Genomic DNA, 72,089 nt, shown 5'->3' with positions numbered 1-72,089 from the left:
TTACACTTCTGGTAGAGACTTAATAGAATAGCTAGAATTTTCTCTCCAAGATGAAAACTCCTTCAGCAGAATCAGTACAAGCAGTTTTTCGCTCTATTGCTTTACTCTTTTAACTGATTTCCAGAATCTCTCTAATAGCGACTGTTCTTTTAGTCTGCCAAAAGGGGCATTTGATCTCTGTCACTGAAAGAGAGCACTTTGTGTCCACCCTGGGCTGCCACAATTAGACATGAAACTTTCTGGGCACCTGTGCTACAAGGCTGAATCCCTGCCACACCAGCTGAGAATACAGAGCCAAAACTATACAAAAATATTAAGCATGCAGAAGTGACAGAGAGCAGTCACTATGTGGGTATAATACAACCCCAGCTGCTCTTTCTGAGCATTTCTTTTTCATTTGTTCTATTGCAAAATTTGTAGGTTTGTCACTCAATTTCTTTTACAGACTTGGGGGCTGCATGTCAGTTGGACTGAATTTCCAGCTGCCACAGCTCAAACCAGCGCTGCTGCATGTCAGAGTTTAGAATTAAACATGTAGAACGCAGAGAACAGTTACAATACATCCTTTATGATGCTATTGAAAACATAAATAAGGAAATTAAAAAGCCCCCATCTAAAATAAAAATAGCACTCACTGGCTATATGAGGCAAAACGAGAACTACATTTCAGCAAAACTGCACAGTCCTATAACCAGACAAGAAAAACCTTCTCCTTTGCTCAGTGGGGTATTAAAGTTTATAGCTGCACTTCTTATTTTTAGATAGTTCTTTGAACACATAGCTTCCTTAATTTCTTTTGTATGTAATATGTTTTGATTTTTTTTATTTTCATTTTTTTAAAAGAGCTGCACTGTCATAAATCAGTCCAGACTGTGGAGGTCTTAAAAATTGTAACAGTTACAACTGTAACATTCATAAATACTTTTATTAGCCCTTCTAGGCTTGTGGACTGCCTTCACATTCATGTCTCTAACTTGGCACAATAACCAGCATAATTTTGGACATGTGCAAGCACACACACACCCCATCCCACTGCAGGTTGTAGAAGAGCCTATGCACACTCTTAATGTGCAGCAAGTGCTTTAGTGCTTCCGTGTGTGTGACACAAAGCAGGAGAGGAATTTCGAAGTCATTTCTCACAAAGAGTCTCAGCTGCTAAGGACAGACTGTGCTGCCGACAGACACACACCACACACCTACACCCAACCTGGCTGCTGCTTGCAAAGGGTAGAGGCTGCGGGGGAACCCCGCTGAGGGAGGGAGTGCTAATGATCCTCTGCAAGAGAAAGAGAGAGACATCATCACGGCTCTCACAACGAGCTGACTGATGATCTTTCAGTTCCACCAACCAAAGAAATGAAAATGAACCCAAGCGCAGGAGTTGTGATCCATGTCCAAAGAGCCACGCAGGGGGCCGAGGGAATGACCGGTTGGCTTTAGATCTGGCATTATAATTGATGGCTCTGTTTGTGGCTGTGAATGAAGATCTGAATCACTGTAATACACAGGATTTGCAAGTCATTCTCAGAAGACTGGAACTAGGTCCCTTTAGGAAATTTCAGTGAACACAGCCAAGCATTGGGTTTCCTCAAATGTCATCTTTTCCACTGGACACATGTAAGAGTAGGAATGCGTTTGGTACCACTGCAAGGTGTGTCACAGCCACACATTCTATTAAATGTTAAGCTTCAGATGTAAAACAGGCTCATACCACAAACCCACCTCTAGTTCTAATCCTTTTACTGCTACTAAACTCAATATTTCCCTAGTTTTTAATCAAGTTCACTGGTGCAAATGAATGCTCAGCAGCCATGGAAAATAGCTGAAAGAATTACTGATTGTGTTGTAGGAATCTCAGAAGAAACATTGCTCAGTGTGGTCCTTTGAGATGGCCACACAGCAAAGGTTGGGAAAGCAAAACCACAATGGGAGAGTGCAGGGAGGGCTACGTTCACGCTCACATGAGATGCAAGGTCTGCTGGCTGTTTCTAAACACAGGGAGGGCAAGGATCAAGTCTAGCAAAGAATTAGCTGGAGAAAAACCCAAACACTACGCACAACATTTAGAGAAACAACCAAACAACAACTGCCAAGGCCACAATGTAGAAACTGAGCACAACACAGACACTGCCATCAGCTATCCCTTTAAATCCCAGGAGCTGAAGAGCTGAGTCTGGATTCGATTGATGATTTGATTGATTCATGAGCCAAGTCGGGACTAGTGCTTTGATTCAGGTCTAGTAATACCAATTTCAGTTAGTTCTGTGACATCTGAGCACCACAGAACAGAAGTCTTGAGATTATCTCTTCTTATGAGATGGCTCAGGTGAGTACAGAAGACTTGCTTGATTTAGAATTCCTGCAGATTCCCCCCAAAATAACATTTACTATTGCAAAAATTAACTGCAAATGCCATTGGGGAGGCATGAGACACTTCTAACTATCTTGAGAATGCTTTTGCAATATAATATTGATTTTAATAAGGCTCCTATAACACAAATGATGTTAGTACATATAAGACTTTCTGTAAAAGACTGACTCAGAATCAGGGGGGTGAAAGTATCAGATTAGGGTTTCCAGACTTTCTGCATTTGCAATTCATGCCAAATATGTTCACTGTCAAGTTGTCATTTTATATTAGAAGTTAATTTTCCTGCTATCGATCCTCTCTCTGCTTATTCTTTTTCTCATTCTTCAGCTGCCAGGATTTTGGAAAACAATAACTGAAAATATAAAAAAGAATTTGAAGTCCCAAATAAATTTTGCACACATTCATTCCATAGCCATCAGACAGTCTGACTTCTACAGCCTCAAGCAGATTCCATTAAAGTTGCCATGCATTTGCATAAAGAGTCACTACTTAAAGAGAAAGGAGTAAAAAAGGCATCGTGCTTTCATGTTGAAGAGTAAGCTAAAATCAAATAAAGGTGCTTCACAGTGTAGGTGTATGTAATATCGTAGTGGCTACACAGAACACACCTTGGCTCTGGCAACAAAATCAGACAAGGACTGAAATATGGCCCACAAATCAGGTGTTGGAGTTAATGAAATACACCATATAGGATAGACTGTTATATCAACAGAAAAGGAAAAGTGGTCGTGTGCAACTGCCCCAGTGCATTTAAGCTGCATTCTGTGCTCAACAGCAGGGCTGTCAGTACAAGTATTCCTGAATATTAAGCAAAGGAGCAACACTTACAGCCCTTACATCAACCTTCTCAAACACATTACTCTTTCTATTCTTTTTTATTTACTATCCTTGCATTTCTCCAAGTTGTTTTTGGCTGAGAGATACAGCATGGGAAAAAGCAGACCAAAGTATGTGTAAGTACATGTGAGATCTTTCTGGCACGCAGTGATGGGACACCCTCTCCTGGAGAAACACACACACTTCCTCTGCTCCATCAGTTTAAGAAAAAACGTGATATTCCTGGGATCTGGAGACAAACAGCCACAACAAATCTGGATATAAGGAAAATAACTAGGAATGATTCCCTGTCATATACACAAGATTCTTCCCTGTGACAGAGGCAGTTAAATACAACACTCTTCAGAAAAATCACTCAGTCACATTTAAACAATTACCAACTATGCTATAATCACAGTTGAAGAAAAGGACCTCTAAATTAAATCAGTCATCATTTTTGACTCAAATTCAGACCTCCCACAAGAGGGATCCCATTGGTTGACTGACTCCTTGCATTTCAAAATGTCACCTTGAACCTGTCAGCCTTTCAGCATTCAGGTGGCCACCTCCCAAAGCTGGAAATTAAAATAGCTCAGATGGAAGCAAAGGGTCATTTTCTTTAGCTAGAAGTCCAAGTCTACACATTTTCTGCACCCACTTCTTTAAGACATGGTTTCACATTATTATGGATTGTGGCAATTCTCACTGATCCATCTAGAATGGCATCTGCAATACTTATATATGGTAAGGCTATGAAACGTCTCAAAGGAATGCCTGCAAGAGGCAACCTGGAAATAACAAATATGCGGATGAATAAGAAGGTGGTGAATAGAGCAGGGATTTATGGTGCTGCTGACCAGGCTGCCAGTGACAGAATGTAAGTTTTGATTGTAGCCTTGGAAAATGAAAGAATTCTACAAGTACAGCACTCCCAGCTGAGCAACCTGGCCTCTAACATGGCATATTTCCATAGCAGTGATATCTTGGACAATACAGTGGAACAAACACCCAGAGAATTCATTTTTAGCCCCTGAAGTGGCTGGCTGCTATGCTGTGTGCAGAAAGCTGAACAGCTCTCTAGGTGAGGCTTCTGACCTGGGCACTGCTGACTTGTATCTTAATTAGATGCAAAAGAGAATGGGAGGAGAAAGAGAAAATTCACAGCTCAGTGTGGACACTGATGTCAATTTTGAACTTCATTTGACATTGCTAACATACTTTTCTCATTTAGAGAGCATCTAACCACAGTCTCCTGTGCTATGACAAGTTTTTAATAAATTACAAGTGATCAAACTGCAGGCACTTCTCTCAGTTTGCAGCCCAATTTAGAAAAAAATCAGCAGAACAGCAGTGGCACACACAGGCTATGCCTGATCAAAGGGGAATTATTCCTCCCAGCTTTGGGAGCGTTCAGGCACTGTTTACCTCAGGGCAGGAACAAGCAGCAAGGGTAAGGCACTGCAGCCCCCAGGAAGCCCTTGCAGTCTGTAGAGAAGATTTTGAAAATGCATTGAGCACAAAGGTTCTCAGTGCCCAAGGCAAAGTGGAAAATATTCTTCCTCTCAAGTTACCTTAAATCATCACCTGCAGGCTTAAGCTGTCAGTTCCCACAGTCCCATCGCACTGTCAGGAGTTCTACTCAAATCGTTGACTCTCCCACTCCCTGCCCCAACACACACAGCAGTTTCCTACACAAGCATTAACAGAATACTGAATTACTTTAAGGAAGGAGTGAGATTTATATTCATAAATAACATACATTAAAGCCCTGATTAAATTGAACCACTTCCTTGTAGTCACTTCAAACAGTTCAACATTCAATTACAGTTTGGGGTTTATATGAAAACAAACAAATAAATAAATAAATAAAGTTCTCAGCATTTCCTGGTGCAAGTGCTACCTTCAGAATGAGTCATCTGTTCTATAAACAGTAAGAATGGACCTTCCAGAATCAGAGAGGCAAGATGCAAATTAAAAACAACCACTTCAAAGTTGCTGCTGTACTGTAGGCATTATAGCATCCAACTGGCACTAGGGGAATAGCTGAGGTTCTGGCGAAGATCAGGAAGACAAGACTTTTTTCCTTTCGCTGTCTAGTCAAAGCTCTTTGTCCAGTTCACTTCAGTAAAAGGATCATCTCTCAGAGCATATACACTGCCATTATGACAGTGTGTCTAATCTCCTCTGGCAGTCTCATTGCTGAAAATACAAACACATTAAGAAAGGCAGTCAAAAGTAAGGAACTTGAATTAGCATTCTTATCATCATTCAAGCTGGATTAATGGAGGAGAACCAACAGCGTAAACCATTATCAGTCTAGGGAAACAGGAAAATTTGAGTTATATGCAAGAATTTATTGCAGTCTGTAATGTTTCACATCCAGCAAAAAGCCAAAATTCAGGCTATAGATTCTGGAAGATCTACATTGCTGCATTAGGAGTAGTGTGCAGTTTGTAAATCCCTATGCACACAACAGTGAACACTTATTTTAAGAAAGCACTGCAAATCTCCTAACTCTGCTGCATCATAAATTACTAACTGGTTTCTTGAAGAAAATTCTTTTTAAAACTGTAAAAACTGGTAAAGTCAAAGAGCCTTTCAGCAACCCACCATGCAGAGCAGCCCTTACACCACCACCTACAGAATGAGATACAGGGTAATGCCTGCATTTACAAAAAAACACATATGAGGGATGGCACACATTGGGTATCACCCAGCTACAGATTACCTTTTTTTTCCACTGCCTCTCCTCAAAATAGAGGATGAAAAACTTACTTTCAAGGAAATTGTGCAATGGGAGCACATTCTTTCAGAGCTTGTACACACCTGACCAGCAAACAGAACTCAGCAATCGCTCCTAGATGAGTAGCAGGGATTCTCTATTCCATTGCTAGAATCTTTCTCCTGATCTGCTTTTAGGAGGGGAGCTGACCTAAGTTTCAGGACACTGGATTGATGTTTGTATGTACTGATCATATGTATAGTGCATTTACATTAAAAGTTTTGGCAAAACACACAATTAAGCACAAAAATGTAGCATTCCCCAAAAGTTAACTCATCAGCCAGGTTGATTAAAAAAAGTCTCTTCAAATAGCATCTCATTTCTGCTGTGCATTTTATCCAGAGTAATGCTGAAGGGATTTTGGAAAATGCAACAAAGCACTGTATAAATTATATACATTATATTGTCATTTCCCTCCCAGATGAACTCTAGCACCTGTCTGACACTGAGTAGCAAAGCTGCACAGCAGGATGCAGCTTGAAGCAGAAGAGCTTTTTATATGGAAACTGCAGGTGGAGTTCAGAGTCAATGTAATTACAGAGTCTGGAATTTCATCAGAATGCAAAGGTTTAAATTCCTTTCACTACTTCTTGTAAAAGTCTGTAAAACTTGAATTAATAAAAAGGTTTCCCTCCAGCCATTCGTGTTTTGAATTGACATTTCTTCACTCACCTGGCAATTTCAGTGGTCAGTAAAATCACCCAGGAATTGTTCTCTGTTAGAGGTTCCCGACAGACATTGCATGTTGGAATGAGTTCAGGATTTTCAAAGGAGGTGCAAGTGAGCCTTTCCAAAGTTTGCTTCACAGCTGGGAAGGGGCCATGCTCATTTGCCCATACTATTATCATCCATCAGGGAGATGCATGTATCATTTCCTAACGCACAGAGCATGCTAACATTTCCAGCAGACTCATCTGGAACTGCTGCTTCTTTTGATAGCAAGAAAGCAGACTGCTATGCCAAAAAAATAATTTGGAACATACCCATCTGCTCTCCCTACAGAGACCTCTCTTCATTTCAGCTGTGTGGGAGCTCAGGCAGGGTCTGGCAATGGTGCTTACTTGAACCATCCTTATCGACAAATGTCTATTGATGGAAAACAACAAAGGAGAAAGGTTCAGGATTTGAACAGCCTGGTGTCTGTGCATTTTATCTCATCTCTGATCAACTTCAGTGTCTTTAGGACATGCTTTAACTTCCTCTAGACAGGGAGCAACTGCAGGATCTCTTTCTTCTGCCTGGTCACATCTTCTCACAAAATCTGTAGAACTTGGTAACTTCTACAATCCTGTCAGCAAATGTTGTTGAAATCAAACGAGTTCAAAAGTTACCAAGGGGAGATCTCTCCCCCAAGCCAGTACCAGGTGTGATTACAGAAACTCCTCACTTCTGTGTTGAGATGCTACCAATAGACCAGATTTACTCAAGTACTAGATTAAAATACCAGAGCTTTCTGTTTTTTCTTCCTTTTATCCAAAGAATTGGTGATTTATGGAGCTGGCCTACCAGGGTGACATACAGCAGCATGTTGACATCCTGTTGGACTGAGGAAAACTCTTCAATAGAAAACACATCAGCTAAGAATATTTGGTAAGGGCACCTAACTTAGATCAATGTTTAATAGGACTGTGATCTCCTCTTGCAGGGAAGTGTTGTCATTACAAAAACTACAGGGAACTACAGGGAATCACATAAGGAAATTTTGAAAATTCACATTTAGGAGAGCCTGAAGAAAGAGAATATATATAGAGCAAATCCTAATTCTGACTTGACAGATTTAAGAACATGGTAAAAAAAGTTTTAAGAGACTCTCCAATAAAAAAAGTGTTTTTATGCAGGCACACAAACCTGCATATAACAAACAAAAAATGCACATTAACTCACAAACACCATTTGGATTTTGGAAAAGCCAAACTTCGCAACCAGATTAAATAAGACATTTAAAATAAGAAGTTTATAAAACTTCTAAAAATAGTGGATCAGAGATGCAATAAGCCCTTCTAAGTTCTGTGTCTGGAAAAGAATCCCCCAAACACATACCAATATTTTGATGTTGCCTGAGCTGTCACTGATTTAACAAAAAAATATGTCAACTTCAGAGAGAACATGGAGGGGAAGGGGGAAAGGAGTAGGAAGGAAGTAATGAAAGGTAACAAATTACCATGATATAGATTTTTCCCTGAGGAGGTTTTTTTGGCAGGAACCCAGGAATGAAATCTACATGTGCACACTCCAGTGGGAACTGAGAAAAACCCCAGCCCTGCCAAATTCTGTGGCTTCATTCTGATGGATGAGAAGACATTAGATAGCTAGTTGAAGATGGCTGGGGAACTTGGGAGAAATGTACAACTTCCAAATATCTGAATTCATGAGTTGCTTGCCACGAGGCTACCACAAATACATGCCAGAAGTATTTTACTGGGTGGACACTGGGAATGTATTTCCTTAGAATCAAAGAAAAATAAAAGTTGAAAGAGACTTGGAAGTCATCTGTTCATCCCCTAGTTACAAAACAAAATAAATGCTCCCAGGGAGATACTTGTATCCCCTGTTCTGTAAAACACTGAAGGTCTGTGACTTCAGACCACTCCCCCCGGTTCATTCACCATCCTGCTATGCTTAGTCCCACAATTTTTTTTGTTAAATATCCAACTTCAGTATTTTCAATTACAATTACTTCTAGTCCTAGTCATGAGGAAGAAGAGTTTCATTATTTTATTCTTTTTTTTTTTTAAATTTTATTTCACAGTAACCATATTTGCATTTGATTAAATCCTTATCCTCCTTTAGGTTTTTCCCTGGAGTCTGTCTCACCCTGGGTTGTTCAACTGTATTTTTGAGCTTTGTCATTGTTCTGGATGTTCTGCTTCCAAAATGAACACAGCATTTGAGGCAACTCCTTCCCCAGCACTGGGAAAATGGAAGGATTGCTCCATGCATTCCATAGGCCATATCACTTCTTCAGCACACAATCCTTTTGCCCTTTGGCTCTCCCTCATGCAGTCTCAGACAGTAACATCACTTGGCTCTGGTTCTTTCTTACACACAACTCAGGGTTCTCAAAAACACAGCCCCATGTATGCTCTGCTAAAGACCCTCCCTTCCTCTCTTGTGAATGTTATTGCTAAAAATTTGTATTTTGTCTTAAATAGTATTACCTGCAGAGTATTTAGTCTTCAAGTTATTCTGAGGGTTATTTTCAGTAAATATAGATGAGAGAAATCTTCAAAGATTGCACCAGGTATGTTACCACCATTTCATACTGGTAAAATAATACACTTAAATGTGCTGAAGAGCTTCAAGAGGAAGAGTAATTGTGACTGTTTCTATGACAAATTGAAAGCTTATGAGAATGAGGATGAAGCATGTTTCATCCTATCTATATTCATTATTTAAAAGCACATAGGACTGAGAAAACATGACCTGGATTCGTACTGATGAAACAGAATGTCATTTTAAAAAGAAACTAAAGCAACACTACATTTCCTATTCCAGGGTAGTAAGTAAATTGCTCATAGTATATTTAGAATTGGAAGTACACACAATGAGCTATTTACTAATCCATCATCTTTCCACCACTGATTAAATACAACACAACTTCATATTTTAAGTGACACATCCAGAAATATTCAAAGAGATTTCATGACATATTTCAGTTTTGAGCTTTCATGCAAACTGTTCTCTGCACCTGCTGTTACCAGTGGTTAATATTTGACATTCTGTAGCTTTCTCATCTCATTCACATGCTATTAATATTTATATTCTCTGATAAGACAGATTCCAAGCCCTCAATACAAGTACCAAAATGCCTTCACAACAGCCAGAGTTGAATGAAATCTTATATCCATATTTATAGGGAAATAAACATTTGTATAAAAGCTGATGACTCTCTGTCCAGTGTGCCAGTGCTGGTTTAGTCCCCCCATGGATACTGCAATTAAAACAAAACCAAAACCAAACCAAACCAAAAACAAATTAAAAAACCAACACAACAAACAAAAAGAAAAAAAAGGAAAAAAGTCATTTGAAATTGGGGTACAACTCCAGCACAGGACATGAAGTCCAAACATACCAAAATTTTCTGGATGAAGTGAAAGGCTGCTCGGGGTGGCATTCAAGTTACTTGGAGGAAATACCTCCTGAGATTTGCTGCAGGGAGAGGAGACTTTGGAAAGTGCTCTATTAAAGCCACGTTCATACCTAAAAATTAAACCCTGGTTGCCCTCAGTTTTTCTGCTGGTTCCGTTTTTGCGGAGCCGGGCGGATCTCCGCGGTGGGGCGCAGACTGTCCTTTGCCAGACCTGGCGCTGCCCCGTTCTCCTCACGGCCCCACCTCGGGCACCGCTGTCCCCTGGCACAGCTTCTGCCCTCCTCCTCCTCCTCCCCAGCCCCTCTCAGGGCTGCCCGGCTGGCACTTGCAGCCCCTCGTGCCCCTCCCAGCCCCGCTGCCCGGGATGTGTGTGAGAGAGAGGATCTGACGGGAGGAACAGCGGGATTTACAACCTGAACCATTCGCAGAAACATCTCGTAACTCTGATTATTTGGTGGAGTCGGAAACAGTAAACGGGGCTGACAAAAAGCAAGATGTAACATTTGCATTGCCATCCACTGAGGAGGAAGTGCCATCACGACCTTTAATTAAAAGTGAAGCCACAGATGATGGTCAGGGTCAGCGAACTGCTGCTAAAACAGTGCCGAGTGAAGCTCACGAGGTCCTTCCACGGCCCATCCGCAGCGAGTCGCGGTGTTTGCTACACGACCAGCACAGGAGGGCAGCAGCGACAAGGGGAGCGGCTACAGACACAAGCAGGAGCACACTCGAAGGATGTAAGCGTGTCCCTCGATGGAGGTAAGCGTGCCCCCCGCTGGAGCTGGGCACCGGGAGCCGCTGGCACAGCTCCAGTTGAGGGACGGGCTCGTCGCCTGGAAACCCGCCTCCCAAGGAGCTACCAAGGACACGGAAAGGCAGTTTTCCCTCCTACCATGGACCTCTCCCAGGATTTGCAGCAAGTTTTGCTCCTGGCCCAGTCAAGTGCATTCCTACGAAGTGCTTCACAAAAATTAAGGATGGCAAGCAGACAGTCCTTTGTGAAAGGATGAGATTCAATCAAAAGCAGGGGTTTCACACGGATACCGCTGCGACAATTACCTCCCATTCTGTGCCAATCAGAAGCAGCACTGTCAGAAGCAGCACAGATGCACAACAAGACCTTACAGCTAATGAGACCCTATCTATCTTTTTGTTTAAACTGGCTGCCTTCCTCCTTATAACCACCACTTCAGAGCAGCACTGGTTGCTTCCAGTCCCCTATTAAAAGTATTTTTATCACTCTTCAGCAAGCTGATGGATTTCAGTGCTCTTTCTTATCAAAACCCCAATTACCAAATCGCAGACTGAAGTTAAATATTAACAGGTAAAACTTTCCATAAACCTCCTTAAGTGTGGGTTCACATCTACAGGGTTAGGAACACAGCTGAGCACACACTAATTGCTGACAAATGTCATCTTAACACCAGCCCTATTACATAGTCATGGACATCATTTAAACCCCTGTGGAAGAGGTTTAAGCAAAAGGATACCTCTCTGGCACTTGAGAGAGTACTCAAGCCATTATTGTTGCCCATTTGACAGCTAGTAATAACAGTAGCCATTAATCATCCTTCAAGATAAGCTGAACTATGCATGCACGATTGTAGCAGAAAACCACGGTAGTCTAGTACTTATAATTGTTTGGTTGTTGTTTTGGGTTTTTTTAAACAACAAAAGGCACTGAATTGGTCAAAAAACTGTTAGAACTGGCATTATTAAAGGAGAATATTAAGTATGTAACCAGTTCAAAAAGGAGAATTAAATTAGCAACAGGAGATCAACACTGACTCATGTCATTGACTGAGCTGTAAGGCGTAGTTCTCTCTCTGTTACTCACCATTTTGGGGGCAGATAGACTTTTTAAAAGACAACACAATCTTACCAGTATTACAGTCATCCTTTTCATCATGTAAATCTGCAGAATTCCTTTTCAGATCACTCTGTTTCTGATGAGAGAATTGTTTGGGCCTGTCCAATCCAGTAGCTCTAGAGAAGCAAGATTGCTGCAGCACTGCCTACCCAGGTCCAGCCAGCAGCAAGGCAGCACTCCATCCACCCAGGAGCTGGCCCTGGATCCTCAGTCTCCTGGCTAATTTGCTTAAAACAGCTGCTTCTGTGTATCTGCTCCAGGGAAGATGCATGCAAGTATTTGCAACAGAGACCACATTTTCTATTTGACATCTATTTTTCATCTTTTACCTGTGTGTCCTGGTTTGCAATGAACTACATCAGCAACAACTTCAGCTCATAAACTTTTCCTCCCTACCTCCTCCAATGACCATTTTACAATAGCATCTTAACAACTGGAAAACAGATAATTTTTTTTGCTCTACCACAATGGCTATTGTTAGAATGAGATCTCGACTGCTTTACTGCCATCACCTTTCTTTCGCTCTTCTTATTTTCAACAGAAGAAAAATTTAATGCTGATTTTTGTCAGGGGATCCTAAAGGAATAGCCTAATTGTAATTCTAAATTGCTTTTGACAATGGCTGTCCAGGACACTTGAAACCAAAGGGTTTAATCCTATTTGATTTCAGTTTGAAGGAACTTTGCAAAGTTTAGTCTGTCATATATCAACTACTTGAATAAGGATATAGCACACACATGCAGCATAGCTCCTTTCATATGAAAATGCAGAAGAAACAAAACCACAAGGCAAGCAAAGTATTTGAGACCAAACCAGAAAAAGGGCAGGGAAAAAATACTCTGCTTTACACTTCCATATAGCATAGGCTTTAATGATTTCAAAAATAGCTCTGCTGAAGAGCGTAGGACTGAATTTGGTACACAGGATAGCAAAGCTGTAGTGACCTGCAGAACACACTAAGAATGACTTGCTTCAAAATAACCACCACCATTATTCCTTATTCACCCCACAAGGTTCTGAGCGTCTTCCATAAATAAACAACTATTCGCTTAAACCATGGAAGAGAGGTCTGTTTTTCAGACTGCAGGGTGAAATACACCTACAACGTACCTGGTTGGAACTCTACTTTTCCAGAGCTCAGTTCTGAGCAAAGGCGCACCTTTCCCGGTGGGATTTCCACAAAGCCGCACCGCACTCAGCGGCCACGAGAGCGCGCTCCAAGCCCGGCTGTGCCTGCGCGCTCCCGCTCACCCCACCTTGCCCACGAGAACGCTCTTCCCGAACTACTTTGCACCCGGATAGTTTGCGTTTAGATGCTTTCTCACCCACTCCCGAATGCCAGAATAGAATACGGCAGCTCAAGCTGAGTTGTCATTCGCAATGTGCGTTTGAAACTAAAGCGATTACACGTCTCGGAGCTGACACCGAGAAAGGCGGGCGCGGGCGGGGCGGGATGGCACATCAACACTCGCTGCGAAAGGGGTGGAATTTTGGGAGGAAGCACTACACACAGCTCGCTACAGTACAACTACTCTACAGGTTTAAACATCAGTTTCTACATACTGCGTTTAGCGCACAACAAAAGGTCCCCCTCCTGCATCCATTTCAAGTCAAGTGCAAGATCTCAAGCAGCATTCCTGAAAGCAGCAGCTTTTAGTTCTGCTCTACCATTTGATTAAACTGTGCAACTGCATAAGTCAGTGTTTCCCAGCTGGTAGGTCTAATTCATCAGGGCAGCCCTATAGAAAGGCTATTCATCAGTTTCAGGATAAATAAATTCCCACCAATTCCTCTTTTCATTGTTTAGGTAGCTACATTTGTTACCACAATTCAAACATGAATCCACTTGGAATTGCAAACTGAAGCATAAATTAGGTCAAACTTGACAATGACCCAGCTTCAGCTGGGTATCAGTTTGCATAGCATTTTGTCTCCACAGCCAGGTCAGAGGTTTATGAGAATGATCTCAGCCTTGCAACTTTCTTCTAGCACATCCAGTGGCACTGGAGATGGATCAAGTCTTTCACTGCTGCAGATCCTCTGAGTATGTGGCTTAGAAGAGATGAACATATCTTAATGAACTGTGTACACACAAAAGAATAATTAGCTTTTGGGTTTTATTATTTTTACCTTAAAGATTTAGCATTGCCAACCCAGTGACCCCCAGACATACAGGTGAGCAGGTGCTGGCACCGTGGTGAGTTCTTGCTCACACTGACTGCTGCTGGGAAAAAGGAAAACAATTTATGACATAAACATAAAAACATTAAAAGACTGGAAAAAATACCTTTTGCTGTGACTGATAGGCATCTCCAGCCACCTAAACAATATGAAGAATCTGACCCTTCTGTAAATTTGAAAATTTTGTTCCAGATTTTCCTTTAATTCCCCAATCCAGATTTCTTGCCACTGCCCTGACCACAGTGGACCATTTTGGCTGAAACAGCTACTACAATGTCTTTATTACACCCAGGACAAGAGATGAAGCTACTGGAGACTCCCCACTGATGGGCCAAGATCATTAAGGGGCTGGAGCACCTCTTAAATGAAGGTGGGCTGAGAGAGTGGGTTTGTTGGCCCAGAGAAGAGTAGGCTCGGGAGAATCTCATCAATGTGTATAAATATCTGAAGGGAGCACAGTACTGAGAGAGAAATACAACTTCCCATACCTCTTCAAGCATAAGGAAAATTCTGGCTAGAGGATATCAATACTTCATATGCACTGTTACTGCCATTATTAGGGACACCCTTCAACACAGGAGCATTGACTGGGATACAACTGAGGAACTGCAGCTACTAACAATCTAATCTTTCTGCATCTGTCTCACTTTCTTCTATGGCTACACATTTTCTGGCACCCAGCTCACCTGATTTACACAGGGGAATTAACCCCAAGGTCTCCATCAGATTTCAAGCAGAATTCTTGCTAGTTTACCAGCAACCAGTGGTGCATAAAACCAGTGCTTTTTTTTCGTTGCCATACAAAAAAAAAGTTAAGCTACAAGTTCAGAAAGTAGCTGCAATATCCATTAATATCTGCGATCTCGGTGCTTCTTCGAGCCCAGCAAATAAGAAATCCATCCAAATGCACCTCTCCTCCAATTCACGGCCCTACAACAAAGAGGATCTTTCTGCACAAGGAAATCAAAAGAAAACACTTCCATGGTCTGTCTTTAAAACAATATTCAAATTAGCTGCTACTCCTAACACAGGCCCTTGAAGACACCAAGGCTGGCATTTGCAGAAGCTTTTAAGGGTTCAGTGTTTCTAAATAACACACTTGAAACACCAAGGATATGCCCATGGTAATATTTTCTGCCCTTCAGGATCAGTCCTGCAAATGGTCACCAACCAGCATCAAAGCTCTGACAGATAACACTCTGAAGAGCTACAGCTGCCCTTTGCTGGCATCCCAACAGCTCTTTGGAGTATTTGCTACTTATATCGGGCAAACGTTCACCTAATTTATGCAATGAGCTCAACTTTTAGATTCTCTCTTCCTGTTTGCCTTCCAGCACACAAAAGTAGATGATGGAAAACAGAGTTGGTCTCTTAGATAGAAAGAAAATGTATCCAATCTAATGTGGTACAAAAGCCCCAAATATTCTATCAGGATTTCCAGTTCAGTATTTATGACATAAACACTTACTTGCTTCTTCTCAGAGTGGGCCCCAGAACATACTCAGTGCAGAAGTTACAAATGCAACAAGCAGCTTAACAATACACACCTTGTTACTGCAAACAGCTAAGGAAGTCACAATAAACATAACACACGAGTATACAAAGAGTCCCCAGAATTTTATTTAAAGAAAGATGTTCAAATGCAGCATTGAAAAAAGAGAGTGGAATACCAATAGTCAAAGAACTTATGCTATGTTTTCTTTGATAAACTAGCACCATCGAATCACAAGTCACAGACTAATTTATTTCTAGAGATGTAAAAACCCTCCACCGTTACAAAATTTATACGAATTCTATTAAAAATTGGGTCTCAATTTACTACTCCTACAGAGTTGAAAGCAGTGTGAAGTACAAGTTTTCATATCTACTCATTGTTCGAATTACCCATAAAAGACAGTTTATTCTAGAGTCTAAACATCATGATCAAGGGGAAAAAATGTCTAGAAAGTGAGCTTCACAAGTCTTTACAAACTAAACAAGTAAGAAAGATCTACTGTGTTATAAATATACACAGTAAGTACAATATGTACAAGTCCGGTCTTACAAAATAATAGCTTCCTAGTCCATAAAAATACTAACTCAGCTACAAAATTTTCTCAGTATTTAGTCAAGCTGTCTCAAAGCAGTCACCATAGCAAATTCCTAAAACACTGATTTGTTCCATATCACAACAGCTTGAATATGTTCACAATGGGAAAGAGCCCAACACTTCACCATAAAACTGATTTCTAATCCTAATTTCCCACCCAGGTTTAGTGGCACTGCTAGTGTTTTGCTATCTAATGTCACAAGACCTTTACATATTTCTAGACTGTGTTTGAACTATTCAAAGTGCTGAAAGTGCGATCAAAGAATAGAGTTTTGTATCCATTTTCCAGTACATCCTTCTCTGGCACTGGCAACAATAGCCAGGTATTTATAGGTCTGTGAGGTCAACAAGGCACAGGCTCACTTGTACATGCTCAGGTAAGTATGCACAGACACACACATGCACTTTGCTTTAAAGACCTGCCCCACAACACTAGAAGGCTTCTTTTGAGTAAGGAAACTCAAAAATTCCTTACAAATGCCTTAATGCAGATGTCTGGAATTCATAAAGACCCTGACACAAACTGCTTAAAATGACTGTGAGATGGTGATGAAAAAAGAGAATAATTTTGGTTTTAAACTTAAGGTATCCAAGTATTGCTGTGGAATACAGAGACACAAGGTTTATGCTCCCTCACTCTTTATCAAGCCATGTCCAGGCTACAGTAGCCCATATTATTTATCACTGCAGGTAACAGCATTTGTGAGCACACACATTTGTAACACTGTTCTTTTGTTGGAGACCATCTGCAGTCTGAATGAAATGAAACTATCTGAAGAATGTTTCAAGCAATATCCTTCTGTACTTACACATACAAGAAATAACAAAACTCAATCAGAAAACAGATTTCACTGATACAAGTTCCCGTTGCCTCCTTTGCACTCTCTTTCCCTACAGTGCTCTCCTACGACACGCATCATAGTAACTTGTACTGTTAAAAATTAAGAACATATCCCTCTTGACAAAGTGGACAAGTTTTTCTAGTGGGCACATTGGCTTGTTGCTACGTTTATAATGATCCTTGCAAAACGAGGTCTGGAATGTAACATCAGCACCATTATACAGGATGCGGATAAAGTGTTCTTTGGGTCTCTTCCCATCCTGCCACAGCTCAAAGACTAATCTGGCAGCAAATCTAGGAAATCTGGCCTCTGTAATGCCCAAGGCACTAAGAACAGGTGATAGTGTGACATCATGTGCAGAGTAGAGAACAAAGACTTCTTCTTTCTTGCCTTCTGCAATCTGCTGCAGCCGATTAACAGTCTGGTTGAGGAAAGGATGAGTAGCCAATAGTGCATACAAGAAATAAAGTTTCTTTTCCTGTCTTTCTCTCTCATCTTCCAACTGATGTCTCTTGATTACTTTGAAGTGTTCCATACTAATGCAGCCGGTTTTGGTACATGGAAAAGTGACATTGTGACAAAAGTAGCACAGGAGAGAATCCATAGGGTTAGAAGCTCTCAGCTGTCTGGTGGGAATTCCTACAATCTTTGCCATATCCACATATATTTTCTCCAAGTCATTGTTTTTCACCCGTAAGCTGTACTGTCTGCGCTGCTCCTCTTCTAGGTAGTGGTTTCTCATAGGGCAGTCGCAGCTTCCAGAGCAGAAAATGGTGCTCCACTGATGTCTCATGTTAATTTTCTTCCAGTCAAAATCTGGCAGAAAGGTGTAAAGCAGTGCCAGTGCACTCTGCAGGGTTCGGCTTTTGCCTGTTGTCTCCAAGTAGAGCTGTTTTGCTGTCCAGTCACTAAGAAGCAGTTTATGTTTGTTTATATAAATTTCTCGTAATAGTTGGCCATTTCGCAAGTGTTGTACCACCCCTGAAAGATAATTTTAAAAGAAATTACAACACATGGTTAGAATCCTCCTAGTTTTGAGAAAAAAATACAGCTAGCTGCCTCACTGGTAAACGAACAATTAGTTAAAAGGTTATGAACTAACACAACTGAACTTATATCTGACTATTAGGAAAATCATCTGGAACATAATATACCTGCTAATCTTCAGTATCTCTCAGATTTCAGGAACTAAACTGAAATATAGACAGAAAAAGCTGGTTCCATAAAATTTCTTTAAAACCTTAGAGGTTTATATTTGTTCCTTGGACTAAGACAGAGACTGAATGGGTCTATCACGACTATAAAAGTAAGGTGTTTTGGAAGATGGACCCAGACAGCATCCCAGTTGTGTTTTCAGGCAGGCAGAGAGTGCTTTGCTTCCTGAAAGTTTATGGCAGGCAGCAAAACCACCAGCAGTCACAAAACAAATACACGGAATGCAAATTAGTGTGTAAACTCACAAAACAGAGGTGAGGTGTGCCAATCACATCAAACTTCCTTCTCCATCTTCCTTCAGGAAGTATTCAAATTGTTTGATAATTCTTACACTAGAGCTCTGCCAGCTGGAAGGGAAGAGGTGTGTGTCCCTCATACACCAAAACCTTTGCTCCAGAATTCATGTTTCTTGCATTAGCCTCTCACAGCAGCAAAGCAACAGGCATGAACCCTTCATGCACTAGAACATCTCTATACATTTGCTACAGGAGTCCCCAAATACCAGCTCAGATACAAGTCCATGTGTTATGTGCATTTTCACACACAACACTCTGTGTGCGTTAGGGGTGTTCATGCTATACTGCCTCCATTTTCCCGACATCACTTTGCAAGACTTTACACTGATCAATTATTTCTTGCAGTGGGAACACATGAGGATTTGACAGGCTCCAAAGGTATAAAGTATTTCCATAATACAAGCACCAAGATTGTCTGTTACATCAGAATCTCTTCTAAGGGACACAGCAGCTACATCGCAGATGAAAACAAACCACTGTTCTTCTGTTCCAGGGCTGTTCTGAATCACAAACCAGTCAGTAACAGAGCACCAGATTCTGCCTCAGGAGGGACTAAGCAATGCCATTTGTCAGAAGGGTGACAAAGCCATTTTGTGGTGTGAAGCAATATGAAGGAAAGGTGCTCTGACCTGCTACAAATAAAGTTAAAAGAGATGCCAAGCTTGACCAGCCTGTAACAGGCTCTTGTCTGCTGGCAGGCTACAGGATAAATCACGGTTTCTACAACTGTTGCCACTTTTACAGTAGAAATACCAATACTTTAGTCTATCCCAGCATAACCTACACTATGACCAACATGATAAGTTTCCATAAAAAAGCAGTTATTTTAATATAAAGAAAAACAGAAGCTCCCTGCCAAGCAGACTGTGTTGAGCAGAGGACAGAGCTGCTATGGAAACTCACCTGTCTGTGTAAGCTCTCCCATTTCACACAGAGAATGGCTGGGGTAGCGAGGCAGGCTGCTCAGGGAACCATCCATTTGGGCTGCAGAACCTTTGGACATATGTTTAATGAAAGCTTCAAGCTGAGGATGAGAAGGTTTCCTAGAGAGATAAAAACCAAAATGTGAAAACTCCCAAAAGCATATGGGAAAAAGAGCTCCAGAGAGTCAAGTATTCCAAGTATGTCAGCTCAGAAATTTCATGGTGTGAGGTTATTTCCCACTGAGACAACATCTGCTCTTACTCAGGACTTCCCCAAGTATGGAAAAGAAATCTAACTACTTACTATCTGCTGAAGAGATACAGGGAAACAGATGTCTTGTCATGTTAAGATTATGATAACTTTCAGTAAGCAATTTGGAAAGATTTTGTAGTGTTTTCTATATATAAAATCCTTATAAAAACCCAAGTCTCTCTCCAGTTTCTGAAGTACCAATGCACTTCAAGAGCACAGCCAAAGGCACTAACAATCTAAAGGGGTTCAAACAACCAGTATTTTAAGCAGATGATCTTGAAGGAATTCTCGAATTCTGTAATGTACAGTGCTGATTAGAATCTCCGCCTTTATTTCTAATTTATTCAGTCCTCAAATGAAATACCACGTGGAGCCTCCATTAAATGGTATCTGGAAAGTAGTACCCAGAGGCCCTATTAAACAAAGGTCATTGTTTGGGGTATAGTACTATATCCAGGAAGAAAGAGGCCAGCACTGTTGGACACAAACAGATAAGATACCCCTACCATGGATACAGCTGGAAAAGAGATATATGCCAAAATGTCTAAGTTAACTCACTGAAACAGAACTCAGCTTAGTGAAAGAATGCTCTGATCTCTTAAACTCTCCTGCAAATTTCAAACACGCTCTGGACTCAGCTCACTCTGGTACTGCTGTGCAGAAAACTACACATAGAAAAACCCCACAAACGATGTAACCCAAAGGGATTGGAAGCTTTAAAAAATAAATCTATGATCACATTTCTTCAGCAGAAATGCATTACATAAGTAGGGATTTCTTTGTTAAATGTCACCGGTTACCAAATGTCACACACTCACTTCTCTACTTTTGTGCAGAACTAAAACAGAAACTGGAAACCCAGCTCTGCCCCAGATGGTTCTCGGTTTAGTAGGAGTTTCAGCCTGAATACAGTTAATATTTTTTCATGTTGCTTAAAAAAAAAAAAATATATATATATATATATATATATATATAAAAATAGATAAAAAGAGAAATAAAAGATAAATTTTGTCAGGGATATTTTACAGAAGTTTGGGGTTTGTGTTTATTCCTCATACTTTTATATTATAGAACGAAAATATTTTGATATAAAAACCTCAGGTTAAAAAAAAAATAAAAGCAGAGTTGCAGGACCCACCAGAGGGAGCAATAATATCACTAAAGTAGGAAGGAGCGCCTGGAATCAAAGTTTCACTGGGACAAAGACATCCCTGCTTACGTAGAAGATCCAAATGAGAAATCTCACACACGAGAGGATCTCTCGCAGAGCTGAGCTCACAGAATGAATATACAGGAGGTCTCATAAGAATCAGTGCCTGTCAAGAGAAAGGTAGCTCATCTCATTTTGGAAAACTTGAATTTTCCAGTATTTAATTTACCTTCAGGAGAAAAAAATCCTGGAAGGAAACGTTACAATAAATTTCAGTACAACTGCCAGTAAGGAAGCAATGTAAAATGAGACAAAAAGCATAGTGAGATAAAAAGTCAAATTAATCCTTTCAATTTTACTTCTAATTGAAAGGAAACCCAGTCAATTTATGACATGCTAACTCCACAGCTTCTTCTGCATATTATAATCTTAACAAGGCAAATGAAGATTAATATTTGCAAAGCAGAGATACATAAACTAGGCTTTGGTCCTTTCTCAAGCAGTCGAGGCTTCCTGCTGTACAGCTGTACATTAGAACCTCACTCCAGCTCCAGGAGAAAATACAAACTGAACATCTTGTACATTACACTATTTTCACAGCCCAGCAGTGCAATCTAAAAATGGCAGAAGTTGAGAAAATTAAATTAAACCCATTAGAAAATGGCTCTTTAAGCTTATTACAAAGGTAGGAGGCTGAATTACCAATTTTCTAAATCTTGTACTTTACAAAACTCTACACACAAATAAATTGTCAATCACAATTGTTCTTAAACTCTGTTTATTTAATTAGGAAGTTCTGCAAATAATGTGAAAGAAAACCCAAAGAACTGCATTATTCATTCCGCTTCTTTTGCTGCTTTGTTTATAAAAACCTGAAAGAATTTTAATGGAATCAAACCTGTGCTGATAAAACTGCCAGCAGTCACTTGTGGGAAGGAAGAAAGGAAAGAAGAAAGAAAAGTATTTGTCAGTGCTTTGCAAAAAGATTTATCTAAAAAAAAATGGCAGGCAAGATAAATTTTCATACATAGATGCAAGTTACTTAACTTTGGATTACACTAAATTTAAAGTGAGCACAAGATAAGAACATGCTTGCAGAATCAAATTACGAATTATGACAAATTCAAAGCTTACTACTTGTTAAATACATTCCAGGCAAGACAAAAAAAACCCTCAAACAATAGAAATAAGAGTCATTCTGCCTGAAGGGAACAGAAATCTCAGGCTACAGAATACTTTTAACCTGAATTTAATCCTCAGGTATGGAACGGAATTCTGAAAATACCAGAAATTCTCTTCAATTAACCCTGTACAACTGGGCAACTAAACACATTTTTCTCAGAAGCAAAATTTCCAGCAGCATTCAGGCTGCCAGCTGAAAAACCACACCCCCTCTCACCCCAAGATTTCTCTTTTATTTAGAATATGAATCCTCCTGTTGAATTGGCCAATTTACAGATGCTACAGGAGATGGAGTATCCAGGCAACCCGGCTGAGGCTGCTGGGGCTGCTGGAGCAGGCAGCAAATTGCTCAGTTGTACTGTTCAAAAGACTGAATTATCCTTAAAATGTTATTTCCATAAAAGTAATCAGAAAATAAAAATGGGCAAAAGGGATATCCTTCTGTAATTTGCCTGGCATTACAATGGCAAGCTACCACATTTGGAAATAGTATTAGCACAATAAATATTTCAAAAAAATAAATACTTTCAAATTTCAAACCCACCACCAATAGCCACACTTCTAATTTTGAACATTTGTTTAGCATATTTCAAGTCTATTAATTTGCCTTTTAATGATTTTATTTTTGTAGAATAGAATAAATTTTATTTGTAAGAAAGCTGAGGATGCTTCTTTTCACTCAAATAATTAATTCAGCTTATCTTTTTGTTATTTACCAACTAAACACTGGATAATAGATGCTGGATTTAATACTGCAGTTTTCACACACTAGCATTTAAATCCCTATTCAATATTTAAATATCTTATTCGTAAAGGTCTTAAAAAGCTCTAAAACCGAAACATCACCCCTTTATTGCTACACTGTAACCAGTGTACATGGGAAGAAATCACACAGCACAACTATTTGAACTATATGTGTATTGCTGCCAGGAACTGAGCTGACATCCCTCAATAAAATTTCCTTTTTCTTGGAGGAGTTCAGATACAAAAATGTATGGCAAAAGCAGAGAGGGCCAAGCTTCTCACAAGGAGTTGCAGAGCCCTCAGTGTAACCTGGTGAGTAAACTTGACCACTCCAGGCTTCTGACACACAGACATGAGCTTTCTCTAATTGTACTACACAAGATTCTGTCTGCAAACTGTACCAACAGCAAGTCCCTTTTCTCTTTATTTAAAATGTAAAAAATTATTTTATAACTTTAAGCAAAAATAACATGTATTTTCTGTTAAGTTCAAGTAGATAGAAAAGCATCAGATCCAAGGACTACACTGTTTCCTTTTTGGAAGACAAATGAATGGAAAGAGCCAATAAACCCAACAATAGATCCCTGCAGTCTACAAAATAGATTCTACAGCACTAGTAGTACTGTTGAGAATTATTTATTCATAAAGATCTCACAGCTTTTACATTTTTATAACAAACTCTACAGTGCTCCCCTGTCAAAGGCTCGGAACCAAATTATCTGCAAGGTCCCTTCCAACCCAAACCATCTTCTGAGTCTTTAGAGTAGTCAGGAGACCTTTCTTCACCTAATTCTGGTCTGGATCATACTTTAACCTCACTCCAAGCAAAGCCCACACCTCATTTAGCTCATACTATGATACTTGCCTCTCCCACACATTTCCATCTCATTTTTGTGGCAGTTTCAAAACAAGTGCATATTGAACATAAAATTTCAGTATTTGTTACTAAGCTTCTTATGATTAACATCAACACCTCTCAGAATGCCTTAAAGTATATGCTAATTAACCCAGCTTACTACCAAATTATAGCAGTCTTCTGAAATCATTTTAGCATCTTCCAAAAAGCACATCTTCCCTCTCTCATATGCAAACTCAGTGAAGAAACACTGCATATTTTTTTTACTTTTCACACTATAGATGTGAGCTACATAAGGAACAAAAATGGGAGATTAATTTATTTTCCGCATAAGCAAACACTAAAATGAAAAGATTTTCATAACATCCTTCAATTAATTTTCTTGAGGAAAAAAGTATATATTATTCAGTTCCCTTTGGAAATTTGCATCCAGAACAATGAAAATAATAACATTAATGGAAGTTTTAGATGGAAGAAACCTCCAAAGCATTTAATCCATTTGCTTATATTCATTCCACACTTATATGGCACAATCCATCATTCACAAAACCAAAGAGTGACCTCAAGGCTTTTTTGCATATCCATTAGAAGTCCATGGGGCTGTAGCATAATCTGCTTAATTAATGAATTCCATCAGCTGAATGCCAAGTCAAAGAACAGCCTGCACATGAGCAGTGTGCTTATCTGATGTAATAACTCCAGAAAGCTTAAACAAGCCAGACTTTCAATCAGACATCTCAACTTAACTGCATAGCATCAAGAAGCCTGCAGTTCAAAGGCAGCGATCACAGACCTTGCCATACTCTCCTTATAAATGTTTACAATCAAGCAGCACATTTACATCACAAAGGAATATAAGCCAGACAGCCAAACACAGCAAATCGCTCCCTGATGCTAAAGTAATAAACGTTTCACTCAAAACAATGGCCAAAGCAGTAACAATTTATTTAGTAAGGTCAGCTTTAACATCTCTGAACAGAGCAGTGCAGAGCCAAGTCCTTTAATCTTTCTGCCATCCTAAAATAGGAGATTCTGTTTTACATAAATTGTGCTCTGGAGGAGACAAAGTCTTTCAGTGGCTGTGAACGGTAAGGGATGTATCATCTGCACACTGATGCTCTAATGCTTCATAAATCTGTGAGAGCCAAGGGTACCTACCCTGCCGGGCTCCTCAGAGCCTGACACTATGCCCTCTTCACTGCTCCACTTGGTCATTCTCTGTCAAAAGCCACACTATTCCTTGCCTTTTATGAATAGTTGTTATGACTCCAGGGCCTGTATATTGTATTCCTTGATTGAAACTGAAGTGGAAATAGCTATAAAAGCTTCTCTGACAAATACAAAACTGAGGTCTCATGTGGCACTCTAATATTGAGAAAAACAGCTACTCATCCAACATTGTCACTTGCAGTTAACATCATTTCAATAAAGCTTTCTCACATACCTTCTAACATGACAGATATTAAGCAAGATCAGAGCCTCTAAGAACTCAATAAAAATCTGGATCATATTTCTTTATTTAGTATTTCATGATGAAAATAGTCTCACCCCTTAAAGGTTAGTCATTAATACTGTTATCGTAGCTATTAGCAAACGATTCATTTTCCATCTTGTTAGAGAAATTAATTGCCCACTCAGCTCTGTGGCAGAGATAGCTGGAGTTTGGTCTTCTCTCTGCAATCTCAGGATTGCACATCTAATTTCAGGAAGCCAGTAAGTTTGCAGTGGGCACAGAATGCTTTTGGGGTTGGGTGCCCCTCAAGGAATCAAAGTTCTCTTAGAGGATGTTATATCAGACCACTGACACTTCTTTACAAAACAAGCATTTTGAGTGGAAGCTGAAGTGTGAATACAGAAAAGCAGCCAATGTCTGGCCTTCTGAGCTGCCAGCACACACTGTTGGTTGTTTTCATCCACCAGAACCTCTAAGTCCTTCTCTGCAGGGCTCCTCTCAATGACTTCTCCCAGTCTGTGCTCATGTCTGGGATTCCCAGTGCAGCACCTTGTGCTTGAACTTGTTGGACCTCTTGAGTTTCTTGTGGACCCACTTCTAGAGCTTGACAGAACTTTCTTCTCATCTCCAAACGTGCTGAAGGTGCACTCAATCCCACTGTCCATGTTATTAATAAAGGTATTAAAGAGCACCAGTCCCAAGACAGAGCCCTGAGGGACACAACTCATCACTGGCCTCCACCTGGACACAGAGCCATGGACCATAGCTCTGCCTGCATCCATTCAGCCAATTCCTTATGCACTGAACAGTCCACCCTTCAAATCAGTGTCTCTCCAATTTGGAGATAAGGATGGCATGTAGGACTGTACTGAAAGCCTTACAGAAGTGTAGGTAGATGATGTCGGTCCATCTTCCCTTGCTGACCATTGCAGTCACTCCATCACAGAAGGCCACCAGACAGGTCAGGCATGATTTACCCTTAGTAAAGCCATCCTGGCTGTCTGGGATCATCTCCTTGTATTGCATGTGCCTTAAAATGCTTCCATGAGGATATACTCCATGATCTTCCCAGGCACTGAGGTGAAATGCACTTTCAGTGTGGCATTAACACTTGCAGCATGACAGAGAGAAGTCAATTCTGAATGAAGAAATAATGTTCTTGCTTTTCTGGTGTAGAATTAAAACCAGAGGAGATTCCATGTTCCTCTGGAAAAAGGTATTCATGCTGTGTCTACCCTGCTGTGCATGTCTACTGTGCCTCTTTTCCTGGGTAATGTGTGCAGGAACACAAAGCAGACCCAGCCCTCAGGTCACCAAAATCTCCACACTTGACACTGCTGAGGGGGCAGCAGCATAAAGGTGCATATTTGCCTAGAGGTTCTGCTAACATATCTAATAGTTTTTCTTGATATTTTTCTTTTAATTCTAAGTATTCAGTAGGTTCACTGGTAATTCCTCCATTGGAAAAAAAATAATACCATAGATCTTACTGAAAAGGAAAAAAAGCACGTGTAATCAAGCAAATTAAGGCAAAGGTTGATGATTTACATCTGCTCTACACTATAATTCATCTTTATCAGCAAGTAAACTCCAAACAATAAAAACAGGTTCTTCCACACAAAAGAGAAGAAATTCAAATAATATCAACAGCTCAAAGTGGTTCAGTATGAAAACAGGCATCAACGACCTAGAAAGACATGATGTTAGGCAGAAGCACACTATACTGGTACAGAAAGGAACACAGTGTTTTCATGTCAGTCAGACATACATAACTTAAGTGTGACAGTTCTAAACAGTGAGTGGTAACTACAGGAAAAGGGTTGTTTTCAAGTAGCAAACGGCATTTTCTGCTAACTTGCACTTAACAGTTAAATGCACAACTCCCATTTTTTTCCTGAATTTTGACACAAATCATTAATCTGAGGGAACTTATAGCATGTATTTCTGAAAAGCAGAAGACAATAATAATAATATAAAATACAAATATCAATTTTCTTATGGTAGTGATGAACTGACTGAGACCCTTTTGTATTCCAATGAAAGGAAGCATGCTGAGCTGAAATAGAAGAGACTATCTCAAACACTGCACTTATATTTTGAAAATGTGCAGAAATTTGTTTAAGAGGAATGGTAACAAATATTCAGTTAAATAGTTTTTGCTTTTTAAAGAAATACAAAGAACTTATTCTGGTCTGAACTGGTAACAGGTAATAGTTCTTGTTACAAAGAAAGTATTGTGCACCACCAATACAGGGCTTGTTTTTTTAAACCGTGACAATACATAAAGATCAGAAGACATGATGTACTTCAGGCTGCACAAATTGTTTCTTAAAGAGGAACAGAATCATTCTCAAGCAAAAAAAGCACTTAGGAATGACAAACTCCAAGAATTTTACCTGCTGGGCACCAACATACAGTCAATGTCAGGTCTCTTTGTTTTGGGAATGGCATAAAGTGGATACCTATCCCCATGTCGAATCAACACTTGAACAGACACCAGTTTAAAATAATGAGGTGCATGACCTAAAGTGAAGAAACAGGAAGAATAAAAGAGAGAAAAAAATGTTACCTGCACATACTTTCTTTAATAAAAAAGCAGGTATAAGTAGTTTGATAGCTTTGGTATTGCAATGAAAGAAAACACCTCTAAGCAATTATAACTTCCCATCCCAAGAAAGATTTCACTTCAAATTGCAAGATCAGTTACACAACACTGAGTTTCTTAGCACATCTCCACAGTACATCTAAAGTCCAACAACAACACAAGACATTATTCAAGCAGTGAACTCTGCCAACATAATAAGGTTATTCCACTTTTATAAAGCTTCTCTCCCAGACCCCATCATAATGATGGATTTTGCAGTGTGTCTAATCTGGAGCTTTTTGACATACTAGTTTGTAATTTATTTTATATGCATTAGTGGGATATGCTAATGAGGGAATTATTTCAGACTCACTTGCTGCTGCAGCCGCTATTGGGGAAAGAATGCAAATATGCCTTCTAACTGACCATGTCTAATGGTTTGGAATTCCTAAATTAATTACTTCTGCGGGTTTTTTTTTACTCGAATTCCAAATCAAATATTTGCAATGCATCACACTTGTAATCAGAATTACAATTCAAATATTAAATAGCTATACCTCCCCTAACCCTTTCCATTTTTGGCCTATAGCTGACCCTTGGCTGGAGACAGAAACACTTCCAAAAATCACGACAAAGACAGGATATAAAGGAAGGAAGGAAGAACAACATATTTTGAATGATCTAAGGTAATTCAGCAGGCGTTTGCTGTACTTCTCCAAGCACCAAAGAACTGACCATACACAAAGTTATCATTTCCAGTGACAGCACACAGAAATAAGCAACTAAACTGTGGTTTGCACCCCCAAAGCTTACCTTCCATGCTGCGTTCAGCAATGGTGGGAATATTGCAGTAAACACGAGCTTCGTAAACAGGGTCTATGGCAGGAGGCTCCGTCAGCAAATCAGGCATTATTCTCTTTCGGCTCTTAGGATTCAACCCATCTTCCCTCACGGGGTTCACTGGGATCAAATGTACTGAGAGACACAAAACATACACCATACACCTTTAGGAGGGTTTAAGGACATAAAGGACTATGACTTTTTAAAGTTGTTTTTAAGTAATTAAGCACAAAGACTGTGGTTTCCATGAGAGGATGTCTCTCAGTCGTATACAGCTTTGTTGTGATTTTCTTCCTGATTTACATAGCCCAGAAGGGCTCTTTGGCACAGTCAATGCTTGGCCAAGACTTCAGAATAGACCTGGACATAGAACAATGTTGTCTTTTATACTCTTCTTGAAGCTCCTTTTTCTGTCAGTCTCTGATGAAGCCCTAAGAGCATGAATTGGAGAAGAAGGGCCACAATAGGCCCAGCTGTTTCTCATAATTTTATTTTAAAAACTGACATTGAAGACATCAGCAAAAGACACAGCACAGTTATGATGATGGTAGTGCAAACCATTGGGAATACAAAGTAGTCAAGATTGAAGGAGCTGGATTATTCATCATTTTCCTCACTAATCTCTGCCCTGATTTTGTTACCTTGCCAGCATTAAATAGACTGGCTTACCAAAAAAAAAAAAAGCACACAAATTATATTTCTTGAAACATAACTCAGACTACCCAAAGGATGTGAAACACAAAGAAATACAGTTAATGCTTACACACAGTGGGGGAACTAAAATACCAACACTAAGTCTTCTAACACATAGAATTCAGCTGAAGCATATCTGAATTCAAGGCCACAGTTGTAATGCCAATGTACTTTACCCTGCCTTGATGTGAAAGCATTGGTTAATTTATGAGCCTTACAATACTACACATGTAATAACAAATGCCCATATTGATTTTTTTCAATTAGTGTTTTCTGGGATTTTAATCAGAAATTTTAGAGGTGAAAATGAGGAAAAAAAGTGTTAGTATTCTTACGCCATTAGTATTCTAATGGTGAGAGGGGGAAAAAAAAGAAAAGAAAAAAGAAAGAAAAAAAGGTAAGAGAACAAATTTCAAAGCAGAACTTTACTAATTCTTCTGGGTCAGTACCTCTGTTCCATCTTGACTCCCAGTTCCAATTTTAGAGGTGAATTTGTTCCACAATGGAGAGTTGTACAGAGCAAGAAAAACCAATGAAGTCAGCAAACCAAAGTGAAACACACAGATTTTAGGAGCACGTAGCCAGTAATACATCACAGACTCTTCATTCTTACACCACAATACACTACACTTCAGATATTTTTGTGGTTACTTTTCCCTGCCAAAACCAGAACCCAAGCATTTTCCATAGCCTTGCTAGTGCTGTTGACAAGGCCAATAAGCCACAAAGTGCAGCGATTTCAAACTTTTGATTAAGTTGTTCCAGATTTTGCATAAAACTGTGCTTGATGAGAATATTAAGCTGTAATTTTAACTTTGGCCACTTAAACTGCAGAGCTCAAGCTGCTATTCCAGCATTTATCTACCAGAGTTGTTTTTTTAACTTGAAGAGGGGCTTGCAGCAAATTTGTATTTGGGGTATAAATCTGAAACCCAAGAATGCATTACAACAGTTGCTGGACGCAGCAAACAGCACTACAAGTGATAGTTGTTGTCTGAAGACTATAAATGACAAAATACAATACTACTACCACCCTGTTCATGTCCAGGTACCTCAGAGAGGGACCAAGAGATAAAGGAGCTTCTAACTTTAAATCCAGAGGTTCAAGGGGGAACTGGACTAGAAGCTCTTCCAAAGGTCCCTTCCAACACAAACTACTCTATGAATCAACCTAAATGACTCAAATTGTTTGTAGGTTTGACAAAAATAATTTTCAAGGTGGTAAAAAAAATTCCAGGCACCTAAGTAAGTGCAAATAAGCACTGCCATAACAGGCAGCATTTACTTTTGGCATACTTGAAAAAAAAACATATTGGGAGAAAATGACAATAATAAAACCAAATAAACTACCTATGCAATTACCTGTATTCTCTACTTAATACATTAAATAGAAGAAGACAAAAGTATATGAACTTGGCACCAGTCTAGGCAGTCTACTGGAAATTTCCACTGAACGTGCACACATGAAAATAGCAAGAATTTCAGAATGGAGGGAAGGGGGAGGACAGTGGAGGAGAATGATGACACATGACCAAGGAGAGATGAATTCTAGTTGGAGAGCTGCCTTCTCTTTGCTCAGCACGGTGACCCTGAAGATCCCACCCAGCAAAGCTGGTCCTCCCTGCCTCTTGTTAAAGCCCCTCAGAGGCTGGAACAACCCTGTAGTTTCAGTGCTTTGGGATGAGGCCCCCAAGTAACACAGCCCCTCTTTGCATTTCTGTCTGTTCCAAATAACAGAGGGGATCTCTGTAACAGCAGCTAAACTCTTGTTTCTCAGGTGTTTCCTCATCTTCTGCCATTGTCTGGACACTGTTAGTGCCTCACGTATTTCTGATGTTTCCTCCCGTCTCCCTCCCTTCTCATTTCAAGTACGTGGCCTTCATGCTCCCTTGCTGTCATTTATCCCACTTCCTGGCTCTTAAGTCCTTCTTTGCACACCTCATCCTCTCCAGCTCCCTATGCACAGAAGGCTCAATTTGTTCCCTCATTTTTGCCCTCCTTATACCACATAGAGCAGTTATCTAAAGCTCTTTGAAGAGCTGACTGTCTCCCTGTATCCAAGTATTTCATTACTGAAAATCCTCCTCTGCAGTGCCAAACCCACCTCTGTCTCCCAAGTGGATTTTCTGGTCCACATGTAACGAGCAAACCTACAAACAGTATTGGATTGACACAGCTGAGATAGGAAAAGGGGAAAAATAAACAAAAACAAATTTTAAAAAGCCCCTCATATAAAGTTGAAGTAATCTTTTTTTCCCAAACTCAATTCTACTCTTCCAGCTGTAAATCATTACAAGATCAGAATTCTGTTACACAGTTTTCACATCACTTTTTATAGCTTAGCACTATTTTATATGACTTGCTCTTTTAGTTTACAGGAACATGCACTTGTCCATGACAGAAGTCTGCCAACGTGTACATAGTCATACTTAAATCTATGACTGCGAGAGCTTTTGAACAGGATTTTTCCAGTGCTGTGATTTTCAAAGCTCATGTTTTACTATGACAGGAATACAACGTAAACCAGAAATGGAACAGATGATTTTGATATTCATTTCCCACAGCCAGAGCAGTTAATAAAATAGATCTGAAACATATTTCATAATCTAACTGGAAGCTTTGCCAACACTGAAACTATAAAGAATATGTACATATTATTACAGAGGTAGTTTGACAACAAAAAGTGAAAGACAATATATTTTATTTCCCAATATTCATAAACTTATTTTTTTAAATAAAGGAGCTGCATGAAAACTACTTTGAAATAGTAATGTTAAAAAATTTATTTCTAGGAAAAAAAAGTAAAAGGTTACAGAAACAATAAAATTAAAGAAACCTCAATGCAACTCTACCTACTGTTCCACCAATGTAAAATTGTTTGAAACATGAAGTGAAACTAAACACATGGGCTGGTATCAGACAAAAGTAAGACCTGATTGAACAGTTACACAGCAGCTTCTGTCCTGTAAGAGACAGAGGGGCACTGGTCACATGGAATTACAGCTAAATACTGCCATAGAACGATTCCTTCAAGAATTCTTGCAACTCCAAATTGAGATTTTATTTTAAATCAACAAAATTCGTAAGAAATAAAATCCAAACTCTCATATTAAGTACAATTAAACCAAATACCTACGGCAATTTTTATTTTAAATCACACCACAGAACCTGAGGACCAAATTTTAAAATTAAAATTAATCCAATGTCATCTCCAACATTACTATGTTCAGCTTTATTCCCAGTGTACCTTAATTATGACCTATTTAAAGGGCAAAAAGTTAATTTTCCTGACTTTCACACTCCCCCCCACTAAGTCCTGAATGCCACAAAATATACCAAAGAAGACAGAGATTAGATAAGTAGTTTCCAAGCGAGAGACAATCACTCAGAAGTGCTTTCAGTGGAACAGCTGTAACAATTCCTACATAGCAACTAATCCCCTTTGGAAGAATGTCAAGTTTACCAAATCAGCTCTTGTGTCCCAGAGCCCATAAAGGAGCCAGTCTGATACACATTAGGGCTACAAAACTAACATGAATTTGACAGAATTGAGCACAGCAGAAAACCAAATGCAATGCAAAGTGCACTTCATATAGAAGAAACACCAAAATAAACACCAAATCACTTCGTTATCAAATTCTCTCTCTCCTGCAGTCCTACTTTCAGCTTGAGAAAGAAAAGGTTGCACCACTGTTTACCAACAAGAAAAAGACTTATCCATGAAAAAAATCACTAGCATTTACCTAAAACCAGAAAGATGCACAACAAAACCAGCTTCCATTGCTGTTTTGCCTTGTAGCTCCAACCAGCCTGAGAAGCAGCAGCCATGTTAGTCTCAATTTTCTGACTGAACAGACCTGAAGTTTTCATCTTTTATAAAACAGAAGGTTCTTTCAGCCCCACGCAAACATACTATTTAAAACAGTCCAACAGAAATGCAGCCACACAGATGAAGTGGAAAAAAACACAGCAACCTCACTGTAGGTAACCTTAGGCTGATGGGTCAAGAAAAGCAAATGCGCATGTCAGAGAGTACAAAAAGTTATTTATCCACTGCCACCTTTGCCCCACCCCCTTTCTGCTCCTACCAGGGCACTAACAAGGCTGCCTAGCATAGAGCACAACACTTGGGCTTCTGAAAGTCTGGTGATGAATATGGACTTCATAGATTCCTAGAATCACTAAGCTGGAAAAGGCCTCTAAGATGAAGCCCAGCCGTTAACTCAACACCACCATGTTCTCCACTAAAACACGTCCCCAGGTGCCACATCCACAGAATCTTCCTCACAGCCAAGCGAAACCTCCCCTGGCAAAACTTAAGGGAATTTCCTCTTGTCCTGTCTCTTGATAGCTGGGAGAAGAGACCAACCCCCACCTGGTACAATCTCTTTTCAGGTAGCTGAAGAGAGATAAGGTCCCTCTGAGCCTCCTTTTCTCCAGGTTAAACACCCCCAGCTCCCAATTGCTCCTCTAGTTGCTCCCTCCCTGAAAACAGTGGAAGTGAGAAAAGGAGAAGTGTAGGGAAGAGCAACGAGAAAGAAGCACGAATGCTTCAAAACAACTGAGATGAGGTGGAAAAGGTAAAGATGTGTGCAGCAAGAAAAACAATCTGGCAAAAGGAGATAAGGCACACGTGGGCTGAAGCGCACACAGTGCGACACCGAAGGGACACGTTGCCAGTTGGGAGGAGCAGCAGCCCAAGCATAGCATTGCCAGAGCTCTGACATCCTGCCAGGCTGGGGCTGATCCCACAGGCTGATCCGTCTCCCCAGGTCTCATCCCTGCTGTCCCACATTCCCTGTGCCTGAGCAGCAGGTCCCCACGGTCAGTTTTAGTGCTCTGCTTTGGATCAAAAACACATTTGGACATCAATGAAGTCCCATGTGCCTGTGTGACACACAATCCACCTTTCTCATTTTCTTCTTTTGTACAGCTAAATAAAGGCTTTGACAGTCTCAGAGGTAAGATCCCTAATAACAGTGAGGACCTTCATCCATAATGCATAACACCACAGTCACTAATGTGTTGCATTTGAATGCTGAATAATCACCAAAAAAAACTTATTAGCCTCACACTGGTCAAACTATCAAGTACCATTAAGAAAAATAACAATAAAAATATTTTAAAAGGTTTTCTAAGCCTGTGAACATAAGCTACTAACCTTCAGATTTTATACTTACATAAAATATAAATGGAGCTACTAAATACTGACTTTTAAATTTTCACTGGTTTTTATTTATTAACAACATGTAACTTAATTAAAAACACCCTCCAGCAATTTTTCTTTTAAATTAAACCTCTTTCCTACAGAGCCTCATAAAATTTTTTTCTTAATATAAAATCTGTCCATGCTGAACTTAGGAAGAAGTGACAGTCCCCAGTGTCTTTGCAGTCTCTATCCCTTAACCATCCATGTCTGAACCTTCTCCTTTAAGAACATCTCTCCTTCGCCAGGCAGGGGAACACATCCTTCCCTTTTCTCCCCTTCTGCTGTCTGTCCTGTCTGTTGTGGAGCAAGTGGGGCAGGGGGCCCTCAAGCACAGATTTATTCTCCACAGGCAGCTCCCTGTGCAGCCACAGCCCTTTCTACTGCAGAGCAGGCTCTGAGCTTCAAGGTTTTCTTCCCACAGTGCTGCTAAATTCTCTGAGCACGACTACAAAGCAAAAAAGAGTAAAGGGAGCCGTGGTGGGGGTGGGTAACAGAAGGAAAAACAGTGGGGGGCAGAGAGACACACACACACCTAAATTTAACCTAGAAAAGCAACAACAAAATACTCTGCCTTGACAAACTTCTGACAAGATAAAGAAGGTTCCTTGGAGTGTAGTTTCTCCACAATAGTTCAACCTAACAATTGTGTGCGTTTCCCGGTGACAGAGGTACAGCCTTCAGCTTGCAGCTGCACCAGGGCAAGCACTTCCCTCCTGACACACTTGAAATGTTACCAACCCAAAGCTCTGAAAATGGATCATTCAAATACAAATTCATCAAACTCAGTACAGAAGTGGGCAGGAACTTCCAACTCCACAGCGTCCACTGAGCAGTCAAATGTGAGCAAACACAAAACAGAGACTACAGATCCCTTATTCTGAATTTCCAACAGTTTGCAAACATTCAGCACTAGTGGTGAGTTATGGACTGAGACATGTCCAGGCACATATACCTATTTGACCTATTCAATTTCTGGATTGCTGCTGCTGTTCTTCCTTCTATAAGGGAGATAATAATAATTTAGAGACTTTTCAAGGAGCCTGTTATTTACAGCACCATCCTCTTGCCAGCACCTTATGTGTCAAGTTCTAGGACAGTCTTTCAAACACATTAACAAAGAATATTTAAGTGTAGTAGCCAAGTTGCAGATATCATTGAATAAATATTCTTTTCAAGCCAGTGCTTCTAATCAAAAGTGCTGAAAAACACTTGCTACGGCAGCCTTGAATACCTGCATTTCATACTGCAGAGCCAGAGTGCTGCCATAGCCTTTAGCACAGCATATTTTGACACCAGAAGTTAAAGCCCAATAGAATAGTTCTATTGATCCTAGCAAGCAAACATAAACACAGTCCCTTTCTACAGCTAAAGCAGAAGACCATGATGAATCCTGCAGCACACTCATGAAACAGAACATCATATCTTGAATTCTTACATATAAACTTTAACCTGACAAAACAAATCCATTATATTCATAAAGCTGGTGAGATGGGTGGATGGGAAGGGTGTTCATTTTGGTGCACCAGTCTTTGTAGGGTAAGTTTCTGCATTACTTCGGTCAATATTAGAAAAACGCTGCTTTTAAATTCTAATAAGTGCTATGTTTATATTTCCTCATACATCTTAAACTACACGTTCTGTTTCAATCTTACAACACAGAAGTTCCAGTCTCATTTCTTCCCTCAATTACTTCTTGTGATTTAATAAAGGCAAGAGGTGGCTCTCCCTTTCCTTTTACCCTTATAGACTCCTGAAGCACCAGGTCCCTTGCTGTCCCTCCTCATATGGAGGATCCAGCTACAGTCAGTCTTCACCCTGAAACATGCTGGAGATGGGAGCTGGGCAGCCAAGATAAAGATCCACCCTCCTCCAACTGGAGAAACACTCATGGGCAATTTGAATTCAGATTTAGGACAAACAGATATTCTTCACAGACAAAGAGAGAACTTCAGCAGAAAAGCATTCTGCAGTAGCAGCCCCAGAGCAGCAGAACCCAGAGGAGAGCCCGCAGGTTCCACATGGCGCTCTGCAGTGAGCACACGGCTGCTGAGCCAACATTCCTCAGCTCCAGCATTATCATCATCAAACTGCTAGAAAACATCAGCCCATGCCACATTTGCTGTCAAGAAATACTTAGAAATAAAGGCATCTCATCTGTCTTGTAAAGACTGTCAAGGACAACGTTAGAGGAAAAATCACAGCAGGCAACACAATTAAGTAGCAGCTACAGCTGCTCACTATTATTCAGCTCTCAGTGAAACAAATAAACAATAAAACAAATGCTCTCTTTTGGTTTCCCTGCTATTGTTTAATTTGTAATCCGAAGAAAACCACCTGTCCAAGGCTGAGATGGACATAGCATAGAATCATACAATATTGTGAGCTGGAAGGGACCCACAAGGATCATCATGTCCAACTCTTATGTGAATGGCCTGTATGGGGTTTGAATCCACAACCTGGGCACTATTGGCACCACCCTCTAATAAACTGAGCTAATCTCAGAGTACACCTACTGGAAATAAGAAATCTAAAGGAATGTTACCAAAAGTTTTCCAATATTTTTTCCTACTTCCTTAATCTTGGATTAATTTTTTTTTCCAATTACTTCTCTTTACTACTGGGCAATTTCTCCCCTACAAGTCTGAGCCACTTTTAACTATTTAAGGAACTAAAAATGCTGTTTCTCTGTTTGAAGTGCAGGAAATACAGTTTTTTGATGTATCCTGTATACACAGGTTTACTGACAGAAAATGGAAACTGAGGGAGGATAGGAGGTTGCAGATGTACCTCAGATAATCTAGTGGAAGACAGATCTGGCTGAGGGGGAACGAGTGCAAGCACTAAAGTATTTAGGTTTTAATGTGCATGTTTTGAGGAAAATCACATTTATTAGGATACAAGGGAAAAAAACAAGGACTTCACAATGCTCTCCTGCCATGCACAAGCAAAATGGAACTCTACACACATGTCCCAGTATGAGCTTTCTCACCACAGTCCCTTCTTTCTCCCCAGAACAATCATAATTTGATTGTAGTTACAACCTGTAAGTGCATCTTACCTTTACTAATATTTATTGATGTGAATTTCTCACATGAAATGCAATCAAAAGCTTATTCTTCAGTTTAATGCTAGCTGAATTTTCAGCCTTCATGGTTTTCAGATCTCTACAGTTTTCCATTGGAGATGCAAATTTCTCTATGGACAACTGAGAACTACTATAAGTCAGCTGTATTTCTTAGCCGTTTTTCACAGACTTGGACAGAAATAGATAAACTTCCATTTGTGTCCAGGAATGGGGTATGGGTATTTGTCTGCCTATTTTCTGGCAGTTGTGAACTTCTTTAAAGCTTTTCCTCACTTTGGGGCAATTGCCTTGCCCACAGAGCCATAGCTTTCAGATAGTGACCCAGGGCCTTAATCCACAAGACTCAGGGAAAAAGGCCAGATTCCCTTGTCTGTGTTTGCACTTTAAAAGATAAATACAGCAACTACACACAATCACCATGTCTGTAGCTTACCAGCTTTAAAAAACTCACACCAGTATTGCAGAGAACAAGTTTCCTATTTCCAGCTGCATTAGCTGCATGCTTTGCTGATTTTTTTACAAGGTCCCAACTGGACTTACACAGGGAAAATAAATACGTTAAGAAAATCCTTTTTGCACCAAACACATGACAGGCCTTGTACTATTGTGTTTGAGACCCAATTTAAACAGATACATTAAATTATACAATGGGTGCTTGCATTTATTAAGTCCAGATGTGGCTCTGAAAAGAGCTTTATAGTTTTAAAGGTTCTCCCCCACTGTTTTTCACTGGACAATTCAGAAGGGCATATGGCACTGCTTAAACAGCTTCCAGGATTTTCAGCCTGAGAGCAGTAACACAGCAATGCTGACTGCAAATCTGAGCCTTTTCAAGCTCAAGAGATGACAATCATTTTCCACTTCTCTTCCCAAGGTAAAAATTACTCTCTGTATTTTATCCTATTTTCTACTACCCTGAAATTTTACAATATTCACCATGGAGAAGTTTTGTACTTTCATCAAATAAATATGTTACTTTCTTTAAAATAAATATATATATACATAGTAGAGCTTTTCCTTTCCAGCTTGTCACTAATTACCTCACTGCTTGGCTCTGCAGTCAGTCTGAAGGAGCTGGGGGAGGTTCCTACTAGACATCGAGACAAGCAGACAGATTTCCTGCTCCATAAACACATCACTCAAGTCAGATCTTGCTCATGCTCCTGGTTATTTAGGGACAAGCTTCAAAAAAAGCCCCATGACTGCTGATGCTGAGGGAGTCATGTTGGTGCCTTGCCCATCACAGGCTCAGTGTGGTTCACAAATGAGAAGGGTAACAAACACCATAAACCACAACAGTCTGAATGAAGGCTCTCCCACTGCTGTGTCCACAGAGCTGTCATGTCTCCCCAGGCTGTGAAGTGACTTCAGCTATATCAAATCAGTGTCCTGGGGGCCACCAACCAAGGCTTCAATACACAAAGGCTAAATAGGTGTCTGATAAAGTAAATACAGCAGATCCAGCCATTGCTACTATCTACAAGATTCATGAGAACTACAGTAAGGGCTTAAAGCTGTCCTGCTTCTGTCTACACAACTCAGCAACTGCTAAATGAACTAATCCAGCTGAATTGTCCTGGAACAGATTTTCAAAACAGCTTTTATCAGCTGTGTTCAGAAACTGTTGGCAACTCTTCCCATTGCCACAGTATTGTCTCAAAATAAAAATCAACATGAAAAGGTAGCTGCTGTATACTGATATATACTGAATGCCATGGCCATCCTTTGCTGGGGGGCTGGGGACCTTTGGTTTTTCTCTTTTTTCTTTCTTTGGTTTTTCCTTTTGTTCTGTATGGGGTTTTTTTGCTCCTGTATGAGTCTCACACACACTAGAGTGGGAAGCTGTGCAGCAGTGATTGCAACATGACTGAAAAAAAGATGCTTGGCGGATTTCATATGTGAACTGAACACCAACAGAGCGGCCAAGTACACTGAGTGTTCAGCATAGCGGAAGAAAACATGGCAAAAAGTATTTTCTCAGGAACATGGACTACAAATCCTCTGGCTTCAGTGATCCTTTCATTTACAGCAGCTGAGAATGCTCCATACAGTAGAGTTCAAGACAGTTCAACAGTTGCTCCTGTTCTGTTTCCCAACAATCTGTTGTTCCACGCGGGCTCTCTGCAGCTGAAACCATCAAGCTCCCTACTCTCACTCTGCATGGAATTCACTAAGCTCTCACTCCTCAACTGGATCTGAAGGGGAAGTCTGCACTACTGTTTTCTATCATCCTAGATAAAACAGATTTTCACCCTTTGAAAGACCAAATAATAGGAGCATAAAGACATCTACAGCTTCAGGTGCATGTCATTGCCTCTATTCCTTAGGGTTCTCCTGAGATAGCATCCCAAAATACTCAGAATGTCTTTTGACATTCAAGCCAACTATTACTAGGGCGTGTACCAGAATATCCTGCTATTGAAATAGAAATCACAAAATACATAGGTAAAACAATTCAATGAAAGGACTTAAAAGCACACCTCTGCTCTGTCCACCACATCTTTACAACTGTTTGCCCCTCTGGTGTCAAAATACCAAGTCAGCAGCTTTTGGGGCTGCAACAGACTACACCTGCTCCCTGGGAAAGACATCTTCCTGTCACCTCTACTGAGCTGCTTCCTGCACCTCTCAGCAGTATCTCTGCTGCACACCTGGGTCAGAGGCAGTGATCTCTCTCTGTCTCTCAAAGGCAGGGAAACCCACCCTGTCTACAGCTCAGCCACAGCCACCGTGAAGGCACAGGGCACAAACTGTTTAATATGTTAATGTCATCAGTCAGACACAATCCACAGACATCTGGCACTTCTCTATAGCAGTGTCCTTCCAAGATAAAAAGCCTTACAAATTCAAATCAATATTTTCAGTACTGCATTAAATTAGCACTTCTCTGTTTCACATCTAATCCCAACTGTTTTCTGTCCACAAACTGACCTGCTCAGGGAAGTGATCTCAACACCATATGCCACTGCCTACCCAAGCCAAGCCAGCTCACTTGTTTGTCCTTGTCCAGAAAACTGTATGGATTTGCTAGCAGCAAATCCTGAAACAACATATTTAATACAGTGGAACCTGACAGATTTTTGTGCTGAGGAAGCCTGTCATGGCAGACCTAGCCATTAATCTCAGAAATTCAAAACAGTATTGTCTGGATCAGAGAATTATTGGTATCTTTAGGACTCTTGCCATAAAACAGCTTAGGGCAAGACGGTGAATCTTATTTCTTCAGTCAGTATTAATGTGCGTAGTTGGTAAACCCAAAATTACACCACATAGGTTTCCAGCTTTTTTAATCCAACCATCTCACAAAAATCATAGAGGGAGATCACTTCCACTTTCCAAGACTTCATATTGCACTGGAGCAAGTCCACAAAAGCCCTAGTCTCTTCAGCACTAACTACTTAGATCCTGCTTCATTCAAACTAAACCACAATGCCATTTAGTATGTGCAAGCACTGCTTTTCTCTCAGTGAGTGAGGTTGGAAAAGTTAAAGGGAAGTAACTTTAGGAACAGCAACAACTCATTCATATATATAAATATATATATATATATATAAATATATATATACGTATATAAAGACAATTAAAAACTGCCTGTAGGCATTAAAAGCTTCAAAATCAGTACAGTTTAAGAAACCTTATTAATCACAGAAACTCCATAAGCCCAAGAACACATAATTTTTTTCAAAAATCTTCACAAACTATGAGACACTTTGGATTGAGTCAGTCACTCTATTGTCTCGGCAAGGAAAGCTCAGCAAAAGGAGATAAAGAACAAAACTGCCTGAATGATAACTCACAAGAGAAAAATTAAAAGAACTTAGAAGAAACATGAACAACAACTATGTGAAGAATATTAAGCATCTCTGTTTCAGATACACACAGGCAAACTAGCACATCCATAAACCCGATGGTTTTCAACTCAATTTGCAGTAGCACAGCAGGGATTAAGGCAGGCACAAAGAACAGATCAGAAAAACAAACCTATCATCAAAAAAAGTTTAAGTAGTCCTCTATTGAAGACTGCACATGGCCTAGAAACAGGGCAAACGTGACTGCATTTTAACCACTGACGTTAAGGTAGTTTTTTTCCTGGTACTGTCCAGTTGAAACTGCTCACTGAGCAAGGAGGGAAAGGAAATTTGGGTCAAAACATCCTCTGATGAAGATGTAGAACACAAATTGCAAACAAAGGACAGCAAATGATTAATGTATGATGAATCCATTTGCAATCAACAGATGGTTGTCCTAAAAGCTTTGATAAAAGTGAAGTAAGAGGGATAAAGGTAATAAACTGTGAATTGATCGTGAATTCTCAGAAAACTGGTCTAACACCAGAGTGGTCAACAAAAGATTAACAAAGAACTCATTCTAGAACAAAGCAGGTTGATACGGTTGTCTCTACCTTCTTAGCACAAGACATCCGGGTTTTCTTTTTATGTCATCACCTCGAACATGAAACAAGGGAAGGCAGCCCTACAGCAAAGCCCATCTCCCAAAGAGCCCTGGCAGTTGTGGGGACTGGACCCTACACTGAAATCTGCTCTCCTGAAAACCCCAGGCAAGGGCTAGAATGCAAATCCCACACAGAGGGTCCAAGTTCTTGTGAGAATTGAGGCTTACCCTGAGATTAGCTCAGCTGGTTAAACTTGGTTGTAATAATGCCAAAGTCATGGGTTCAATCCCCTATGTGGGCCATTGACTTAAGAGTTGGACTCGATGATCCTTGTGGGCCCCTTCCAACTCAGAATAGTCTGTGATTCTGATTAATGTTGTGCAGATTCACCTGCCTGAACTAACCCTGAATCAGCAAACATTTATAAAGAACATTAACAGCTGCACATTAGTAAGAAAACTCTCTGCTTTTTCTACAAACAAAATAGGGTGAATTTTTGAATTTCAAAACAATGTTTCAGTTGTTAAAACAAAGTTTAGCTCAGTATACAACTAATGCACAGAAAAAAACCAGGAGCAATTTTTTGGCTTAAAAAAGAGACAAAGGTGCCATTTCAAAACACGCCTGCAGTGACCTGGAAGGCAGCCTGACTCAGCATTAGGGAGCTGTAAAAAACAAAGGGCAGAGAAGGTTTAAGGAAAAAATAGAATTTGGTGAAACATAAGTAAATAAATCACCTGACTTACTGCTACAGAATCAACCATACAGTAGCCTTCAGACATGTGCTTTAAGAGTTCATATTTAATTCTGCTTAAATACAGTTCAACTAACTGTCATGGATGAAGTCAGAGTATATATTTAACGAAGAATTATGAAATTCTGTAGCTGACATGTAACTTCTACCACTCAAAACCTGTCTCAAGTAACTTAACCTGACCTGTATTAAAAGATATTTTTAAATGATTGCTGTATTTTTGTGGAATAAAGTAACACTGTCCCATAGTATCATTTCCATGTACTCATCATGTTTCCTCTCCCTTCAAGGGTTCATTTCTGGACTGGTACATTATATAACCAGTTTTGAGAATCACAAAAAGTGATCTAAATCCAGTTACAACATAAAAAAACATCTTTAACAAAAATCTCTATATTTACAGTTAGGTCTTTTCATTCACTACTAAAATGTACAAAGCCCTGGATATGTTATTTATGGGTCGTTTTTCCCTTTAATCTTAAATTCAGATTAAATTAGTACTTTCAAAAAACCCAGAGAGAATTCTCATGAGTGGAAAATCTGCCATTCTTATGAGCTTGAAGGCAAAATTCATGAAGGGAGATATCTGGTCTCCATTTAATTTTGCATGCTGGTAACACATGACAAAAATAAGTTCTCTACATCAAGAATTCTAAAACTGTGGCTTTTTAAATATAGTATATGCCAAAATGCAATACTTTTTTTTCTTCCTATAAAGAAATTACATTTTTGACGTGCAAAACATGAGTCACTGTTTCTTGGTATGGAATAGCCAAGAGATGGTAAGGAATGCACCATAGAGAAATGATAAGGGTATGTATCCTACCTAAAAACAACCAGGAGGTTACATTCTTGTTTTACTGAATACCCTGGGGTTTCCCCCCTGCTTTCCCCTTCTCCTTCAGAAATTAAGTTCTGAAAAACCCAACTCACACAGCTTTTCCCCAAACTTCACATCTGCCTCACACCTCCAGGCAGAGATGGTGGGATAGTGATGGCTGCAGAGTACCACAGCTACAGCTTCCTGGGCTGTGCGAGCACATCCTGCTTTGCAAAAGGAAAGGCTAAGCAGGGATGCTGCACCCCCTCAGCTTCCACCTCTCTTCCCACCCCCAAGTCCCTGTGAGTGACTGGCTGGACCACCTGAGCACCCACCGCCCCACGGGTTGTGTCACAATAGGGGCTGAAGGAAGCTATGGTGAGGATACCAGGCTAAGCCCCAAACACTTCAGGGTTGCATGTGGTGCCCACACCATCCTTATAAAATAAGAGCTGCCTGCAGCACTCAAGCCAATAAAATAAAACAAAACTTTACTACTTTTCCAAGTGGAGAATCCCAATTTCTGTTTCCAATGACTCATCTTTAAAACCAAAACCTCCAGTGCAAAATCAGATGACAGAAAGTAGAGGGAAATTATTACTGGAACAGCAAATGTCATTTCCAGACATTCTGAAACACCAACACCCCAGTCTGCGCCATCAAGAAAGTATTTTAAAAAATCTTCCAAAAAACACAGTTTGCACAGGAACTAGCACCCTACTGGGACAGAGGCTGAACATCCTTAAAAGCATTTGCCTTTCTAGAGTTTCCCTCTACTGCTGATCAGGTCCGGGTTTCACACTGTACAAAGTGTTAACAGCCAAACTGAATTTGAGGGCACATCTGGCCCCAGTCTTCTGCTTCAAAGTCCAGGCCACACTATTATACTAAGGATGCACAGAACTGTTAAAGCTTGTATGTTTTCAGTAAGTATAAACTTCTTTTTTAAAAGTCCTCTATGTGCCTACTAGAAATAGTAACCACATCTGGCAAAACTATGAAATAGGTATTATTCAAGTAAGCTTCCAAATGTGTCTCAGATGTGTTTCTCCTATCACCCACAAGATATGTTCAGAAACAAAAGCCCGATGCATTATTTATCTAAAGACACATAGCTTGAAAACAGTAGGACTTCTTGAAGAAAGTTCTCTTATCCTACTGCTCCAAGTGGAATTCACAGGGAGGCAGCCAGCAGCTCGGGCAGGCAAGCCTGGCACCCGGGGCAGTGGGATGCAGCATCTGAAAAGACCATACACAGCCACTGTGCCTTTTGCTCCTGTACAAGGACATCCAGAGCAGAACTGGCCAAGTGCCCCATTGCCCAGAACAAACAGGACAGAGGAGTCTGGCAGGCAGGAAGGTGTCTTATGGGATCCAGAGCAACTACAACACCTGGAAGAATGACTATTACAGTTTAGAAAGAGTCCTTTCTCCAACTACGCAGTGAAGTGCTCATAGGTCTCTTCTCAGGATAAGGAGATGAAGATTCAGTTGGCATTTGATCCAGCAAATCAAGCCAAAACACAGTGTGTGACAAATGTGACCCCACTGCTCCACAGAGCTGCCTGCTGCACCCCTGGTACACGGCTCTGCAGACACAAAGCAGCTCCTGATCTGGATCCGTGCCAACCACTCCACCTCCATCCACTGCAAATGCTGGTGGGAGAAAAGACTTCTAGCACTCAGAGCTGTTGTTTGCTGTCAAGAAAGACTTCGAGGAAAACTTGCTCAGTGATTTATCCTGTAAGGTAAACTGTTAGCATGCATGTGAAGCACCAGCCTTGTGGTGAAAACACAGCACAGGAAATCAGACTAGTTTAGACCAGAACTCAAACCACAATAGAAGAGAAAGAGACCAAGAGCAAACGAACATCAAAACAGAGGGCACAGTTTTCTTTTAATCCTGGGTCCCTACCCAGCCTACCAATACTGCAGATTCTGAGGTCTGATACTGGTTGTTTTCCCCTGTGTTTTTCTCCTTTTGTCTAAACTGGAGATGTGACAACTACTAGCTCTGAAACAATTGCCTCAGGGGTTTGTCTTACAAGAAGGACAGACTTACATTAGGACTGCTAGCACAACACCCATCACCTCCACTTCATCGTGGCTGTAGAAATTGCTGCTCATAAAGCAGTTCCAGACCCTTCACAGCACAGTCTATTAAAGTAAACCAGCATCCTTTTCTGCTTGACTGGGTGGCAAACTGCTGCAAGCAATTCCTGAACCCTCACAGCTCAAGCATGGGTCAGACTGAGACCTTGTCAGGCATCCCAGTGAGGGCTGTCTGTAATACTGAGTCAGAACGTATGGAAAAATCAGCTGAACTTGGCCTTTGCTACTACCTTCACTTCAGAGTCAGCACAAGTCTGGCTTCAAATTGCCACAGTTCCACATGTGGACAAGAGGGATAAAATATCAAGTATTCACAGGAGTTATGCTCTGCCCGAAAGCAGAAGGGTGAAAAAGGAAGATACACACCATTTGTATGATTATACATTTAGTGTTACTCTTTCACTTCTATAAACAAATTTATCACAGAAAGGAGGAGACACTATTTCAACATTACAAACTTAGAAAAGCAGCAGTGTGTTTTGAAATTACTAACCCTCCTCCACAAAGCTGTGCACTGCTTGCTAACAGAGAAGCACAATCTCACAACACCATAAAACATCCATTTCCACTCCAAATGCTTCAGGAGGTAACTCTCTTCAAACAAAACAAAACAAAGTAGATCAGTGGCTTGGACAATTTCCTGAGTCTAAATGTATAAATGTCCATTTTCATTCCATGAACACAAATTATATTATCACAGAATCATTTATGTTGGAAAAGAGCTCTAAGATCATCAGCTCCAACTGTTAACCAAGCACCACTAAACCATGTCCCCCAGTGAACATCTACATATCTCTTAATTCCCTCAGGGATGGTGACTCCACCTGAGCAGTCTGTTCCAATGCATTACAACCCTTTCAGAGAAGGCATTTTTCTTAATATCCAATCTAAACATCCACTGGCACAACTTGAGACTATTTCCTCTAGTCCTACCACTTGTTACTCAGGATGAGAGACTGACCCCCAACCCGCACAACTTGTTTTTGGGTAGTTGTAGAGAGTGATAATCTTGCCCTGAGTCTCTATGCTCCAGGCTAAACACCCCCAGCTCCCTCAGCTGCTCCTCATCACACTTGTGCTCCAGACCTTTCCCCAGCTCTGTTGCACCTCCCTGGACTCTCTGGAGCACCTCAGTGTCTGTCTTGTGAGGGGCCTGCAGCAGGATGCTCTGCCTAAGCAGGGGTAAAACACACCAAACTTTACCCTATTTGTAAAAGTTATCAGTGGTGGTTGGAGAAGGGGCAGTCACACTGCTTTTGGTGTTGAAGAATGCTGAGACCAGCCTGACCCAACAATCCCAAAGTTAAACATTATGAGGATCTGAAAAACAGTATTTCCTGACAGAAACCAGCACTGGTGATGAAGAAAGCAACAAGTGATAGCACTGATAACTTAGCTAAAGCTGTTGAGCTTACAGGTTGCTCAGCTGACACAGCCAGCCTAAAAGTATATGGTGATAGAAGAGAGTTTTTTTATTTGCTGTGGAAATGGTCTTTCTTCCAAATTTGAACAAATTGCTCTACAACTTGAAGCTGGTAGAAGTTAAAATACCAGACTACCTGTGTGTTTTGGCTCCTGCTAGACTGCATTGCCATTCTCACTATGGAAAAGTTTCTCTATCAGTGTTGGTATTGGCACTGAGCTTCATGATGGTTGTTTGCAGTAGCTTATGTGCTCTTTAAAGCACCCCTCAAATATCTTTATCTCCTGGAATTCCTCTTCACAAATGTCATGTTCTAATTAAGCAGAAAATAATTTCCTCTTTAGATGAAATATGAGTCACTCTCCTCATCTCTAAATAAAACTCATTTTAGTTAACAATTCAGTTTCATGTTTCAGCTGCAGTTCCTCTAGGACCTTCACCCTATGCACAATTCATAATCAACCCTACAACATCAAGGGGAGAGCCATAAAGAGCCTAATGGGCAAAACAATCTGCAATGACACTCACTGGCTTGTGCCCACAGGAGGCTGAAAAAGTCACAGGTCCCTCTCTTACAAGCAGATGAGTTTAAACACGCAAAAATAGTAGCAGAAAACCACAATATTTCTTTCATCTTCTCTCTCCCTTTCTTCTAAGTTGTCTATCATATGCAAAAGACACATTCTAAACCTAAAACAATCTTTTGTGTTTTGGGTGTTTTTTACACTACGGAATAAAAAGCACAGCCCAGAAGGATTGTGCTTATTAAAACACGATGCAAGATGACAACAACGACAAAGAATGTTATCCTAACCTATGGATATGCATTTTTCCTTGCCCTCTCACAGCAGCTAATTACATTGCTGTGTATTAACACAGACCAGATTTACACAAAACATGGCTTTGCCTAGCAAACGTTATCTCTGAGGAAGGAGGTGATAATCAGTGAGATGGCACAATGCTCATTTGTCACCTACCCTGGCCTGCCTTCAGCACCACCCTCCTGCTTAGTCATCAGGACATGAGGCACCTCTGCACTGACCCATGATTAACTGATCTGAAGCACAACATAATTTATCTTTTCTTAAACAAACTAACCACTTGTGATGAGCCAATTGAACTATTTCAGGTTTCCTAATGTGAGGGCACAAATAAGGAAAAGTTCCAACACTCAACCTTCACAGCAGTTTCCTCAATCCTGTCTGGTCTGATGCAACGTAAAATAGGAATTGCAGCAGTTTTTACTCAAAGGAATTGCTGCAGTTTTTACTCAAATGTGGTCTGTCTACTTTCGTGGAAAGATTCAATCACATTCAATTACTTAATTGTACTGCAAAATGCAACTTTTTTTATTTTTTATAAGATAGCTTGGTTTGAAGTCTCGAGACTGCATAGATTCCTCTAAGACACATAAAACTGTTTTCTTTATTCGTTTTGAAAACAAACAAACAAAACCCCTTAAAAACAAAAACAACAACCACCCCAAATATTTAAAGACAGAAAGAATGCTTAAACAACATGTAATTATGGTCGGTTTTAACCACACCTATAGATGTAGAAACCAAAAGGGGAGGACACTTACAGAACTGCAGACTGAGGCTCAGGAAGGCCAACAAGGCTGCCAAGGCCAGCAAGAACAGAAAACGGTTTCGGAAAAGCATTATTATTCCTTCTGTTTTCTCTTCATGGTTTCATCTTCATATATCAATGGTTCCTGCAAACAACAAGACATTGGCAAATGTATTTCAGATGTGGAAGCATCAGCTACAGCACAGAAAATTCAAAGGTTTGTTTCAAGAGTGCCAAGTTACTTTTCAAAGGCAAGCACACCAGGCAATCCAAATCAGCAACAACAGTATGGATAAGTTGCCTTCACTCTACTTATAATATTAACTGTATTTCCACATGACAGAACTTAGCATTAAATTAAAAAACTGCCATTTACCATAAAATTTTCTCCTGCTAACACAGGCTTAATACTCACAGTCAAAATTCTTATTTAAGAGAATAGAGTAAGAAAAACTGTCAAGTAAGAAAACACCACTACACAGAAAATAGAACAGTAATGAAACTTCAGAACTCAAATAACTCATTGCAAAAGTGAAAACACAAAAAGCCCCAAGTCCTCTCCTGAAAACATCCAAACAAGAAGCATGCACTGTTAGGAAAAAACCACTTTTCCTTGCAAAATGACATTCCAAAGTGCCCAGAATTTGCTGAAGTGCTCTGTTTTCACAGATGTACATATTCCTTTGGAAAATGGCTCTATATAAGGGATGAGGGGGGGTTGTTCTCCTACATGCTGGGTTTTTTTTTTTAAACAACCAGATGCTCTTATGTGCAGGAGATGCCTCTTCCTAGCACTGACAGCATATTGCAGGAAATTGGTTTAGTCTTGAAAGAAATCTTCCGAGATTCCCAGATCCTTTGAACTGAGCTCTGTTTATCACAGAACATTCAAACATGTTGACAGAAAATAACTTTTTTATCCCCACCAATGTTTCTTTTTGTCCCAGCACTTATTTCCTCACAGAAAGAGACTTCCCTTCCTTCTTTCCTGCTTTTGAGAATGGTAAGGCTTACACATATATGTAATTAATACATATTTGCTTACCAAAACTCTTCTGCACTCCAAAAAACTAACCATCCTATTAAGATTTTAATCTCTGAGCGCTGATAAAAATGACAGTCTCAAAATTATGATTTTCTCACCCACTCTCCAATTAATTTTCTTACTAGCATTTGAAAATGTCTTGGGAATCTCTGAAATTTTATCTACTGCGGTTGGTCTTGAAAAGAGCTGTGGGATCTATGATGTGGCCCAAGGGGACTTTCACAGTACAAAGCAATGGGACCCAAGAGCACCACTGGTGATCTTACAGAAGCGAAGGCAGGAGGGCTTGCAGTAAGTGAAATCCATTATTCATGTACATTTTGCAGGATTGAGGTCTTTCCATATCATTTTACTTGGAGAGCTACCTTTACAGCTTTTGGAAACGGTAGAAAAATGGAAAGATCTGGAGATTCTGAGAAGCAAAAAACCAGAGTCATTATAGTATTTTTCCCAAATGCCAACAGCACCATAAATGGCATGTGCAAGCAGTAATAAAAATAAAGTTAAGAAAAAAGAGAGAGAGAGAGAATGATTTTAACAGTCTCAGTTTCACAAAAGCATAGCTCATCCTGGAAATCTTAGTGGAAGGTATGCAGAAACAAAACTGAACTACAGCACTGCAACTCAACAAAGCTGTGAAGGGTAGAAAGTAAAAGGATTAGTGTATACGAAACACCAGGAGAGAATAAAGCAGTTCAACCAAACAGATGGAAGAACAGAAGGGGAACCACAGGAAAAAGCAAAAATAGACTTAGCAGGGACGAGAAGGTAAAATCTATTAAAAAGCTCTCAGGAACAAGAGGTCTTCTGCACAGTCTACACTCATTAATAATGTTTGTGCATAAAATAAAACTGCCACAAAAAAGAGAAAATTGCAAGACTGGAAAATAGGAGATCATACACATCTCATAATAGCAAAATGTTTTACAGAATAAGCTTAATTAGCTTTAAGCCTTAATTGCAAGATCAGAAGTTTTAAAACAGAGTCTGAAATGCATCATTCAAGAAATTATAAACAAGGTGGAAAGATTTTTCTTTTAAATACACTTTGGCTTGCTAACAAATTAAAAGTTGCTGTGTTGCAACTTATGAGAAATAGGAACAGCTCCTGTTGAGTAGTTTTTAATTAAAAGCCTGTCAATACAATTTTCATCAGATCCTTCTTGGCAACAAGCTGCTGGGAATCAGGTAAAGGTTTGTGAGCCTGAGTGCTGCAGCCTCTGTCCCTGTCGGCACACAGGGTGCTCCCAGGGAAAAGCAGCACCTGGCTAACACATAGGAAATGAAGGAATTACAATAAATATTGTGAGCATTCACTGAAGTGAGCATTTGTAAGATAAAAAAAAATAAAATGAAGCTGGGGAGTGGAAAAATTAAAGCAAACCAACCTTATCTTCCCACAAACCTGTTTTGACATGCAAATGAAATTAAAAAAAAAAAAACAAACCTCGGCAAACTACGTTTGGGGTCTTCAGGATGCACTTCCACATAGCAAGAGGCTGCACCACTGCAGAGCATCTGCTGCTAAGGGGACATTGAGGTCATGTTGATCTTTATCTATTTACTGTTCACACAGGCCAGAGTGCAGGTCCTGCCCCACCTCAGCATCTCCACGCTGTGAGCTCCCAGCACCCAAAGGTCAATTCTACCACCAGCTGACAGCACCACCTGGAGAGTCCCCAGGAACCACCCTTGCCTCTGTGCCCGAGGCACAGGGAAGTCCTGACTGCGTCTCCAGGACAGCAAACACCTCACTGCTGCAGAGGTGGAACTCGGTGCTGAGAACAGCAGTGCCCTGGCAGCAGCTCCTGATGTGTGCCCAAAATACAGTGATTTATGCTCATCCCGGAGACAGGGACATTTAGATTGGATTTTAGGGAAAATTTCTTTACAGAAAGGTCTGCCAAGCATTGGAACAGGCTGCCCAGGGCAGTGGTGGAGTCACCATTCCTGGAGAGATTTAACAGACCTGTAGATGTAGTGCCTCGGGACAGGGTTTGGTGGTGGGCTTGGTGGTGCTGGGGGAACAGTTGGACTTGGTGATTTTAAAGGTCTTTTACAGCCTAAGCAATTCTACAATTCTGTTTGTATGAATGCTGGACTTGATGAAAATGAGGTACAGAACTCCAAACATTCCAGTGACACTAATTATAAGTGTGCCACACTTAAGCAGTCTAGATATTCATAAGGATAGTCATTAATAAGGCATCCAATATCGAAATGAAGATAGGTAAAAGGCTACTTCTGAGTCACCTTTTGCAGCATACCTACCTACCCACACAATTTAGCTTTTTTTTATACATGATCCAAAACCTCAGCTCATCAAAACATGCCAGAATGACTCATCACATCTAGAGCACCCTCAGCTCTTACCTAATCTCACACATGTGCTAGTGCAAGGTGCTAAGCTGCTGCATGCTCACATAAAGGTAGAAACAGCCTTATGCTTGAAGGCCAGGCCAGGGAGTCAGGAGACCAGGCCATGTCCCTGGAGAAGTCAGTAACTCCCTGGGAATGCTGGGAGAGCAGCATGTCTGCCCGGAGCCGGGACAAGGCAGAGCAGCTGCCAGCACTAACCTACTTTCTGTGCAGCACTCGTGGGGCACTGCCAGGCAGTGCTTCACACACAACCCCCCTGGCAACCCCTCCTGCTGAGCAAAATATAGAGAAGGCATTTTTTGCAGAGCTGACTAGCTAAACTATTTCTTTTGATTATTTTAAGTCAGGCCCTGAAAATAACTTGACATCAATGCTTCCAAAGGGCCTGTGAGGTTGGACGTGACATTAAACCACCACTGCCAAACTTCTGTGCCAATTGACTGATACTGTTACATCCTCTAAATCACCATCTATAATACAAACCTACTCTCCAGCATAAAGCATAAGCACAGAATTATACTGACTCACTATGACAGCTCAAATGAATCTACTTGATTAAAATAGCATGTCTCCATAAATAATCAATAGTACTCCTCAAAGTCTGCCTCAATAAAATTACTGGATTTATCTGATGTGGTATATCAAAATGACATTGTCTACTGAACACAAGTGAGCAAATGTGGTCACAATGGAACAGCAAAGAGAAATGGTGACTTTGCCCTAGAAAGCAGGTAGTGCCAGTCTGTACCTAACTATAGACCTAAGACAGAGGTATATTTTGCAGCAAAAGCTTATAGACAGCAGGAGGGAGGAAAAAAAAGGCAACATAAGGTCAATTTGGACTAACATTCACAGGTAGTTTTAGAAAAGGCCATGGAATAAGTGGGCCAGAGACCAACTTACTAGTCTGATGCCGCTTCTCTGCAGAAGAGAGTTTTTAATTATAATATCTTTTCATCTTTCATTTTTCATCTACATCTGTAGGCTTATTTTCTGACAAAACCTGTTTTGAAGACATCTGAAATGAAGGTGAAAGCTCCTGATACATATAAATTTCTGCCTTGGTTTTCATTTTAACTAGTGATGTTCCACCAGTTGTTCCCCAGCCATTGCTCAGCAGCCATCCAAGCAGTACGTTTTTTATCCACATGTCCAGCACCCAGACAACTGCAGACAGTGAGGAACCTCATACTTTTCAACTGGCAACTGCAGAAAATAGTTGTGTCAGTAAGTGGCACAAGCCAAACCTTTTCTTTAGTGCTTCAAGGGATTTGCATTTTTTCCTGCAGGAATGAAAAACAGTGGCTGGAATTTTCTGGTCATGACCAAATCGACCAGTGCTATAAAGGTCAGTGGCATGTACCAGGCAGAGAGGAAATGGGAACACTCGGCAGGAACCAATTCTCTGGTCAGCACAACCTGCTCAGCTACTCATGCTTGTAATTGTCACAGTGAGGAAACACTCCCAACCCACCCCCCCAGCCGACTGTAACAGCAGCACTTTAAACTGGACAGGGACCCCTGCAGCACTGCAGGTGCATCACAAAGAACACAGTCAGCAAAAGCGATATTGTTAATCACAGTTCTTCATTTTCCCACTGCAAAGGAACAAGCAGTCGTTCTTTTTAAAAACAGTGCTTATGAAAAATAGGTCACAACACTCAGTGCAAAAAAGCATTTTTCTAAGCAGTAAAACCAGCTCATAATTGAAAATATTAAATAAAACCTGCTCAGTAATGTTACTCCTGTTAGCCCGCTCCATGACTGAAGTTGGAAGTCAGTAACCACAGGACACACAAAAGTCAATTGAAAGTACAAACAGATCAGCAGCCTCATTAAAAAGAAAAACAAAAAACAAACCAAACAACTAAACAATATAAGTGAAGATAAGGAAAGCTGTGGTAAAAAAAAGGCAACATGTACCACTCCACAGTAACTAGGTGCAGAAACAGTAGAAGCAGTGCCTGTCCAACAGAGCGTGTCTACATGTTGATATGTAAATAGTAAAAGCTACTTATTTATTTTTTAATTACTTAACATTTGAGCAGCAAGTATCTGATTAGAAGCAGAAAAGAACAGCTATGTTGCTGAAGTATAATATGTTTTAGCACATTAAAATGTCTGCATCTAATTTTCTCCTATTCCAAGTTTTTCCTTATCCTAGTCAGTTCTAAGACCCTCATACTGGCCCAGCTGGTCACGCAATGTGCAAAAGCCACTGCCAATGGCCCAGCAGTACTGCCCAGTCTGCCAAAGCAACCAGCACAAGCTCCCACTGCAGAAAAGCTGAGGGGTCAGAGCTCTCATTATTTTTGCTGTGCAGCAAATTTACCCCTAAATTGAATCGGTAAGGAAAGGTGACTGCATGCTTAGCACACAGAAGTGATGAAGGGACCATTAGCAACACTGAAAGCTGACCACACCTCGAAGATAATCTGCTGTTCTCAATATAAAATGTTTACTTGACTCTCAGATCTTTGCTTTTAAATCTCAAGGTGAACAAGCTGATGAATTAGAGATCATTTTAAACACCTCCTTCTCCTAACCAGCTCTGAGGTTGAGCAGGACTCTCATACAGTTCTACGCTGGAAATTCTGGAAAAAACATCTTCAGCTTACACCCTTCAGAGAGCTGTTTCCATCTTTTCAACTCTGTCCTACTCAATCACCATTATGAGCTGCCTTCTTTCAGAGATCAGATGCTCAGAGACACAAGCACAACAAGTGTTTATGTAGTTTAAATTTGCATTTGATTTTTGCCAGTCTCAGTCCTTAAGAATTTAATTGTTTTATTTAAATTAGAACCTACAAGTCTGTGGATCTCTCGAAATTGGGCAATAAACATAATCATGCAGAGATATCTATATTCAAGTTTTGTGCATTAATGTTACAGTTAATATAATGTAACGTGATAACATAATAGCTACCCCTTACAGGTTTCCCAGTATTGGAATTTGACTTATTTTGCAGCCAGAAATCTCCAAGTTTCTGGAATTTCCTTAAATTTCTATCACTCCTCCGATTAATTGATGCCCATGTTATCGTGAACAAAGATAACTGATAAAAAATGTGTGGGAACTGCTAAAAAGCATGAAAAGATCATAAAGTGTGGGATTTTACATATTTTTCACCCTTGCACAGCATATACCCTCTAGGTGTGTCAGCTCACCTCCCCTGTACTCAGTGTGCAAGGAACCACTTCTAAAACTAAATGCTTCTGACATTTCAAACGAGTTTTTGGAAGAAATACCATAATTGTCACCTGTAAATATTCTTTTTCCACACCGTAATGTTTCAAAATCATACCTATAAACACTTAAATAGCAAACCAGTATTTTTTTTAAGACCAAGCACAATAATTTTGATGTCCAGCCACTAAAGGGGATTAGTGCTACACTTATTTCTACATAATCAATGGGTCCTAGAACTATTAATAAGAAAAATATATAGTATATAGAAAAATATAAGTAAATACATAACTAACTTACAGATGAATAAAACTATAGTTTTAAAACAGAAGGTACTGTAAATATCTAATTCCTTTGGGATGAAATGATTGCCCTACATCACTCCTTTCCCTCTCCATTCTCTGCTATTCCTAAAATTATCACTATATGTGAGAGAAGCTCTAAACAGTTGCAACTCAGATATAATTTCTATGTCCTGCACAACCTTGCGCCAAAAATAAAGAAATAAACCTATTTTAAATTTAGTCTCCCTTTGCCTTCTTCCCAGAACACTTACCCTTTAGAGATTCCAGTTGGAGACAGCTTGCTGCCTTCATGCCCAGGCTCCAGCAGCATCCTGGTGGCACAGGCATATTCCCTCCTACCAGCTTCACTAGTCTATTTATAAAGAACATCAAGTGTTCCCATCAGCCAGGACACAGGGGTGACATGCCCCTGCCTGGAGGAACTTAAATTAGCTCTGACTGTAAACAAAGAGAAAAAAGCAGGATTGAACATAAATACAATTATGGAATGTTTATTCCAGCATGCCTGGAATGTCCTACTCCTTTATGAACTACTTTCTCCCACATTTAGACATCTGTAGATCAGAGGACAAAGTGATGGTCAGCACCAAAATTCAGGCCTTCCAGCTCATGCATTGTCTGTCTTTAGTACTTCTAGTCCTACTAGTTAGTCACTGATGCTCTGATGTCAGTTCACTCTGGGGGCTCAGGGCAGAGACAAGAACCTCTTTACCAGAGTTCTGCTCCACATTATGGGAAACACCAAGGGGAAGCTCCACATGGCACCCACAGGAACGTCTGGACTCCAGTCCTTCATCAGAGATGCCTGTTTGGCACTACCAACACTGCTGTAAGGTCTCAGAGTGCAGCAGAATCTCTGAAGATGGATGCGGTTTTGAATCTGACGCCACATCTTGGACAGAATGATACAGCTTGGACTGCTTCCCTTCAGACCACAGACAGGCTTCACTTCTTTGTCACAGTCTACCAATAAAATCCTGTCTATAATAAAATCTGTCAAATTACAAAGCTTAGAACAGAGTTTAAATAACAATGGATCACAAACCATCCCCCTTTTTAAAAAGTCAGACTTCATGGCATACCTAAATCATAAGTACTAAAGAGACTACTGCAGTTCTTTTGTAGCTTAACCCCTCTTCTCTGGTTTTCATATTCCTTTAAAGAACTGTTGAAAGTTCTCCCTGCTTTGGCCTTTGGTTTTGCAACTATGATTTTATAGGTATCACGTGGTTTACTTGTTTGAACAGCAAATGTATGAGAGCATGAAATATTTCAAGGCGTAGATGTCCTTAACTTTGGTTTCTTCTGATCTATCTAAAGCCTTTGTTCAAGACATCCTTGCATTCAGATAAACTTTGCAGTAACTGCTTTGATCTGGCCTTGATTGTCTCTTTTTTGCTGGAAATAATATCAGTGTCCTACAGCCGCCCATATAACTGTGTAGAAACACAAAAAAAGTTGCAGCCAACAACAACCCACCAGTCCAGCAGGTCACTCAGGAGGCTCTGTGTGAACCACATTTAATATCTCGGAAAATCTGTCACAAGTCCAACTCTCTGTCACCCCGTTCAGGAACGTCACCGTATTTACTATTCCTTTTCCTATGCAGTAAGAGGTTATACATGTCTCTGAACTTCAGAGAAAGTAAAAACAAAACCAAAGGAAGTTCTTTTACTTCCTTAAAGGAAACAGAGCAACTCCTTTTTAACATTATTATGAAACTTGAAAGAAACCCTATGATTCTGATGGCTCCAGGCCAGAACTGAATATTAACTGGAAGCAAAACCACTCCGGAACATACAGATACTTAAATAATTCTTAAAAAACAGCACCAGAATGCAATTATTTTAAACTTACAATTTTAAAATGGAATACCATATGCTGGTAATTGTATGAGCAGAGATCCTAATCACACACAAATCACAGCCAGGGGCTGATCAGATAACATCACAGCTCCAAAAAGCAGGCAAAGGCAAAGTACTTCGAATGATTGAATTATTAAATGATTTTGAGGGATTCTTCAAGTTAAGATTTTACTTTTTACAGTTTCAGTTGTTTGAACAACTCCATCTTCTTCTGTAACACACCCCCCTCTGCATGCATTTCCTTTGAACACGCCCCTGAACAGGAACCTGCCTCCCTCTGCCTCAGCCTCAGGGCTTGTGTTTTGCTGCAAATACCTTCCCTTAGCACTCACTTTGAAAGCAAACAGTGCAGTTTGCTAGTGATTGTCAACCAGTGAAGTTCAACACTGAACAAACAGATCACTGGAGAAAGCTCATAAATGTAGAAAAATGCTTATTTCCCACACTGGGTAAAAATTATCCCATCCAATGTTTGAGATTATGTTTGTATGAAGGACAGTATTTTTTCTTTCTGCATGTCAGCTCTTCCATTCAGGATAGATGGATGTGAGAATGGGATCTGAGTTCCCAAATCTGTCCTTCTTTTAACTCCAGATGACCTTACACTTGGTCAGTTTCTTCTAACGGTGAGAGGTCACACCTCTGCAGTTCTCTGGGGTTCACACAGGTTGATTTGCTCACAGTATTCCAACTGAACGGATTTGGGTAAATTCCAGTTAAGTCAAAAGGGACACTGACAATAATCTTTTCACTCTACTCATCATCCCATCTCATATCCCATATTCAGCTGGTCCTACCTCCCTCACACTCTGGAAAATTGATAGAACCCGGACACAGCCAGTTCCCCTGGCCATTCACCCACAACTCTGCCTCTAACCACTTCCCAGCCATGCCTTCAGCTCACCTAAAATGCATCATTTTACATCTGGTGATTTGGCTGTTACCAAGAGCTTTCCAGAAAGTAAACCACAATTTTACTAAATTAGCAAAATTATACATGTGAAAAACAGCAGTGCAACAACCTGATGTTGGAAGTGTTTGTGCAAGAAGGATGGAAGGGGTAACATTTTTTTCAGTAGCTATTACATTTCTATTCTATCCTTGTGCTCAGGTTATATTTTGACCCTCATCCCAAAAGATGTTTCTCCTGACTATAGCCCTGCTATAAGATTTCTTCCATCCTATTATTATATGCCAGGTCATCCAAGATTTCCATATTCAACCACCTCTATGCAATCTCAAGGGTTCAGAATTACAGGGTAGATACACGCTTCTGTTTCTTTTCCAGATGGAAAACTTGTGCCTCTCTACAGTCTATACTATTACCCATCGCAGCACCAACAACTGGCAGCTCATAGTGAGGAGGTTAAAAAAGAAAAGGGAAAAAAAGTACTAAGCACATTTTATTCAACAATTTTGTCATCTTTCTGCAATCCAGCCCCAGAATGGTGATTACACAGATGCATTAGCAGAGAGTCAGCATTTTCTGCTGCCCTTTCTTCCCCACAACATTGTGCAACTGCCAAGATTCCTGGCTGCTGGGGAGCTGAATGGGGAATAACACAGGCATCATACTGGGAAAACTGCTGTGCTGCTGGCAAAGGACATGCCTGGCTTTTCCCTTGATCCTTATGGCAGCAGCACAAGTTAACCAGTGGAAACACATCCTCTTACAGCTCGAGACAACTGAACACACAGGTGCAGGCGGGCGAGGTACTTCTTCAAAAAGAAAAACCAAAACAGGTTTAAGTAAACAGTCCTGGCATTAAACTCCATGTCCTAGAATTTCCTTGGAAAGGTCCATGGGCCACATTTTTGCTCTTAGCTCCACAAAGTTGGTTTTACAAATTCTCAGCCCACAGAAGCTTCTCATGAAGGTACCCAAAGGTCTTCAGAGATAGAAACACAAGCCTGTGTTCAGACTTCAGGAGCAATCAGTAAACCAAATCATAAATCAACAACCACAGTTGCAAGAAAGATGAATAAAGAAAGAAAACTATGGGTTTGTCCTTTTAAAATAATCATTAACAATAGACAGTATTAGATAATTGCAGGGTGTGGCACCAACCACTGTCAGCATTAGGAAATCATAGCACAGTATCTTCCACTATGTAACTGTGAAGTTTATGATAGCAGACATGGAAACAAAGTTATGGCATTTATTTTTATACTTTCACAAGGGAAGCCATGAATCACATGACAATTTCTGGGGGAAACTGACTTCATTCTTCGTACATAACAGAGTTTTAGGTGGCTGTAGAAACCTTGAATGGATCAGATGGAAAACAGCCACTGAGTAGTATTTCACAACAGCACTACTGAATGCCTTTGCCATGTGGCACAAACAAGTAGGCCTAATTATTTCAGCTTCCAAAAATCAGTTATTTTTAAGAAATATGCCAGCTGTCTAGCTGTTCAAAGCACAGTTTGTTTCTCTAATCAATATGAAATCCCCTGTCAATCACACTCTCAATCCTCTGCCTGTCATCAGAATCACTTAGTGTGTAATCACACACTTACCATCCACCTTTGTAGCTCTCCTGGCAAATGTTCCTATTATCAGTTTGCACAATGAAAAAATGCGCTTTTTTGCTGCTTAGTCTGATCTATTATATTGATGATTAAGGCATTATCTGATTTTTTAAAAAGAATCATAAATACCATTAGTCACAGTACACCTTCCCACTCTATTTCTTCACTGAGCAAGAAATGTCTCACCCAGCTGTAATCAGAGACCACCTAATACTTTCAAGACAAACAAGAATATTAATTTTGAATTCTAACCTCAACTCAGTGTCACAAAACAAGCCACAGGGGCAAAGCTCACATGCTCCTCCAATGACATGTCAGCACTCATGCATCCTCCCCTACAACTTTTAGACTAAAATTTTCCAAGCTTTTCTGTCCTAAATGATTGCAAAACCAAATGCTTGTTTCAGGGGACTCTGTAGGGTCCACTGAAGTGCAGCCTGATTTTAACAGAATATGAAGCATATCATGGTCTGTATGACACTTCCAGTATATTTCTGAAAACTGCCACATGAACCTTCAGGTGTCATCATCCTGTATGTAGCTTTATGATCAACTGTTTCCAGTTCTGTTTCTGTGTAATTTATACCATACACTGCCCTGCATTGACCTTCCCTGTTATAGTTTTGTAAAGCACTTCAAAGAAAAAAAGAAAATATGTGTTTCATTGCAGTACTGATAAAATATTGTGCTTTATTTTAGTACTAGTCCAGTAAAATTACCATGACACTAAAACCAATGCAAGTAGAAATCTTGCATGAAATCTACTTCTAAAGTTTCCTCCCAAGTACTTGACATTTCTTCCCCTTTTTGCTGTACAATTTCACTTTTTGTTTTTGTATATAGTTTCCCACCCAAGCTAGAGTATTTTTAAACACACCTTTCTGAATGGGAGTCAGTGCATAACTCACTTCCTGACACACTCTCCCGAAAGTCAAGATGATGTTCAAACCCTTCCCAAATGGGATGTGCTGCTTGAACAGTTTGGACCCAAACTACACTGTTTGTCCAACATTTGGACCACTGAGGTTCTTTTCAAGCAAATCCTTCCCCACCCTTGAGGCTGCTATCTAGCAGCATCTGTCTGTGACACTCAAGTGCCTGCCTCCTCCTTTTGGTAGAGGCAGACTTGAAAACTCCACCCTCTTGAACAATTAAGATACCACCCCCTCCTTTGTAGCATCCATCATAAATCTAAATCATAAAGCATATGTTAGTAGGTGGCTTAACATTTAATTCCTACTCTCATTTGATGTGTGTTTGTGAGCAACACATATCTCACAGTGGTTTTTCACTTAATTAATTGCCAACATTTTTTAATTAGCCAAAAGATAAAATCTTGGGGAGATGAGAGAATATGCAACTAGAACTGACCATAAATACAGATAAAAGCCACACTTAGGACCACATGAAACCACCATTCATCTTTTGGGCAATAACATGCAGATATGATAGAAGGCTTTTATAGGTAAAAATGTAGGGGGGGGTTCAAACTTTTTTTTTTTTTACATCTGCAACTTCAGCAGAAAAAACATCTAAAAGAAATTCAATTGAAGTCTAGTTTCAAAGGTCCCTAAGAGATTATGAAAATGAACAAAGACCTACATAAAAATCTCACAAGACACTTAAGGTTTAATTCGTCTAAGGAGGTCATGGTATGTATGTAAAAATATACACCCCATCATAAAACCAATGGAGAAAGGAAACTTGACGGAGGACAGGGGTTTAGCACACCCTCAACATTGCTTTTGTGTGCCTTCACTCCAACATGCCCGCACTGAAAGAGAAAGCCCAAAAGACAAATGAAGGCTGTTAAAGAAAAGCAAGTTGACAATGCTGAAAGTGAAGCAATCCACCTCAAAGCCTGCAGCCTAACCTGAGACACATCTCTGCCAGGGACACAGGTACAGACACACAGGGTCACTTACACCAGAGCAGTTTTAGAGCTCTGTTGTTGTCAGACCTTCCTATGACACCCTGTAATTCCTCAATGCTTCCTTTCCCCCAAACGGGGAGCTTGGGTAGTATGTGTTGAATATTATAAAAAGTAACATTTCAGCACTACTGAGTTTACATAAAATATTGAAGAGACTACAATTAAAAGCCATTAGAGAAGAGAGAAGCATCTGTGTTTTAACCATGTGCACTACTTGTAGTTACCTTTTTGAGAAGATTAAAATTAAGCAGCTTTTGCTTTTCATCCCACTCACACCCTCCCACTACAAATTCTGTCTGAGCTAATCCTCCTTCTACAGACGTCAAAACAGGGCAGAAGTATTACAGCTACTTACTGCCAAAATGTGCTGGTTTAATATCCCATTACTATTGTAATACTGGCACAATAACTTATTATATGTGACAGCTTTTGCAGTTAGTCAAGGATAGAGCCACTTATTCAGTAGGCTTTTTTCACCACATAAAACTGTATCTGTAAAATTTGCAAAACAGAAAATTTAAGGTCTGAACTCAGATATTCATGTCAGACTACGGTGCCAGACAAAATAAAAGGCTTGTAAGGTCATCACACACAGTCTTCTCACCCTGTCATTTCCACTGTCAAAGACTCCATGTAAAGTGATCTGTCCAGAAATTCAGGTTATGGTACTTACAAATACATTGTTTAACCCTTTATTTTTTCAATTATTATTTTGTAAGGGCCACATTCTGCATGAAGACCAAGACACTGTCCATGTCAGAACACACTTGCTAAGAGAAGTCCATAATTGTCAAAACGTTCAGGAACCTGGAGCACGGAAACACACTAAGAAGTCTGTTTAAGGCTCTAAACATATTTAATCTGACTATGCAACGAAAGGGACTGCTGTGAGTTAACCTAGAGAAACAGGCATCAGAAAATAGCTGAATTCAGTAAGTTACTCCAACTTCGGCCACAGTGTATCTGCCAACAACAGATGACAAAGTACCTGCCCCAGGAGCTCCGCAGCAGCTCCGCACCGCGCCTGCTGCCGTCCCCGGCCAGAGGGACACGAGCAGGGCTGTTCGCACAGAGACTCGCGGGGGGACAAGCCCCGTCCAAGCTCTGCCCTGACCGCACCGCTCGCACAACACGAGCCGAGCCCCCGGGCACCGGGCGCTGGTGCCGCCCGCAGTCCCATCCTGACGGCGGAGCCGACCCGCCCCCGAGGTCCCGCTGCTGTCGGAGGCAGCTCACCCCGGCCGAGCACCCGCCCGCCGGGCCGGTCTGTCCGGCCCCTGCCCGGCCCCCGGAGCCGAGCGCGGGGCAGCCCTGGCCGCGCCCCCTCTGTGCCGGGGCGGCCGCGGGTCCGTGCGGGGCGGGGGCACCGCGGGCACCGCTGGGTCGTGCCGGGGCACTGGCACCAGCGCTCCCCGGGAGCGCGCCCAGGGCGCCGTCCCACCTGCCCGGCGGGGGCACAGTCCCGCCCGCAGCGGTCCCGTACCTGCCCCGCCGCGCTCGGCGCCTCCTCCCGGTGGCGGTGCCGGTGGCGTGGCCGGAGCTGGAGCTGAAGCTGGAGCCGGAGCCGGAGCCGGAGCCGGTGGCGGTGCCGTGGCCGGAGCTGAAGCCGGTAGCGGTGCCGTGGCCGGAGCTAGAGCTGGAGCCCGTGTCGGTGGTATAGCCAGAGCTGGAGAACCCGCCGCCGCCGCCACCGCCTCGCCACGGCCGCGGCTCCGCGCCCGACCCGCCCGAGCGCCGCCCCCGACCGGCCACGGCCCCCCCCTGCCGGCCAACAGCGCTCCCTGCCGGCCAACGCCGCCCTCTGCGTGGGGTCCCGCCCGCGGCTGCGACCCCACATGGGACGGGACATGGGACATGAGACATGAGACATGGGACGTGGGACATGGGAAATGGGTCGTGGGACATGGGACGGGACATGGGACATGGGTCGTGGGCCAACGTGCTCGCTGCCACCCGAGGCACACGCCTTCCCCAGGCCTCCCGCCAAAGGAGCCAGGCGGTTTCAGCGCTCAGCCGCCTTCTTTCACGGCCACAGCTGTGGAGAGCAGCGAGAGGCTCCGAGGCCAACAGCGGGCACCTAGTGCGAGTTCCCCACGCCCCAGCCCTGGCTTTCAGCTTCCCGCTGCCTTCAGCTCCCGGCGCTGGAGCGGGTGTCTGTCGGTCCCCGGAGGGGCGGCACAAACACCTCCGGTCGCAGCCAGGGACTCTGCTGGCACGTTCTCCTTGTACTTAACTCACCGGCAGGATGGCTGGAAGCTGTCATGGCCATTTGGAATGCCACAAATTTCAATACAAAGATCAAACAAACATATTCTCCTGTACAGCTAATACAGTGAATTCATCCCATAACTTGCACTGTACTCACCAGAATTTGCTCCCGGCAAAGCAGCTCCCAGCTAACCAGCCTGTCCCCTCACAGGAGCTGATTCTGCTCCATCAGCAGGAGCATTTATTCAATCCTACAAACTGATCATCTTTCAAATATACCAATTTTCCATGTATCCCTAAACTAGATTCTAAAATCAGTTCTGCAGACTGTGCCCTAATCCCCTTTACACACCTACTGGGACATGTCAGTGCAGAACCCCTGCAAATCATGGGTCATCAAAGGGGATGCACTGGCCATGGACATTTGGCACCAGCGTCCCTGGCAAAGGGCTGCCAGGTTTTTGTCACAGTGAGGAAGCACCTCAAAATGTATGTGGTGTTCACACTCCCATTGTTCCTCTTGCAATCCTGGATACTTCTGCCAGCTTCTAACTGTGCTGTCACACTGCTCTGCCAGCCCAGCAGACATGCTTATCTCTCTGGCCTCTGCTCTTGGGTCAGGGTGACCAGTGATCATTCCCTGCTAACTGCAGCATGCAGCCAAATTTTCTCTCTTTGATATTGCACATCCACAGAGTAAACATATCCACCAAAAAGACTGGGCATGTTTTTCTGGCTAAACTCGTACTTTTACCTGACTGGTATGATTTCACCTGGAAAGGTGCTGAGGTTCTCCATCCTTCTGTTTGGGATAAAAAGTAGGAATTAATCTAGTTTTAACTAACAGACTGCACAGTGGTATGGAAAGCGGTTGTCCAGCTGCAGACCAGAAGACTGGAGCCTTTACCAACTGCTGCTCTCTGCAAACCATCCCCAGAGCTGCTCAGCAGCGGGGTGGTTGGGCTGCCAGCCGACTGCTGCACTTCGAATGCAGGCGCAGCTGTTCCCTGCTACCAGCATCACATCAGATTAGAGCTAATTGATCATAACGATTTTCTTCTTTTTATAAGACCAGTGCCAACCATCTGAAACAGAACGGCTTGCAGAAGAATAGATGACAAACTGTGGGGCCCTAGACGTGGACAGTGAGAGTTCTGACTACCATTCACCAGATCACTTTAGGGCATGTTAGTATTGCATAATGCCCAACAATAGCACAAAATAAATCTGGCCTTTCCACACCCAAAAAGCAGAGAATACATCACAGAAAAATCATCTCCATATGGAAACAGCGATTGACCATTATGACAAATGCTTGCTATTGTAGTCACATTCCTACCTCCTTGCAGAAAAAGTGCAGCTCAGAAAGGATTTGGGATTCAGAAACTGTCAATCTGTTCTCCATGGAATAAAAGGATTTAATTTTCTTCACGGGATGTTTTTGCTTTGGTGAATAAAATATTCTTGTTTATACACTCAAAGAATTCAACTTCTTAGAGATAGTCATTATCATATTTATAAAACAAACTACTGCGTACTCAAAACTTGTTAATATCCTGAAAATTTCTCTGCAGAAACCACATACACTTGGATTTTAAAGATTAAATTAGAGGAGACAGAGTGAATACTCATAAAGCAGAGCAACTGCAGCTACTGTCCTTGGAGCAAACTCTGAGTTCTGCACAGCCCCACTATATCACCCCACTTGATATTATCAGTTGGATTTGCTTTCTGATACACACACTGTTATGCATCCAATGATAGTGCAAATACCATTTCATATCATCAAGATTTGCTAATACTCTAAGGATGTCTTTGCAGTAGAGTGAATTAGCTATGAACTAACAAAAATTTTGTTGCATTAATGAAACAGCAGCCATAAGCATGTCTGGATGCTAAAACATTGTTTGCTCACTAGCATCAACAAACAGCTACTGAGACAAACCGCTATTATTTGTGGTCAAAACACTGTGGTGCTCCTCTGGCTGACCTCAATCCCAAGAGGTAAACTGACAACCTGAATTAGGGAGGATTGGTCATGGTGAAATGCAGCCCCACCAGCCAGGGAGGATAGTTCTAATTTTAGGGTCTGCTTAGGCTTTCAAGCTTCTGGTCACAATCCTTTTGTTGTTGTTGTTTTGGGAATTAGGTATTCCAGATGTTAGATGTGGGGTTTTTTCTCCCTTTCCTTCATTTCTAGTTACTGAGTCATAGCAGCTACACATCCTCCTGTTTGCCAGTTTTTTAATAGGAGACTCTTGAGAGAAGGTACAGTTTGGTTCACAGCTGCCCTGAGGACAAATTCTAACACACATAGTACACAATCAATTACATTTCACAGCATAAAATAATTCTATTTTCTGTTTAATCCAACAACTAATAGTTCTGCAAGAAATGAGAATCAGAAAGAAAGCCCAAAGACTTTACCAAAGTACCAGCTAGATCCCAGCTCCTACTCCCAAAAGCCATAATAGCAATGGAGTGTAGCACATAAGCACAAATGAGTGGGAAGAGAGGGAAGTCACTGCTCAACAGACAATTTTACAGTCAGTTTTGCACATAAAGAAAGGCTTGGAGCTCTTCTAAGCTATTGTACATTTGAACTGTGTGAGAATATTTTATAAGAAGTAATATTTGTATACAGTGTTTCAGTACTAGAGTTATTTCTTCACTGACAGTTTCAGACCCTCTGAGTCTGTGGGTGGATTTTTTTCTTTTAAGAACAGATGAGTTTCAGTGGTCTGAAGCATTCTTTCAGTTCCATTGTTTGACTTGGGCTAGATTTCTCAGCTACATGGCTCAATGCTTCAGAGTCCTCTCTCCCCATCTAGTAAAAGGTGGCTTCTGATAATACCTCATGCTTAGCTAGTACTGTTTTCAATTTCCTGATTACTGACTGTGTGTGTCAGTCCAACTGCTTTTAAATATAAAGAAACTGACAGTTCTGGAAGGAAACCCCTTTGAAAACAGTTTCCAACTCAGAATAGTCTGTGATTCTGTGATTTATGCCTTCTTTTTGCCATCACATACCCGAGGTCTGATGTCACCTCTCTCAGTTGCTCTGTGCATATTCCTGCATCATTCCAGGTATCTTGTGGTGTATCTATCCAATGCCTTACAAAGTTACCCCAGTTTTATAGCTTTGGATGTCTTGATGACTCATGTATACTTCAACACTGTGTTCCTAGAACCTCCTGGGATGACAATATTGTTACCTATTAAACTACCTCACCCTAAGTTTCATTGGATCTTTTGGAATCTTTTGATAATGATCTAACCATTTGTCTGGACATGGTTCCACAGCCACTCACCCAGATTTCTGTAACTCTTCTATTGCATTACAGCAGTTTCTGTTTTCCTCAGAGGCTGTTTATTATCTTATTCATCAACCTTTCTACATATATGGGTTTACAGCATTTAGGTTATCTCTGCAGGGTGTCAGTCAATCCAACCCTCAGAGATGCCATTTTGCAGTGTATCATGATCACGTTAAATGCCATGTTTTCATCTCTTGCTATCAGGCTTAACTTCCTGCTAATATCATCACTCTCAGCCTCATCAGTTCCAGCAGTAATCAAGCAATCAGTAATTAAAGGACATACTAGGAATATAACCACATATATAATTATTTTCCTCCACTCTTTCTAGGGTTACTTAAATCCCAGATAATAATTGCAAATTCTACATTGTCTCTAGGTGAAAAAAAAAACACAGAAGAATATACCTTATCTGGCTGTACTTGCCAATATCCCCTGTTCTTTTGGATAACATCACAGAAAAGCCCATTTATTTTTCAGAGTTAAAAGAACACTGATATTTGCTCATGACTCTGTGTCCCAGAGTATTTAATAGCCCTTCATTTGGAAAATCACTTATTTAGTTGCAGGATTTAAAAAATAAATTAGGTCCTCTGAACAAATATAACTTGGACAGTTGGTTTGGCCCATTACTTCCACCTTCTTTTTTTCTGCAAGTCCCGCTGTCATTAATCTGAATGCATACCAACCACTGAATTAAAGTACAGGTTTCTGACACCAACAGGTCTGTGTCTTATCCCAGCAGGATGCAAAAGAGTATTGTCAGTGCATGTCAGAATAACAAAGACCAGTTAAGCCATTGGACAGCAACGTAGTCAGCTACCAGAAAGGTGGTTTCAGCACTCATGCAACAGTTATCACCACATGGCAATTCTGCCCTTCACATTCCAATTGTGCTTTTTCTAAGTGTGCAGAGTGACATATTTTGAAGCAAGGAGTTTGTTGTCACTTCTTTATGGTGAAAGTACTGCAAGCAGCAGAAACCACAAACTAAATTTGGGGCTGAAATTTTTGAAAGAGGAAGTGTGTGTGGGACCACACTCTGGAGGATCGTGTGCAATATAAATAGGCTTTATAAGAAAACACCCATATCACCCATTCTTGATTCATCTCCAGTGGAAAACCAAATGTTGTTTCCCACTTTGCAAAGGTTCAGCCATAATCTTTGTAGCCAAATTTCTCCAGCATGCACTTGCTAGCATAAGACATGATATGAGAACCATAGCTCTCATTTTGCTCAGTGCCTCTGGAGAGGAAGCTTAAGTGGCTTCTCTGTTTTGGCATAATGCATTATGACACATCATACTTCAGTTCTGATCAAAGGGCTCCTGTTCGTAATTCACACTTCAAAGCAGTTTTAAATGAGATCCTACACTGATTTAAGAGCATAAACAAGTGACTCAAACTCCAGGTTTTGGTACCATCTAAGATGTCTTTTGTGAATATCGGTTACATTGATAATCAGTAATCTATTCATAGATTTTCATCCAGGTGTTATTTTGAATGCCTAAATTTGAACAGCACATATAATTAGACATGACAGACAACCCCTAGAACAACTTTAAGCCAAAATTAAATGTTAAGCAACTTTTCTCTTAAATCACCCTCCTTTACCTCTCCAAATAGTCAGCAGTGGAGAACTATTAGACAAGCTAACTTGGAGAGTGCACCCACCTTTGCCACTTTAACAGAGAAGTTTGTTATTTGACCAGCTTATTATGTCACCTGTTTAAAGCTCCATTTAGTAATTTCCCACTAGAATTAGTGTCTGGAGCGAAACTCCACAAAGGGTTTACTGTAGTCCTCCAAAACACAGGTCTCAGATTGTCTGAATATGTATCATGGCTTTTATTTGCATTTCAAACAAAGCAGATGAAAGTACAAATGCCCAAAAAGGGAGCAGGTGCTTAGGAAAAGCCTCAAAAACAACCCTTAAAATAACTGCATACATGCACACTACTCTCCAGTGTCATTTATGATCCCAAACAACCCCTTCTGTCTCCTCAGAATAAGGCAAGCCATTCTTACTGCACTTAATTAGTTCTAGGGGTAACCAAGTCCAGCTGCTCGGTAGCAAAGCAGCACAGCTGCCTTCTCTCAGTCCAGAGGGGCTGAGGAGAGGGAAAAAATGGAAAATACCCACCACTTCAAGAGCTCCATTCCCAGGGTCTCACAAACCTGACTAGAATCCAGATCAGAATTTTAAACAGATCCTTTAGGAGCAGCAATCAGCTTCCTAGGCAACCAGGGTGGCCACATTGCTGGCTGCTAACATGGAGATAGGACGAAGGGGAGGGAGTGTGGAAAAAAAATATATATACAATTGTCCTTATATGCTTACAGAGGGGTTTCCTAGTTTATAAATATTCTTGCTTCGAGCTGTGATTTTAGTTAAATTCAGACTCAACTTGCCAAAGTGGTAGGCAGTAAAGTTATTCACAGGGACAGCTTTTAGCCCTTCTGTTGCCAAGTGAGTTGGGACCAGATGGTTGGATGCCAGCAGAACTGGCTTTAGAGAATCTGAACCCTTCCTGGTTTCTGAGGAATGCCCAGGTACCATGCTGGGGAAGATTTCTGACCCTTCTGGTGTATGAATCTAAGACTTCTCCATAAAGTTAGGCAAATTTAGAGCACATTATATTACTAACCTATTGTATTTAGTTCTCAAGGAAACTACTACCTTAAAAAGTATAATTAGGGCAATCTACCTGGAAAAATAGCCCTTGGCATTGACATCACTGCCAGCTTCCTTAATACCCCATTCTCTGATTTACTTCAAACCTGCTCATGAGGGACCCAAGCCAGACATGAAAAGTGGTGGGTGTTCCTCCTTTGTCCTTGTCCACCCATTAAAATCAATATCAAGGGTGCATGTATGTCCCACACTGCTCTCCAAAATGGGAATATGGGAAAAGCCTTGGAATACTTTATGGAGACACACAGAGAAGTCTATGTTCGCATAAAAATATTATTTATACTGTACTCTTTGTCACCAGAGATGCAGAGAAATCCTGTGGAACAGGATGTTAGTTTCCTTAGTCTATATTCAGTAACACTGGTTTCCATTAAAGACAGCAGGTACAGCTCCATTTGGCACACAGACCTGATGTTCCATCAGCAAAGAATGTGTATTGAACACAGATAACATGGGTGGGTGTAGCAGAAACAACATTCAAGTAAAAATACTAAGTCATCCCTACTTGAAATATGAATAACACTGAATAATATAAGTATCTGAGTATCTTAGCATCCTATTTCTGTGCACAAATCCATTGGCTGAGAATGCAAGACACATAAAGTCTGGAGCCATGTCCTAGTTTAAGTGAAGATAAATAGAACTGCAAGATCCACCTTCCCAAAATTTTAATTCTTCCTGCTTAAAATTAACACTGACTGAGATATTGTGAATCAGCAGAACACTTCTACACATGTGCAAGCACCTACTCCTTTATCAGATGAACTTCCAGTATGAACACATATAATTGCTCCAAGGCATGAATAGTAACTGCTCAGCAGATATAAAGCCAGACACTTCAATGTAATTTATTTCTAACTATATTTAATATTCACGTCAGGAGTACACATCGTTTTTAGTGCCCAATTCTTCTGCATTAACAAACAGAAGGCACTACCCCAGGGTGTAGGAGTAAATAAGAAAGTGTGTGGAATGTAGGAAGTGAATGAGTTATGGAGTATTTTCTCAGTGTGTCAGAGGAAAAGCAGTCAATGTGGCTAAGCCAGGCTTCTCTGTTTCACACCTACATAAGGGGAGGATTTCAAGAACTAATTGCCTCCTCATTACTTTAATATTTGTCAAATTAACAAACCCAGTAACCTTAAGAGTAGTTCCAGCCCTAGGAGAACTTCCTTTCAGACAAGGAAGTGAAAAAGCCATATGTTAATACTTGATTCAACCTGGATAGCCTACTGTGACCACCACTGATAGGCAGGCAAGAGAGAGCATTCCAAGAATATCTAGAAAATACCTAGATATTCCAAGAATATCTAGAAAACTGCAATTGTAGCACTGCCTGATTAATTTCAGGTCATTTAAGCTTCTCCTGCTCTTACAGACCTTTGCCTAGGAAAAAAAAAGAAATCCCATTCTACTCCATACTTATGGACCCTTTAGCCAGTTTATTCATAATTCTTGTCTTGCCTTTGAATGCCCCTTTTGGATGGGGGCACCTCGTGAGGCTGGTCAGGCCCATTAATGCCTGTTAGCACCCTTAGGGCCATAACACATATTTCCTCTCCATATGAGCAACATTTCTTACAGTCATGCACAGAGACACCTTCCTCAGTGAATTGTGTTGTGTGTTAATCAGTTCTTTTAATATTCTACAGATAGCATCACTGGCTCTCAACAATCAGCTCTTGAAAGATTTCCACTATCAGTTCAGGTATGTGTGAGGTGTGGGAAACACAACCAGGAGAGGCAAAGGGCCAGGACACTAAGCTGCAATGGGATAGTAGCTCAGGAGAATGACACCTTCCACAGCTGAAGGTCCAGCACAAGCAGTGGGTGGCAACAAGACCTACTTCAGTGGGTCTGATGATTGCTGGAAAAAACTGCAACTTTTGAAATGCTCTGTAAAATTATAGATGCTAAAGAGGCTACTTGGAGATTTCCCTTTATTACATGTGTTGTGAGGGGAATGTAATTTTTATATTTTTACCATGTGAAAGACAGCATAACTTTTTTAGGTTAAATAAACAAATA

General features: G+C 40.8%; 1 protein-coding gene across 3 annotated transcripts; it reads right to left on the bottom strand.

Moving 5' to 3' along the window:
* Positions 1–15,706: 15,706 nt before the first annotated feature.
* Positions 15,707–63,569, bottom strand: PXYLP1 (2-phosphoxylose phosphatase 1). 3 transcript variants are annotated; one of them, XM_071566540.1, is made up of 6 exons: positions 63,325–63,569; positions 48,609–48,740; positions 28,511–28,672; positions 27,510–27,636; positions 19,456–19,595; positions 15,707–18,022 (listed from the first exon to the last, which is right to left on the bottom strand). In XM_071566540.1, the coding sequence occupies exons 2-6, from the start codon at positions 48,685–48,687 to the stop codon at positions 17,091–17,093; spliced, it is 1,440 nt and encodes a 479-aa protein (XP_071422641.1). In that variant the 5' UTR covers positions 48,688–48,740; positions 63,325–63,569; the 3' UTR covers positions 15,707–17,090. The 3 variants fall into 3 exon arrangements, with proteins under 3 accessions (XP_071422641.1, XP_071422642.1, XP_071422643.1); XM_071566541.1 differs by lacking the exon at positions 63,325–63,569 and adding an exon at positions 62,830–63,042; XM_071566542.1 differs by lacking the exon at positions 63,325–63,569 and adding an exon at positions 48,838–48,857.
* Between the last annotated feature and the right edge of the window lie 8,520 nt (positions 63,570–72,089).

This window comes from Pithys albifrons, chromosome 11 (genome assembly GCF_047495875.1).
Source record: "Pithys albifrons albifrons isolate INPA30051 chromosome 11, PitAlb_v1, whole genome shotgun sequence".
NCBI classification, from domain to species: Eukaryota; Metazoa; Chordata; class Aves; order Passeriformes; family Thamnophilidae; genus Pithys; species Pithys albifrons.
This window is presented reverse-complemented; position numbering and strand designations above follow the sequence as displayed.

Coding starts and splice junctions, on each gene's coding strand:
- PXYLP1 (XM_071566540.1), bottom strand. CDS start 48,687: ATGCTTTTCCGAAACCGTTTTCTGTTCTTGCTGGCCTTGGCAGCCTTG. Junction 28,673..48,608: donor GAGCCTCAGTCTGCAGTTCT/GTAAGTGTCCTC, acceptor TGTGTCTCTCAG/TACATTTGATCCCAGTGAAC. Junction 27,637..28,510: donor TGCTGAACGCAGCATGGAAG/GTAAGCTTTGGG, acceptor TCTTCACTTTAG/GTCATGCACCTCATTATTTT.